Below are 72,089 nucleotides of genomic sequence, written 5' to 3'. Positions count from 1 at the left end.
GCCAAAAAGGATGCCCTGCTACGATAGGACAAGAAAGCAGTAAGCAGCTGTAGGGAGTCTGTTATAGGCAAAAGCTGATTGGTGTGTTAGATGAGCCATAGATTGCATCCATACCAGGAACCTGTGCACAAAACATGTCCTCACAGGGGCCTTTGGAGAACCCACTAATAAATGCACAAAAGAGCTAGTACTGGATACGTACCATGAGACAATGTATGTGTAACCACAGAAGAAAATACAAGCAACAGAAAGATTTCTCTCCTACCATCTAGAACCCTCCTTTTGTCCTGACCTCAGAGGAACCAGAAAGAGGTGATGTGAAAATTCCAGAGGAACAATAACAAAATAGCTCCTTCTGCTTTTTCCTCTATTATAGTTCTGGCCTTCTAAGATATTGCCTTCTTATAGAAGAATCAGTATTGAATGCCATGAGAGATGCTGAAACAAGGCTTCAAGGATGCAGAGGATTGCAAGTTAGTTGCCTTTTACTAGAGTCTCCTTTGTGATTTTAATAGAAGTACTAAGGAGCAAATGCTAAAAGGAACAGGACACTGTTCAACATCTCATCCTTTTAAGATTAAATAGAATCTAATTGGAAAAGCAGGTGCTAACACATATTGGAGAAGTGGAGGAAATGTTAGTCAATCTAAGCAGATTCTTGTAACTCTGGTTATTGATTTTAGATTACAAAATCATTGATGAATTGCACTGTCATCTAGCTTTATTTAGTGCTTCCAAGAGAGTCTGAAGAAGTAGAAATTCATGACAAACATCATACAGTATTTCAAAGAGGCCAACCACATTGTCATTAACTGCCATGGCAGAAATCTATTATTCTACACATCCATCTATGCCCAGATGGCTTATTTCTCTTCAGATTGTTGATACTCAGTGAGGCTATGCAAAGTGACCAATTCACTTTTTTAAAACTTTAATCTTACAACTGTAAAGAATCTATTTGTAATTTTCAGTTAATACTAATGGTAATTATGATTGTTTATCCAAAATAAAATCAGATATTCACTTATTCTTTAAGTGCAGGCCATCCACAGATATCCAGTCACCAAGCATCTGTCAATAACTTAAGTTGTTCTTCAATTCTGCCAACAATCAGGGGCTCTAGGCAGGATGTAGTCCCTGTGTGACTTGGAAGCACTCCAAGCCTAATAGAAGAATCTAACAATTATAAGTATGATTCATTGTGGTAAATAAAGATACATAAAACCAATATTCAACATTTATTATTTCCCATGCACTTGTGTGGAAGTGACATATTTTTCTATCGAAGATTCATGATCTTCTGTAGGGAAGAGTTATTGCTGGAGAAAAGCTGCCCATGTAGCTACTACATTTCCCAACCACAATCACATATAAGTAAGACCACATGATATGGCCAATGTGGGCATAAGTGTTGTATGCCATGCCCCAGCCTGGATGGTAAAAACCTTTTTAATATCTCCATTAATCTTTCTCCTCCTTCCCCATGCATATATCCCACCACCAGCGCTGAGATGGATGGATGGAGAGATGGAGAGATAATAAATCACCCAGGAGAAATTTAAAGGATACATGTTGATGATGGCAGAGCTTCCATAAAAGTACTAGTTCTAAGTGCTTGATATAATTAATCTTTTAAATCAACAGCAACTTTATGAAACGGATACTCTAATTATCCACATTTCACAGATGAGGACACTGAGGCTCAGAGAGGAGATGTCATTTGCTCAAGGTCACAGAGCTAGTAGGTTATGAAGGCACTTTATTACTGAGTAATAATAAAGTCATTACCGGCTCTGACCTTGAAGAGGTTTTAAACTCAAGGTACAGATGATGTAGAAGTACAAATTCCTAAATATAAAAATCTATAAACAAGAAAGCTTAAAATCACATCTGCATATTTCCAGAATGAACCTCCATTGCATTAAACAATGCAATGATAATCCAACAATAAAAACTTAAAATGAGGGATGCCTGGTGGCTCAGCAGTTGAGCATCTGCCCCCTCATGCTCAGGGTGTGATCCTGGAGTTCTGAGATCGAATCCCACATCGGGCTCCCTGCTGGGAGCCTGCTTCTCCCTCTGCCTGTGTCTCTGCCTTCTCTCTGTATCTCTCATGAATAAATAAATAAAATCATTAAAAAAGTTATGATTTAAAAATATCATGGCTTGGAAAAAATTCAGAAATAAGTAATAGAAGAATATATGTATTTTAGTTAATACATATTCTTAAATATATATTTTTAAGTTTAATGCTTACTCAGTTTTATAAGTTTTATAAATTTTAATACTTAATTTTATATTCTGTTAAGTTCAATTTTATTCCAATAAAAACATTTTAAACCAACTGAACTATTGAATATGAAATTAAGTTACATATTTATTTTTATAGATATTTATCTGACTCATTCAAACAAAAGGAGGAATTTGAGGCAGCTTATGAAAAAGTAAACTACATAAAGCTTTGAAATAAATGAGAAAATGAGTGTGAAAAGGCAAAAAGTAAGAAGTCAAGGATAACTTTGATACAAAGATTTATATCCTAATATCTAATACATTTTCACAAAAGAAGGTACACATTTATAGCTGATTTTCCTGGGCAAAAAAAATGAAAATATTATGATCAATTAGTGGATTTACGATATTACTGAGGGTAAGTCCAGCTTTTCAGACTTAGAACATGATGGCAATTATTCCACATCCTCACACAGAAGAAACTATGTAATGTAACAGAAAAAAGCCTCAGTACTATGCCTACAAGATGTATGGTGGCAAGATTTACATGGTTATTTTCTGTATTTTCTCTCAGTACTAACCTTGGTGTCATTTCAAAACCTAGTTCAATAAGGATAGTCATATAAAAAATCAAAATGATGAATCCAGGTCCACAATCCTCTAATGACCGAAGTCTGACCTTCAATTACTCCACCCCATCTGCTTACTGGTAGATGGTGTAGCCCACTGTAGATAATGGACAGAAATCTGAAAGCATGGACAGAAGCACACAGGTACGAAGTTATTGATTATTGACTATAGACAGGCCAGAGGAGTAATGGGAAGAAGAACAGGAATTACAACCCCTGAAGAAAGAAGTTAGGAGGGTGGAGTATTAAGACAGAATTATGAAGAACCAAAGATACTGTGGACCCTGCAATTAGAAAGCAGTTATTTAAGGAAGACCAGGACATTGCCTCTGGATGGAGTAACGAGATGTGACTTCATGAGGCCATCCTAAAGATGGGATGAGTATGTTGTAACTGTACAAAAGAAAGATTGTACATGAGAAAGACAGTTGTAGAGGTAGGAAAGAGCATCCTCAGAGATGTAGGACCTGGAAGACAGCAGGTGTAATGCACTGGACAAAAACCTCAAAAAAATCTTGCTAAGAAATGAATACTCAAGACAATCTGTGGCAGGTGAAATCATGTGCTTCAAGCAAAACCGGTGCTGGTGTATTTGTCACATTGATTGCTTTAGGGAGAATTTCCCATCTCATGAACACCCAAGAAAAATGGTTCATTTTGGTTGGTGGCTAATCAACCCAATTCACCTGAGGAGACTAAAGGTGAAAGGCAGAAAGCAAAGCAGACACTCCTGAAGGGATGTCATAAGCCATTAAGAGAAAAGCAATGCACTAGGCTATAGAACTTTTTATATCCCCATGTTGCACAAATAAAAATGATAGAACTCTCATAAAACTAAAGGAGAAAACTAACATGGTAGTATTTGGAAGGCAAGTGTTTTGAAGTATCTTATCTATATTAGGTGGTATAATGGACTAAGCTCTGGATTTGGTGTCAGAAAACAGGTGGGAGAACTAGTTAAATCACATACTAAATTTGTGATATAGGTATCCTGAACACTTTACTTATTAGGACAATATCATGTCCATTTCTTTCAAGACTCAACACCATGTTGATTTTTATGTAATACTTTAAATTCTTAAAGACAAAAAATTATAAATACCATGTACAAGCAAGAATAAATGTTGCAATGTTGTTTTAAATGAACATAGAAAGTAATATATGCAGAATGATTACTACTGTGGAATATAGACATATGTAAAACATAATTATATTTTCCATTTAAAAGTGGAAATTATGATAGACTGATGGGGTTCTACACAATATTTCCCAATACTGGCTTATGTGTTTGTGTCAAAATTAGACCAAAACAATGTGTGTGGAAGTAATGGCTCTCCTACAGAAAAAAAAAAAAATGAGGTAGTTAAATGCAAAAACCCTGTGCAGCTATGAAATATGAGACTTTTAATAGTATAAAACAGGGAAATAGAGGAGAGTTAACAAATTCTAGAAGGAAACTGTTTTCAAGATGTATGTAACCTGAACCTTGTTTACCTTCATCCCCACTTACTGCTTTAGCCCAGATGAGAGAGAGAGAAAATTCAGATGGAGAAACAGCACAAAAAAGAGAGACCTTGGACACATGTTGTTTAGTACAGACTCTGTCAGTCACTGTGCTTGACTGATACAGATCTAAACAGCAGTGAGTAAATATCCTGCTCATTCACACAGATCTTCTAAGAGTTTGTGTGTACTATGTATACGAGAAACAAGAAAACTTCCTTAATGTCTTTTTAAATAGGAATAGAGATGGCTACATCCAAGAATACAATCAGTGATGATTCTGTAAAGTTTGAACTTTGAACAATAATGAATGAACAGAAAAAAATATTGAAAATTCTCTAGCTTTCGTACTAAGAACACTTTAAAAATTATTTTAAAAATGGTATAGGACATACATAACACAGAATGCAGAAAAGAATAAGTAGAAACTGTAGAATGAGAATAATCAAAAGAGCTTTCCAAATAGAACAAGAAAGAGACATTTTCCTTTGCCATTTCCTACTTTTGGTTTACCTGATTCCTCTACAAGAATGGAAAGAAATTGGCGGGGGGTGCTGGGTGGTGCAGTCGGTTAAGCATCTCTTGGTTTTGCCTCAGGTCATGATCTCAAAGTCGTAAGATCAAGCCCCATGTTGGGCTCTGCATTTATTGTGGAGTCTGCTTGGGTTGCTCTCTCCCTCTGCCCCCCCCCTTAAATAAATAAATAATTTTTTAAAAAAAGAATGGAATAAATATTTATCCCAGAACCAAACTTTATATTATTTGCCAGTTGTTTCTTATATAATTGTCCATAAATCAACTCTAATAAGCTGCATATATTTCATATTCATTCCAATCAGTAATTCTTAATCCTTTGTTGTATTTTAAAATATTGAGTTATTATTTAGATTTAATATAGCCATATATATCTGCAAACCTTTTGTAGAAAATTACATAATTATTTTACCACAAATTAAAATAACATATGTCTAACTCCAAATTATGAGATTATGCCGACAAAACTGGCAAAACCAAAACAAACAAACCAACCAACCCCAGCAGACTTCATAGAATTTTACCTTAACGGAATTGCAAAATTGTACCCTTTGTCTGGGCTACAAAAGAAATCTGCAAAATTTAAAGAAGCAGTTCACTAGGAAAATCTGACCTAGGGTCAAAAGACCTAAAATCAAATTAATGAGCCTTAAAGTATAGAACCTTTCCCTTGACTTTAAATTTTATTTATGAAAAGTAACCAAAAAGTATTTGTTAATGGTTAATTATGTACCAACCTCCTAATTCTTGGGTGCTTCTTCAGAAAAGCCTGATATCCTTGGTCAATCAGAAGAATAGCCCTATTTTGATTCAAGTACATTGACCTTACTGGCATCAAAGAAACTGTTAAAAAATATGAAAGCTCTCCCCAATGGTCCAATGCACATTTTTTTTAAAGATTTTATTTATTTATTCATGAGAGACAGAGAGAGGCAGAGACACAGGCAGAGGGAAAAGCAGGCCCCCTGGAGGGAGCTCAATGTGGGACTTAATCCCAGGGCCCCGGGATCACAACCCGAGCCAAAGGCACTCAAAGACACTCAACCACTGAGCCACCCAGGTGCCAGTGTCCTTCCAATGCACGTTTCAATAGATAAGACAAACCTAGCAAATATGAAAAGAATAAGGAGGGGCAACCCTGGTGGCTCCGTGGTTTAGCGCTGTCTTCAGCCCAGGGCCTGATCCTGGCATCCTGGGATTGAGTCCCACATCGGGCTCCCTGCATGGATCCTGCTTCTCCCTCTGCCTGTATCTCTGCACCTGTGTGTGTGTGTGTGTGTGTGTGTGTGTGTGTGATGAATAAATAAAATCTTAAAAAAAAAAAAAAGGAATAAGGAATATGCCTCCAACTCTAAATAGAACCCACTGTCTAGTATGCAAAAACATTCTAAGATCAAGAATGCAGGATAGAATTAAAAATGTCGAATGCAGGGTATCCCTGGGTGGTCCAGCGGTTTAGCACCTGCCTTTCGCCCAGGGCGCGATCTTGGAGTCCCGGGATCAAGTCCCGCCTGGGGCTCCCAGCATGGAGCCTGCCTCTCCCTCTGCCTGTGGCTCTGCCTCTCTATATCATAAATAAACAAAATCTTAAAAAAAAAAAAAAAAAGCCGGATGCTAAGGCATATACAATGAAACAAAAAGAGGTAAATATACTATTCTGATGTCTCCAGGTAACTACAGACATTTGATCCTTAAGCCTGTGTCTAAATAACCCAACCCAGTTTATTTTGAGAACCCTTCCAATTTAATGCTCCTCAACTGCAGTGTAGACCATGAATTGCATGGGATCAATACTGGAACAGGGACACAAACTAGAACAATATATAGCAGTCTCTGTGTCCCACCAATACAGACAACACATTTTTTCAAATTTTCATAGAATACCTATTAAAATGAACACATACTTGATCAAGATAAATTTCAAAACATTTCAAAGCAAAAAAGTGAAATAAACTGCCAACCAAAAAAATTTTTACTATTTAAAAATAGAAAAGACATTTAAAATAACTTTCGGCAAAAGAAGAAATTGAGTAGATTTTATAATTTGTATATAACAAAAAGGGAATAGTTTATGTCAAAACTTAGGAGATATGGACAAAGTTTTTGTGAAATTTTATGCTATAATTGATGTTACCATTAAATGAGTAATAAAAATAAATTAAGCATTTAGCTTAGTAATTTATAAAAACTATCAAATTAGAAATGCAGGAAGAATTAATAAAAATATAATGAAAATATAAACCCCACAAAATAGAAATACAGGAAGGAATGTAAGCATCATGTAGAGGTATATTTTAAATAGTGGAATAAAATCTATAATTCTGTGCTTATATATTTGAAAATTACAATAAGACAATTTTATAACAAAATAAGAACTACCAAAATTGTCTCAAAAAAGGTAAGAAAACTTAATAGAATAACGTGGAAGGAATTGAAAAGTATATTCAAAGTCAATCCCAGTTCCAAAAATTGTAAAGTGATTCCTTACAAATTTTAAATTATAAAATCCAAAACCACTGAAATTAATACACATTTTAAAAACTTGTAGCTTTGCAACCTATTATACAAAGCCAGCATAAACTTCACAGCAAATGCAAGATGACACAAAGAAAACTAAAATTTAGTCCAGTTATTACCTAAAAACACAGGAAAATTCTAAGCAGTAAACTGAATACATAAACATCATTACAGGGATCCCTGGGTGGCGCAGCGGTTTGGCGCCTGCCTTTGGCCCAGGGCGCGATCCTGGAGACCCGGGATCGAATCCCACATCAGGCTCCCGGTGCATGGAGCCTGCTTCTCCCTCTACCTGTGTCTCTGCCTCTCTTTCTCTCTGTATGACTATCATAAATAAAAAAAAAATTTAAAAAAATCATTACATATGTAAAATAATAAGACTAAGTAGGTTTGATTATATAATGCAAAAACAGTTTAATAGGAAATTTTGTTAGTATAATTCATCCTTATCAGAGGGTCAAAATAGATGTAACTATATTGATACTCATCTTAGTACCTTAATCATGTAAAGAATGAGGCCTGTTCAAACTAATAATACCATTCTTTTTTTTTTAAGATTAATTTATTTTATTTATTTATTCATGAGAGAGAGAGAGAGAAAGAGAGAGAAAGAGAGAGAGAGAGAGAGGCAGAGACACAGGAGGAGGGAGAAGCAGGCTCCATGCCGGGAGCCCAACGCGGGACTCGATCCCGCGACTCAGGATCGCGCCCTGGGCCAAAGGCAGGCGCCAAACCTCTGAGCCACCCAGGGATCCCCAATAATACCATTCTTAATTGTAAGATTCTCACATAATTCTCTTTATAGTGAAAAAGTAATGTTACATGTGATTATTACTACTACTTAAAGCTATTGTTAAACAGAAAAATTATATTTGTTTATATGAAAAATATATATATCAGAACTGTGTAAAAGTAAAGTTATTGTTTTTATCTTCCTGGAAAAGCTAAAAGAATTCACTAAAATCTATTCAAACTAAAAACAACTGAAGGTTGTCAAGCACAAAATATGTATACCAAAATAGTCCTTTTATAAATGAGAAATAACCAATTAGGAAAAAGTCTTATTTATAATTGAAACAAAAATATAAAGTGTGTAGGTATTAATTAAAGACCAGAGGCATGTGGATCAAATATGGTTAAAGCTAAGATCATCCTAAGAGATATAAATGAAATTTTGAGTATTTGGAGACACAAGTGATGCTCATAATAGGAAGGCTTAATATTGGAAAAGGTTAGTTCTTCTCTCCCTCCCTAACTTCAACAACTCAGAATTGTATGGCAATATTAATTAAAATTCCAATGATACCTGGAGAGAGAACTTATAATAATGTTAAAATTCATCAGGAAGAATAATTGTACACATTAAGTTTTAAATCGTCCTGAGATAACAATGTCTAATGATCACCTACATGTAGCTCTTTTCTCCTTCCAGGTATGTGGGAGGATTGCACTGCCCCATCCCTTGCAGCTAAGTTGATGTCATGTGACCAGTTCCAGCCAGTGAGTTGTGAGAGAAGATAAGTTGTGTCACTTATGGACAGAAGAACTTAAATGCCAACGTAAGACTTGCCAGGTCTCTCTTTTCTACCATAGGAATTATGGAAGAGGATTTGTGCTGAAAAGTCACAGCAATCTAGATTACTGAGTGGTTGTATAGAGGACAGCTTTCCTGAAGAGCCATCTAAACCCACAATAGATTGTGTATGAAAAGAATCTTTGTTTCATTAAACCATTAAGATTTGGAGATTATTAATACAGCATAACCTGATCTGTGCTGATAAACTTCTATATAGGAAAAAAGAGAACTGCTGTGAACAAAGAAAAAAGACATACCAAAAAGAAAAAAAATAAAAAAGACATACCACAGGTTGACAGATCATAAAAATGAGCCAAGGATATAATAGGGCTTTACAAAGAAAAAAATAAATGGCAATATAAGACACACTATATTTCACTACCAATTGAGAAAATGTAGATTTAAATGTGATACTATTTCACACATTCATTTAATTGGACAAAATTAACAAGATTCATAAAATTAGGTTTCGGATATGAGAAAATTGAAACATATTGCTTATACATTCACACAGTCAATTTTGACACATCTCATAAAGTTGAAAAGTAATTTAACCTCAACCCAGCTATTCCACTTTCAGTTCTCTAGAGATCCTTTTACATGTTCAAGGAAGTATATAAAAGTATGTTCATTGCAATTCTGTTGGTATTAGTTTAAAAAAGAGAGAGAGAGAAAGAGAGAGAAAACAATCTATTCCCTTGAGGGAGTACAAAAATGTGTGATTTATTTCTTAAATGGATCTATATATGCATTTACCATTACAAAAAAATTCACAAATCTAATATTGAGCAGAAGAAAGTACACAAATATGCATATGTGTGATCTCTCTCTCTCTCTCTCTCTCTCACACACACACACACACACACACACACAGAGCCCAGCTTCCTATTATTAAAAACAAAGCTATGGATTGATTCAGACTGATCTGTTACTGTGGCAACCTCACATGCTTTGTTTGAACTCAAAAAAGATAGAAAATCCTTGAAATTTCTTCCTCATCTTCATTGAAAGCATTTTCTGAGCTCTAATGAATCATGAATAGCGCTGTTTGATTGGTATAGGGTTACATAGTATGGGGAAAGCAATTTGGTTTTGTTCTTTTGAGGTTATGATTTAAATAGGAAAGTAGGAAAGTTAAGACCAGATGAGGGATGATAAAGGGGCTGATTTATGCCAATATATCAAGTAAGTGAGCAAATTCCAAAGGAAATGGTGTTATATAGATTAAGACGTTAGAGACGTAGAGAATAGCCATAGAGAGATTTGTGGATATGCACACAAATGCAAATATAGATGTATACAGGGGTATTTCTATTGTTTATAGAAGATAGTATTTGAAACAATATTCACACTTTCCTCAGAACAAAAAAGTGCACGAACACAGTATACTTACAGTCTAGAATCTTAGAGATACAAAAGACATGTCTCAAGAGATACTCCAGTCTAGTCTTCTTCAAAGTATAATGCATGTAATGTTACAAGATATAATTTTAGTTGATACATGAACACTTTCATGCTTATTTTTATAAATTCTATTTATGGCAAATTTATATTATCATTACCTAATATATTTTATAAAGTTAATTTTTAAAGAAGTTTAAAAATGGATTGATCTGGACTTCCTGCTCAATATGTGTGTAAATCTAAAACTATACAAAATAAATATTAAGGATGGTTTGGTTGGAAGAAAAATATTAAATAAAAGTAGAGGTGATCCAAAGTTATTACAAACATCATAAGACAAAACACAACATACTACAGATAGGAAAATTACTATAGGTTCTATAGTTGAGAGCTTTATCATATGGCCTTCACTTGTCTCTGTGGTTAATATATGTAACTTTATTTTTTCAAATAAATCTGAACTATACCATTCCTTACTACTGCACAGCAGACAGGATTATCTGTGATATTTCTCCCAGAAATCTCTCAACTATGCTTGCATATCAGATAAAATCAAGTTAGCAGAGAGAAACCATGTCAGTAATTGAACAGGGAAAATTTAATATAAAAATTATTAATGAGTAAAGACTACTAAATAGAATATAAGATCCTAAAGCAGAGCAGCAATTAAAGAGATAATTGCAGGATGCAGCTGCTATTCATAGGACTAAGGATGAAAAAACACAGAGGAAATTTAGAAACTTACAGAAGCCCTTTCCACAGTCTGGAGATTCAGACTTCTGAGGAAAGATATGGCTGCTACTTGAGCACACAGCCCATTCATGGAAACTCAGCTGACCAAAGGTCAACCACCATAGCTAGACCATAGAGGTAGCATGCTGCTGAATGGAGAAAAAACCTGCTGCAGGGTCAAGGCCTCAGATGAACCATGAGAGCTGCAGAGGAGAATAGACCTCCCATTTCTACCTACCTACCTACCTACCTACGTACGCGCGCACACACACACACACACACACATGAACACCCCAAACCAATATGCTGGCTGCCACAGCACACTAGAAAAAGGAAAATAAATCCCTCTTTTTTGCTTTCACATTACAAAAATAACTCCAGCAAGAAAAAATATCTACAGGGTCCAGCTCTAGTATCACAAAGCATAGCAAAAAAAGGATAAATTTTGGACTAAGAGGCAATAAATTAATAGCTAGTATAGCCAATTTAAAGATGTAATTCATAAGGACATACTTCCAAAAAGAATCCCCCCCAAAAACAAAAACAAAATATTAGAATACACCATAAGAAAATTCTTGTGCAATGAAAATCTGAATGATTTCTCCAAGATGAGAAAAAGTTTAAGAACGTGGATATAAAATCCTCTATTTAAAATATCCACTCTTGGAGGTTGAGACATGATGGCAGAAGAGCAGGGGTCCTCAACTCATGTTGTCCCACAAACTTACCTAGATAACTTTGTAAATATCCTAAACGCCTATGAATTTGATCTGAGATGTGAAGAGAAAACAGCTGGAATGCTACAGACAGTTTTTGCTTCCAACAAGGTAGGAAGGCAAAAATAAATAAATAAACAAAGTAGGGGAGGGGAACAGTAACAAGCCGGGCAAAAAGTGGAGCCTCAAAAGCCTCTGCAGCACAAAAACCCAGCCCTGGACAAGCAGGAACTTTAAAAATCTGTGCCTGAGTTTTCCCTGACAGAAAAGTGCTTAGCAGGGAAAGAGGGCAGAATCACAAGAGGGGCAATGAAGCATCAAGATTCCTGGAGACACTAGAAGCAGAGGAGCACCTGGAAGAAAGCTCACTGCAAACCGCAGTCCAATCATGGTAAAGGGCTGGAGCATTTGGGAGAAGCCAGCTGGTTATGCAGGCTCCCTTTACCCTAGAGCCTGGCCATGGATGGAGGCAGCTGTTCTCTGTTCCCTTCCAGCAAGGCGGTCCCTAGGAGTGCAGGTCCAACAGCACAGGGCGCTGGATCCAAGGGTGCCCAAGCGGACAAAGCCGGCTATCCTCCGTTCCACCTGGGACAGGTGGGAGCAAGGAGGGCACAGGAAAGCAAGAACTCTCCTGCTGCTGGGTGCCCTGCAAGCTGTGCAGATCACTGCACCCGTGCCTGTGCCCAGAAGCATGTAGGTCAGTGCGGACTAGGAGACTCCAGTTAGTTACACGTGAGGAGCTCAACTCCAGAGCTGCAAATCTGGCCCCACTGTTTTTTTTGTTTTGTTTTGTTTTGTTTTTTCTTCACCTTACACCTGGGATAGGCGGAGCTTCTAGGGAACAAGGGCCTCACAGGTAAACAACTCATACTGAGCTCAGCACCTGGCAAGGGGTGGGGCATCTACGCCCAGTCACAAACACCTAAGAATCAGTGCAGCAGATCCCTCCTCAAGAAAAACTGCTGAAGAACAAGGGAAAAGCAAGTTTACTGAACAAGCAGCACTAAAAGGCTCCAGGACTGAGAGAAAATAGTATATAGAACTAGAAGGACTTTATTTTTCCTTTTCATTTCCTATTCTTTTTTTTTTAATTAATTAATTATTTATTTATTTTTAAAATTTTTATTTATTTATGATAGTCACAGAGAGAGAGAGAGAGAGAGAGAGAGGCAGAGACACAGGCAGAGGGAGAAGCAGGCTCCATGCACCGGGAGTCCGACGTGGGATTCAATCCCGGGTCTCCAAGATCGCGCCCCGGGCCAAAGGCAGGTGCCAAACCGCTGTGCCACCCAGGGATCCCCAAAGAGAAAATTCTTAAAGCAGCTCCAGACAAGAGACTCTTAACTTATATGGGGAGAAATATCAGATTAACAGTAGACCTCTCCACAGAGACCTGGCAGTCCAGAAAGACCTGGCAGGATATATTCAGGGTCCTAAATGAGAAGAACATGCAGACAAGAGTACTTTATCCAGCAAGGTTGTCCTTCAAATAGAAGGAGAGATAAGGAGCTTGTAAGATAGACAGAAGGAATATGTGACCACCAAACCAGCTTTGTAAGAAATATTAAGGGGGACCTTATAAAAGAAAGAGGGAGCACAAAGAAACAATCCACAAAACAGGGACTGTATAGGTAACAGTGATACTAAATTCATATCTTTCAATAGTTACTCTGAGTGTGAATGGGCTAAATAATCCCATCAAAAGACACAGGGTATGGGACTAGATAAAAAAGTAAACCCATCTATATGCTGTCTACAAGAGACCCATTTTAGACCTAAGGACACTTCCAGCCTGAAAATGAAGGGGTGGAAAACCATTTATCATTCAAATCGTCCCCAAAAGAAAGCTGGGGTAGCAATCCTCATATCATATAAGTACAGTTTATACCAAAGACTGTAATAAGAGATGAAGAGGGACACTATACCATACGTAAAAGGTCAATCCAACAAGACGACCCAACAATTATGAATATTTATGCCCCTAATCTGGAGCTGCCAAGTATGTCAACCAATTAATAACCAAAGTAAAGATATACTTAGATAATAATACACTAATAGTAGGAGAATACAACAGGGCACTCTCAGCAAATGACAGATATTCTAAGCAGAACATCACCAAAGAAACAAGGGCCTTGAACGATACACTGGACCAAACAGATTTCACAAATATATACAGAACATTCCATCCAAATGCAACTGTATGCACATTCTTTTCAAGGGCACGTGGAAGTGGAACTTTCTCCAGAATAGACCACATACTGGGTCACAAATCAGGTCTCAACCGATTCCAAAAGATTCAGATTGTCTCCTGCATATTTTCAGACCACAATGCTTTGAAACTAGAACTCAATCACAAGAAATTTAGAAGAAACTCAAACACATAGAAGTTGAAGAGCAACCTACTAAAAGATGAATGGGTCAATCAGGAAATTAGAGAAGAATTAAAAAGATTAATGGAAACTAATGAAAATGAGAATACAACCATTCAAAATCTTTGGGATACAGCAAAACTAGTTCTAAAGAGGGAAATACATCATAATACAAGCCTCCCTCAAAAAACTGGAAAAAACTCAAATACACAAGCTAACCTTGCACCTAAAGGAACTGCAGAAAGAACAGCAAATAAAGCCTAAACCAAGCAGAAGAAGAGAGATAATAAAGATTAGAGTGGAACTCAGTGAAATAGAGACCAGAAGAACTGTAGAACAGATCAACAACACCAGGAGTTGCTTCTTTGAAAGGATTAATAAGATAGATAAACCATTTGCCAGGCTTATTAAAAAGAAAAAAGACTCAAATTAATAAAATCATGAATGAAAAAGGAGATCACAACCAATACCAAGGAAATACAAACAGTTTTAAAAACATATTATGAGCAGCTATATGTGAATAAATTAGGCAGTCTAGAAGAAATGGATGCATTTCTGGAACTGGAACACGAAGAAATAGGAAACCTGAACAGGTCAATAACCAGGAAGGCATTTTAGCAGTCATCAAAAACCTCCCAAGACACAAAAGTCCAGGGTCAGATGGCTTCCCAGGGGAATTCTATCAGACGTTTAAAGAAGAAACAATACCTATTCTACTAAAGCTTCTCTGAAAGATAGAAAGGGATGGAATACTTCCAAACTCGTTTTATGAGACCAGCATCATCTTAATTCCAAAACCAGACAAAGACCCCACCAAAAAGGAGAAATTATAGACCAATATCCCTGATGAACACAGATGCAAAAATTCTCAACAAGAGACTAGCCAATAGGATCCAATAGTACATTAAGAAGATTATTCATCATGACCAAGTGGGATTTATCCCCCAGATGCAAGGCTGGTTCAACACTCGTAAAGCAATCAACGTGATAGATCATATCAGCAACAGAAAACAAGAACCATATGATCCTCTCAATAGACACAGAGAAAGCATTTGACAAAATATAGCATCATTCCTGATCAAAACTCTTCAGAGTATAGGGATAGAGAGAACATTCCTCAGTATCTTTTTTTTTTTCATTCCTCAGCATCTTAAAATCCATCTATGAAAAGCCCACAGCAAATATCATTCTCAATGGGGAAACACTGGGAGCCTTTCCCCTAAGATCAGGAACACTACAGGGATGTCCACTCTCACCACTGCTATTCAACATAGTAGAAGTCCTAGCCTCAGCAATCAGACAACAAAAAGGAAAAAAAGGCATTCAAATTGGCAAAGAAGTTAAACACTCCCTCTTTGCAGATGACATGATACTGTACATAGAGAACCCAAAAGACTCCACCCCAAGATCGCTAGAACTCATACAGCAATTCGGCAGTGTGGCAGGATACAAAATCAATGCCCAGAAATCAGTGGCATTTCTCTACACTAACAATGAGACTGAAGAAAGAGAAATTAAGGAGTCAATCCTATTTACAATTGCACCCAAATGTATAAGATACCTAGGAATAAACCTAACCAAAGAGGTAAAGGATCTATACCCTAAAAAACTATAGAACACTTCTGAAAGAAATTGAGGAAGATACAAAAATATGGAAAAATATTCCATGCTCATGGATTGGAAGAATTAATATTGTGAAAATGTCAATGTTACCCAGGGCAATTTACACATTTAATGCAATCCCTATCAAAATCCCATGGACTTCCTTCAGAGACTTGGGACAAATCATCTTAAGATTTGTGTGGAATCAGAAAAAAAAAACAAATAGCCAGGGGAATATTGAAAAAGAAAAAAACAGCCAGGGGCATCACAATGCCAGATTTCAAGTTTTATTACAAAGCTGTTATCATCAAGACAGTATGGTACTGGCACAAAAACAGACACACAGATCAATGGAACAGAATAGAGAACCCAGATATGGGCCCTCAAAGCTATGGTCAACTAATATTCGACAAAGCAGGAAAGACTATCCACTGGAAAAAGGACAGTCTCTTCAATAAATGGTGCTGGCAAAATTGGACGGCCACGTGCAGAAGAATGGAAACTAGACCATTCTCTTACACCATACACAAAGATAAACTCAAAATGGATGAAAGATCTAAATGTGAGACAAGACTCCCTCAAAATCCTACAGGAGAACAGAGGCAACACCCCTTTTGAACTTGGCCACAGCAACTTCTTGTAAGAGACATCTATGAAGGCAAGGGAAACAAAAGCAAAAGTGAACTATTGGGACTTAATCAAGATAAAAAGCTTCTGCACAGAAGAAAAAAAAAAACAGTCAACGAAACTAAAGACAACCTACAGAATGGGAGATAATATTTGCAAATGACATATCAGATAAAGGGTCAATATCCGAGATCTAGAAAGAACTTATCAAATTCAACATCCAAGAAACAAACAATCCAATCATGAAATGGGCAGAAGACATGAACAAACATTTCTCCAAAGAAGACATAGACATGGCCAACAAGTACATGAGAAAATGCTCCATATCACTTAACATCAGGGAAATACCAATCAAAACCACAATGAAATACCACCTCACATCAGCGACAATGGCTAAAATTAACAAGACAGGAAACAACAAATGTTGGAGAGGATGTGGAGAAAGGGGAACCCTCTTGCACTGTTGGGAATGCAAACTGCTATAGCGCCTCTGGAAAACAGTGTGGAGGTTCCTCAAGAAGTTAAAAATAGATCTGCCCTATGACCCAGCAATTGCACTGCTGGGTATTTACCCCAAAGATACTGATGTAGTGAAACACTGGGACACCTGCACCCCAATGTTCATAGCAGCAATGTCCACAATAGCCAAACTGTGGAAGGAGCTGCAATGTCCATTGAAAGATGAATGGATAAAGAAGATGTGGTCTATGTATACAATGGAATATTACTCAGCCATTAGAAACGACAAATACCCGCCATTTGCTTCAATGTGGATGGAACTGGAAGGTATTATGCTGAGTGAAGTTAAGTCAATCGGAGAAGGACAATCATCACATGGTTTCACTCATATGTGGAATATAAGAATGTAGTGAAAGGGATTATAAGAGAAAGGAGGGGAACTGAATGGGAAAATTTAGAGAGGAAGACAAACCATGAGAAACTCCTAATTCTGAGAAACAGTGTTGCAGAAGGGGAAGTTGGTAGGGGGATGGAGTAACTGGCTGATGGGCACTGAGGAGGGCACTTGATGGGATGAGCACTGAGCATTATATGTTGGCAAGTTGAATTTAAATAAAAAATAAACAAAATAAAATATCCACTCTTGCGAAAGTTATCATAAGAAAAGCAGGAAACCTAGAAGCATTCTTAAGAATTATTCAATTCCATAAAACTTTTATGGCAAAATATACTATAAACAAAATCAAAAGATAAAAAGACTTGGGAACATACAAACTGTCTGCATTATATATGAAAAACAAAGAATAATTATCATTAATTTACAAAGAGCTTCTTCAAACTGATTAGAAAAGATAAACCAATAAAAGTAGGCAAAGTATTTGAAGAGGCAATCACAGAAAATAAAATGCAAAGTCCAATAAATATATGATAATATACTCAAACAGAAGAGCAGATAAAATACAAAATACAAAATGTTTACAAGGTCAAATTTTTCCCTCCGACTGAAAAATTTTAACATCTCAAGAACCAATTAAGTAAAAATAAATTGACTCACACATTGTTGAAAGATGTAACTGTCAAAGGTTTTTGAATAGCCTTCTGGCAATATGGATTAAAATGTATAATGCAGATATCCTTGACCATGCAATCCAAGCTAGGCAATTTATTTTAAAGACAAAAATAAAATATACATATATAGACATATGATTTTTTATGAAAGCATTATTCTGTTAGCAAAAAAAATGGAATAATCAGAACAGCTCTCAATATGGAAAGAGTTGACAAAATTATGGTACATTTTTCAAAACTGATCAAATTTTGAGTGCTGACTTGAAAGTGTATTCAAGAAACAGGGGTGTCTGTGTGGCTAATTCAATTAAACATCAAACTTTTGATTTTGGCTCAGGTCATGATCTCAGGGTTGTGAGATGGAGCCCCCACTACATGAGGAGCTGCTTGGGATTCTCTCTCTCCCTCTCCCCTTCCTGCACTCTCTCTCCTCCTAAATAAATAAATATGTATTCATGTAATAGAATGAAGTGAAAAACTTATATTGTATCTTGTTTTCACAATAAAATTTCATATGTATAAAACCAGTATAATCTTGCATAAGTAAAAAATATATATACAATGTTAAGCATTACATTTTTTTTTAACAGTGAATACGCCGAGGAGGGCAGAAATTGGAGTTTGAGAGAAAACACCATTAACTTAAAATATTTCCATATTGCTTAAATTATTAAATTAGGCATGTATTACTTTAATGACTGATAGTTTTAGATACAATTGTTGCTCTAATACTGGCCCTATGAACCCCTAAATCCCTTTTTCTTTTTGGCTGAGGATAACTGAGCCAATTTCATCTGAATAACAGTAATTTAAAAAATTAGACATAGTGAAATGTAAGACCCTCCTTTCCCAATATTATGTAAGGTGTGTGGGAGATGTGCTGTCAGATGGAAGGAGGGAGTATGGCTGCCTTCAGGAGGAAGAGAAGTGGGCTGTGCAAAGGTTTCAAGGATGGATACAGATGAGCAAAGCTGAAGGGTGCTTTTCTAAGCAGAAGTGGAGTAGGCAGTGAGTTCTATTTTCATGTTCTTCATTCACAAGAAATAGTATCATCAAAAAAGAAAAAATATGCAAACAACCTTCACCCTTCAGAGTACAGCAGAAGGATCAGAGGATGCCATCTGCCTCATGCACTATCACAGGAAATTAATTTTCTAGCAAATCCAGATTTCTACTTCAAACTATCCACTGAAAAGCAGGGGAAATTCTAGAAGTAAATGGTCAAGGTAACTATGCACAATACGAGTGAAATATGACTAAGTTATAAAACCAGTGGCAGAGTCAGCCTAGAGAAGAGAGGATGGATGCTTCTGGACACTGGCAATCAAAGCATGGTTGACTGGTTACAGCAATGTCTAAGATGGGAGCATTCCTTTGGAATGCACTGGAGGGTGCACACTGATTAAGTACTAAGTACCAGATATTCAACAAACTAGATTTCACTGAATACATATGACAACTGTAGAAAAAGTATTATTACACCTCTATTTTATAGATGTGAAGCTTCGAAAGGAGATTGACTTGTCCTCTGTACAATGCTAATACGTGACAAAGCCATAAACCAAACCTAGTCCAGATAGCAACCTCTATGATCTTTATAATACAGCAGCTCCAGAACTGGCTTGCGGTCACAGAAGGATGTTAGTGAACTGTTAAGTTTCAAATTCAACATATTGACTCTATGTAAGCTATGGGTCTAGAAGAATTTTGCTATGGAGAACCAGAAAAATATGTGACTTGGATATTGCCTTCAGAAAATTTATGTTTGGGGTTTCTAAACTCATAGAAGTAGCTGGCTTCCAGCAGTGTATCATATAATTGCCTACAGAATCCAGACAGCAAATATATATGAAAACAAGTAAGCCCAGTAGGGACTGTGCAATTAATATGGCCCAATGTAAATTAGAACAGTGCTTTCAAAAATTGACACCATTATACAAGATCTTTTTAAATAAAGGATGATCATCCCCTAATGCTTCTCCATTTATCAGCTCAATCTGATTTTTAAGTAATCTCTATGCTCAATGTAGATCTCAGGTGAGAGTTAGAGTTCAAGAGTTGCATGCTTTATTGACTGAGGCAGGTAGATGCCCCCAATTTGGCCTGTTCTTGAACTTGGTAGGAATGAATGGTAGCTCATGGCAGATTACCTCAAATTTAATGTCTTGTTTCCACCATTAAGGCATATTATTGAAATTACTGACTCTTGTCTAATCAATAACTAGTAACTATTCACCATTATAGATTGGCTATATTCTGTTCAGTTTGTTTTTTCAATAATCTCTCAACTGAAGTTTGCCATGACTTCTGAAAGAACATTAAATACCTACATGCAGCAACCTGTGGAGTACCTCAACCACTTCTAATCACGTAATCTTTGTAAGCAACATCTTAAATGCATTCACCTTTCTCCTGGAGCACAGATATGACACTACACTGATGACGTCCTCCTCCAAACTCCATAAAACTTCCCTAGGCAACATTCTAAGCAAACAAATATTAAATCACTTCATAACCAGTATATCAGTGGAATACACATATTCCTCTGCTAGCCCTTGAGAGGAACACAAGAAATACAAATCAATTTTGTCTAACCTCAGGGAGCTTACAATCTTTTTGTCCATTTCATAAATTCATTTTTAAATGTTTTGATAAATTACCATGTGGTAAGCTGTAACTAGCTAGGGAGGCAGGCCACACAAAAACTTTCTCTCTCAAACACAAAATATAGTATTGTAACACTAGCATTTTTATTATTAAATATTAAAGGAGCAAAAGTTTAAGTGCCAATGACTGATAAAGGTCATAGGACTATGAGAGTCTGGAAGAAAAGTCACAAGATATGTGACCTTCTGTGAGAACTTCTTGTGAAGATATTCAGCTTGTATTTATAAAGAGGAGTTTATTAGCAAACCTCAGAGATATCATGAGTTCAGTTCCAGACCACTACAATACAGCAAATATTGCAATAAAATGAGTCAAATAAATTCTCTGCCTTCCAAGTACATATGAAAGTTAGATTTACACTATGGAGCAGTCTATTAAGTGTGCAATAAGATGTCTACAAAAATAATGTGCATTCACTGATTTTATAATCCTTTGTCACTAAAAAATGCTAACCATCATCTGAGCTTTCAGTGAGTCATAACCTTTCTTGCCTCATGTTGACAGCCACTGACTGAAAGTTGGGGTGATTGTGGCAATTTCTTAAAATAAGAAAATGAAGCCTGCTACATTGATCAACTTGTCTTTTCACGAATGATTTCTCTGTAGTATGTGATACTGCTTGATGGCATTATACCCACAGCACTTCTTTCAAAATTGTGGGGTCAGTCCTCTCAAACCCTGCTACTGCTTTACCAACTAAGTTTATATAATACTCTAAATCCTTTGTTGTCATTTCAACAATCTTTACAGCTTCTCCACCAGAAGTAGAGTCCATCTCAAGAAACCACTTTCTTTGCTCATCCAGTTGAAGCATTTCCTTACCAATTCAAACTTCTTTTCATGAGATTGAAGCAGTCACATCTTCAGGCTCCACTCCTAATTCTAGTTTTCTTACTCTTCCATCACATCTGCAGTTACTTCTTGAATCCGTCCAAGTCATCCATGAGGATGGGAATCAACAAATTGCAAATTCTTGTTAATGTTGATATTTTGCCTTCTTCCCATGAATCATGAATGTTCTCAATAGAATCTAGAATGATAAATCCTTTCCCAAAGATTTTCAGTTTACTTTGCCTAGATCCATCAGAGGAATCACTATCTACAGCAGTTATAGCCTTACAAAATTTATTTAAAAAAATAAGACTTGAAAGACTAAATTATCCCTTGATCATCCCTTGATCAGTAGGCTTCTGAGTGGATGTTGTGTTAGCAGGCATGAAAACAACATTAATCTTGTACAACTCCATCAGAGGTCTTGGGTGACAAAGTGCATTGTCAATGAGCAGTCATATATGGAAAAGAATCTTCTTTTTTGAGTGGTAGGTTTCAACAGTGGGTTTAACATACTCAGTAAAACATGCTATAAACAGATGTGTTGTCATCCAGACATTGCTGTTCCATTTATAGAGCACAGGCCATAATAGATTTAGCATAACTCTTAACTTAAATTCACCACCTGCATTGGCCCCTAACAGGAGAATAAGCCTGTCCTTGAAGCCAGGTATTGACTTCTCCTCTCCACCTATGAAGGTTCTAGATGGCATCTTCTTCTGATAGAAGCTGTTTCATCTACATTGAAAAACTGTTGTTTAGTGTAGTCACCTTGATTAATTAGCTTAGCTAGATTTTTTGGATAACTTGCTTCTATATTAGCACTTGCCGGTTTGCCTTTCATTTTTATGTTATGGAAATAACTTCTTCCCTTAAACCTCACGAACCTCTGCTAGCTTCAAACTTTTCTTCTGCAGCTTCCTTACTTCTCTCAGGCTTCACAGAATTAGAAAGTTAGGGCCTTGCTTGGGATTAGGCTTTGGTTTAAGGGACTACTGTGGCTGATTCAATCTTCTATCCAGACCACTAACACTCTCTGTCCATCAGCAATAAGGCAGTTTCACTTATCATTTCTGTGTCCACTGAACAGCACTTATAACTTCCTTTAAGAACTGTTCCTTTGCATTTACAACCTAACTTTTTGGCACAATGGGCCTAGCTTCCAGCCTATCTTGGCTTTCAACATGCCTTCCTCACAAGGCTTAATCACCTCTAGCTTTTGATTTAAAATGAAATACGTGATTTTTTCCTTTCTCTTGAACACTTAATGGCCATTATAGGGTTATTAAATGGCCTAAATGCAATATTGTTGTGTCTTAGGAAATAGAGGGACCCAAGGAAAGGGAGTAAAACAAGGGAATGACCAATGGAGCAGTCAGAACACAGACAATATTTATCAAGTTGAGACACCTGGGTGGCTCAGCAGTTGAGTGTCTGCCTTCAGTTCAGGGTGTGATCCCTGAATCTGGGATCGAGTCCCATATTGGGCTCCCGGGGAGGAGCCCACTTCTCTCTCTGCCTCTCTTTCTTTCTGTGTGTGTCTCTCATGAATAAATAAATAAAATCTTAAAAAATTTTTTTTATCAAGTTCATTGTCTTATATTGGCACAATTTATGGTACCCCAAAAACAATTACAAAGTAACATCAAAAATCACTAATCACAGAGTACCATAACAAATAATAATGAAAACGTTTGAAATATTGTGACAATTACCAAAATGTGACACAGAGACACAAAGTAAATAAATGCTATTGGAAAAATGGTGCTGACAGCCTTGCTCAATGCAGGGTTGCCACAAAACTTCAATTTGTAAAAAACAAAATCAGTAATGTATACTAAAGTGAAGTACAATAAAACAAGATATGCTCATATTTTGTCATTATTTTTTTTTTTGGCCTCAACTCCTTCCCAGCGTAAATTTTTAAGTAAATTTCTCTCATTCTGGAAAATCACTGCACTCTAGGTTTCTCTATTTTTCCCTCATTCCCAACCACAAGTTCTGATTGCCAAGAATACTATTCATAGAATTTTGAACTAGGAAGAGATCTTTTGAACACATAAAAGAGACCCACTCTCTACACTGAAACAGGAATAGGGGTCTGGAGGCTGGTCCATTCAGCTTCCCCCTCATTTCCCCTCAGCAAAAATCAGGACATCTCAAAAGGAACATGTCATCTATTTTTTTAGCCACTAATTTAGATCAACTCACTAACCAAGAGTTTACCAAAGAAGATAAATGTTCAACTGCCAGTAGTTTTAATACTATTTAGTGGTGCCTGCTAACATGAAATTTTCTAGTCCAATGCATCTGTTAACTACTCTCACTTCACCATCAAAATAAACATTACTTCTAATGTATCCTCAAGAGCAACTACATAATTTACAAACAAAACAAAACAAAAAAAAACCCATGTTAAATATTTTAAGAAGCTGGCAGAAGGGCATTAATCAAGAGGTCCTTCACATGAAAACTCTGACACATAGGGTGCATGCCCACAAAGTCAGTGGGCTTACCCTTCTTATTTTTAACCCTAAAAATGTAGGCAGTAAATTGGTAACTAGAAAAATGATGAATTCCTGTGAGAGTCACTTCTGGCTTTAACCATTTTCCATCTAGGAAGTATGGGTGAGTCATTCAGTGTGTCTTTGAGGAAGAGTTGGATAGTCTCACTGTAGATTTCAAAACATAGTTCCTGAGATTTGAATTTTACCCTCTAGCAAAAACAGAACAAAAAGCCATAAACAAATACTCACAACTGCCCATCAGTGACCCATATTTTGCCTCTTTTGCTTTAAGCTTTTTTGTTGCAGACACTGTTCTTGACTCCTTTAAGTGAAGTTCTGAAGTTGGAAAGCAAGGTAAAATATTATAGTGGCCAAGGGAGGTTAGCCTGACTTTTTAGATGAAACAGATGGGCAATCAAGGGATTTGAGCATTCTCTCTCTATCTTATTACATATTTTGAAGTTTTTCTCCAAGTGTAGTGAGTAAACTAAACCTTAGAGAATTAGTTTGATGCAGGTAGACAAAACTCTTCCCTTTTAGTAGCTTTTCATACCCTTCCCCTCACCAGGCTTCAGAGTAGTGAATCCAAGAAAAAAATCTTCAGCATCTTCGAATAGATAGAAGGGCTGCTAAAGAAATGCAGCTTGGAAGGGGAGCATCTTATAGTTGGCTTATTTTATTGTATCATGTCTGGCCAGAATCTATAAGACCATCAGTCTAAAAAAATAAGATAATTAACAGGAAAAGAAAGCTTAATTTTTTTCCATATAGTCCCCCACCAAAGAATCACTTGTATTTTATGTTTTAAAATAGGAGGGAATAAATATGTTGGGTTGGCCCACACAACCATTAATTCATAAACTCAGGGATTAATATTTTGCAAGAGTTAACTCATGGTACTCTAAAGCTAAATTATTTCTGACCCCATTTGCCTAAAATATAGAATATATGAGCATCCCTTCAAGACAACTAACTAAAAATCCTCTCACCCTTGAAAAGAGTGTAATGAAAACTACATAATGCAAAGCAGAAAATAAAACTACTTGTGTCAGGCTTTTGGATGTGGCATTTTTTTAGGAGTAGACTTTCTTAATTATACTGGCAGAAGTAAATGTACATAAGACCGGCTGATACATGGGAAAAGCTATAGCATCCCAAAGCTTCTGAGAAGAAAGGTGTTATCAATTGGGATTTTAAAAGGTAGCTAATTCATTTATGAATAAATACTCCTTAAAAATTCTCATGTGCTCAAGATTAAATGACTTCATTAATATGTAATGATACTTTAAAATTAAGAGATCCCTTCCTGAGTTCCATTTATGGAGATAAAAAGATGACCACATCCATGTCCAGATGTTCAAATGTAATCAAAGATTGGAAAAAAAAACATTGTGTCCTTTACCCCATTATCATCCCCAATTCAGACACCTGCAGTCACTACCTGCCAGAAACTGAACACCTACTTCATTTCTTTTCCTGATCAGGTACTGATATTTGAAGAAGATATCTTTTCATACCCAAACTGAGGTGGATATCCTTTGGTGGAAATGAAGAAGGGACATGAAAACAAGAATTGGAAAGTTGAAAGGCAGTGCCCTTGTGATTTACATTACATTCCCACAAGCACAATACTAGAGGCAGCAGGCAGTAGGGAACACATGCATGATATTGCAGGCTAAAGCCAGAGGATAAAGCATTTTGTTTTTCTTTAAATTCATTTTTGCTATTGTTGTTGTTATGCTTTCTATTAGTTCAGAGTAACAGCCACTGGGGAGTAAGATAAGATCCCAGCTCAGTATAGTAAAGCCAAGCCAGATAAATCTCTGCTAGATACGGGAAGTTGGATGGGAAACTGTGAACATCAAACTCTCCTTGAGCTGTAAATCTGAGAAAAGGATTCAATTACTATTCAAAGAGACAGCAGAAATAAAGAAATATCCCATACTGTCTCTTGAAGGATTCAGAATGGCACCTACCTCACCCAAGAACAAGTGTTCTTAATTCTATAACTCTTTGAAAATATTATCATAAAGTATTGGAAAGGTCTAACAAATAATAGGCCTGGGTGGAAGATAAATAGATGTAACAATTGTAAACTCCATTTTTTTTTATTACCACTTACTGGGCAGTAAGATCTAGTACTATTTTTTACTTGATATGGAAATGTGTTTCTCTCTCAAAATTATCAAAGCAGTGGGAAACCACTTGTCTTCCTGACTCTTTTTGCCCAGCCAATTTATATTAAGGATGAATTTGCCCACTTCTAATATGTCTCACCATGGAGCATTTCAATTTCTAATTTTATCCAAGCTTAAAATGAAAAAAGACAAAAATACTTATAAATTCATCTTTTTGATATTTGCAAGTGATATAATAAAAGCAAATTATAATTCTTCGGAGGTCACGCACATCAGCATTTTCCTTGCTTTCTTTGGTTCTGCCTTATCTAGAAATTTTTGGTTCAATCTGGTTCAATCTGTTGGAAGAATCCCATCCACAAGGACTAACCTGCCAATCGCAGTCAGTATAAGATGTAAAATAAAACCTACAGGTCTGTGTTTAGGATCCATAGCCTGTCATCACCACCACTGCCCCCATACCTCAATCTTCTCCACCACCAAGCTCCACTTACCACCCATTCTCCCTTCCATCACTTCACCATCTCTCCTTGTTTCCATCACCATTATCACCATCACCACCTCTTCTCTGCCCTCCACCAATTCCCTCATAACCTCTCATCTCCACCCCTCCCATGTCCTATTCCTTACTTGACCAATACACTTCCTCCTTCCTTCAGACCTATTGGAGCTTAGAGATGAGACATGATCTGAATATCAGGATCTGGAGGCCCTTTCCTCACTGGTTCTCTTCTCTATGCTGAGTTTCTATGGCTGCCAATAACTTGGTAAACTTGAACTCTCTCACTCTAGAACTTTAAAGAGCCCATTGTAGAAAATAAGCTCTTTCTAAACTCTATGCATGTCCCACCTCTTTTCCAAACTAATCTCTGCCCTCAATTCAGATAAGTAACCTCTGCTTGCTTGGATACTTGACTGCTCTTTCATTCCTCTCCTTAAAGAACTATCAAAGAACCCCATTTCCCGCCCATATCCAGTCTTCATATCTAAGTCCATCTCTCATATCCAAGTCTATCTTGCCTGATTGATTGTTTATCCCACTCTTACCAAATTTTTGTGTCTAGACCTCACACACTATACCAAAGACTTACAGAATTATAATAAGTCTTGTTCCTTTGTTTCTGATTTGCCCTTTCCATTTCCCTCTAGAGTCATTTTACTTTGAAATATAAGTCTTGTTTCTAGCAAGAAGTATCACAGATTTAAGCACATAAAATACTACAAGATTTAGCTTTTTGTGTTCAATTGTTATGAAGAATAGGATGGACACACCATATTTGTTGAGAGTCAATTCAATGTATTAAGCTTTTAGACTTCTTCTGGTGTACTGGAAATGTGAATGTTCCCAATTTGACTCCTCTAAGGAAATATTGCTGAAAATCTATAAGGTTTCTAAAATTTGAGGTAAGATTCATATGCCTTGTGTTCTTGCTCAAGAAGAAATAGCATGAATGGCATTGTTAATAAAGAAGCTCCATTATTTTCAAAAGTTAACTTAAGACCAGTTGATTGCCAAAGAGAAAACATGCTGAATCAGTTCATATGACAAGAACTAGTTCATTTTCCAAGAATGTAAAAACAGTAACTTGGATTTGGTTCAGGGTTGCTACAACCAGTTTGCTACCAAATCAACAATTAGTATAAAAAGGACATATGAAAATAAAATGCAAGGAAGTGGAGGAAATTAAAATGCAAGTAATGCTTTCCTTTTCCTCAGGTTAGACTCCAATGTTTCATGGTCTAAGAACACATAAAGGTTGAATGACCAGAAGTCATGAATTCAGAGAAAGGTCAAAACAATACTCAGGGGTCTACCAACTACTATATCAATAAATTCCTTGCTATGCCACAATGATTTATTTCCCTGTTTCACTTATTTCTATGTCAGAATTAGGAAAATGCCTTTAGCATCCAAAGGTGCATAATCAAAAATAGACTGCAAAAGAGACTTCATTATAAGCAACAGATATAAATTCTGGCAAACTTAAAGAGAACATGATTATTGGAAAGATTGTGGATAGCTAACATAATCAATGGAAAGAGTGCAGAACTAGGCTCTGGGTAGCAGGACCATACCAAGACATATAAGTGTTCATACTGGAATGAAGAAACTTTAAATATTTTTCCATGTTGCCACAGCACCACCAATATTGAAAGAAAGAAACTCAATTAGTCAACTTTATCATATGTTCTAACATGCCCACTCCTTGGAGAAGGGATAGAAGATCATGCTGATTAATAGTGCCACCTGGATCATCCATAATTAGAGAAGTTGCTACTGAGAGGTGCCTGAGTGGCTCAGTCAGTTAAGTGTTTGTCTTTGGTTCAGGTCATGATCTCCAGGTCCTGTGATCAAGCCCAGGGTGGCAGACTTCCTGCTCGTTGGGGAGTCTGGTCTCCTCTTCCTCTGCCCCTCTCCCACACTCTCTTTCAAATATATAAAAAAGCTTAAAAAAAAGTTGTTACTCAAAAGTTAATTGGAACGCTATTACATTAAAAAAAGTGGTGGGCTGGGTAATGGACACAGAATCGCTGGATAAGCAAGAAATTTCTACTACCTTACCCAATATATTTATGTAAGTTACTTTCTCATTATTTTTCTGTTCAAATGCTCCTGGATGGTCATTCAGCCATTCAGAGGTATTGTCCTGTCAATACAAACAATCCACAGCATTCTTACAACTGAGTATTCAGGACATGGGATGTGCTAATGTGGCACATTATTTGCTCTTCCCTTATAGACCATGATTCTGAAGAAAACCAACAGGTTGACTTCTGTCCCTGATAATAAATTCAGTGTTTGTCAAATTTTATAAATGTTTTAGCAGAAAAGTTTGAGGGATTATTCTCCTCAGAAAGTTTCTCTACCTCTCCAGAGTCCTCCAGAACAAGGGGGGAAAAAAGGCTTTAACCTCAACCACAGATAGGTATCTCCCCCTGGCTATACTGAATTCTCCTTAGGCAATCACTTGGAATTCAAGACAACTTTTTAGATCTGTCTTGAGAGAATAAAGGAAGGAGAAGAGAGGGGAAGGACAAGAAACAATGAGGGAAGTTATGCACATCTGCTACCCATTTGGGCTGCAATTGTTTCAAATGCACTAAGACAACTAACCACGATAAAGCAAAAACATCTGTTGTTCCGACCCCATAGTACGCCAAGTGACCAATGTGACTGATTCCTCCAAATGAAATTAATGAACTAATTAGTCTTCTATTGACCAGTCTGAGAATTTATACTGGGAAATGATAGAAGATTATGGAATTCAGATAAAATCAGACTGAGATTTATATCCCTGTCCCTCTATTAACAAGACAAAGGAATATAACCCTTCTGAACCTTATTTGGTATCTATAAAGTGACTTTATTTTGCTCCTATTCAGTAAGATGATGTTTGTATAGTGACTTGTGCTTTATAGATGCTCAGCAATGATCATTCTCTTTTGTCTCTCTGGTATAATTGAAGGAATAAACTCTGGAACACACTCTTCTATATTCCTCACTTATTAACTGAGCATTGGTTGCAAGTCTACACTATGCTGGAAACTGCTCTGGAGACTGGGTATATCCTGGCATACAAGTCAAAATAAGTTTCTTCCTCATGAAGTTTATAAGGCTAGGGAAAGATAGTAGCAAATAAGCAAATAACTACAAAATAGAGAAGAATAGTAGTGAGTGCATAGATAATAAATTGACTATATAAATAGTTAAAGATGGCTGCTCTGAAGAGGTAACATTTGAATAATAATAAAAGCTTACCTTGGATAGATATGGAGAAAGATCAACCAGATGGAAGCAGCAGCAGATTAAGGTCTTAAGTAGCAGTGAGCCTCACATTTTTGAAGAACAAGAAGGCCAGCATTAGTGAAGCTTAGAGAGAATGGGATAAAACCATTAAGAGAGATCACAAAGCTGGCTCCTGCCAGATCACACAGGGCCTCATAGGCTCTCATGTAGAGTTTAGATTTTATTCTACTCCAATGAAAAACCATGGCAGGGAGAGAGTCTTAAGAAAGTGAAATGATTTGAATTCTGATTTAAAATAATCACACAGACTACTATGTGGAGAATAAATTATTGAAGACCATTATCATCCCCACACTAAAGATATTTCCATTTCCATTCTAATCACACTCTTCCGGCTACAGTCTAGGTTACCTGTGAATCTCTTCAAATGCATATTGAACATGAAATTTTGAGTACCATCTAAGCAGTCCCAAGTACTAAGAAACTATTTACCTGCTTCTTTGTACATCTATCAACAAAATCTAAGGTCATATTCACTTTTTAAAAAATAACTGCATGTCAAGATGAAGAGTTACAGACTGACTCCTACTTGAAATAATTTTAAAATTGGGCAAAATATATGAGACAAAGATGTTCAGACATTGTGTGTTAGGTAGCACAGGAAAATGATCTCTAAGAGAAGAAAAAACAAGGTAAGTCCTATAACTGCTCTAGCTTATGACCTGCAAAATTTCCACTGAGTCGAGGAGCTAAGTTTGGGAATCAAGTCAAGGTGGCAAGAGTTCTCAGAGTAAAGTACCTAAGAGAGGAAGGCTGCAGATAAAGAGCCCTGGAGATCTGTAGAAAGTTTCCCCATGCAGTTTCAGCTGAGAACTTAGTGCATATAAACAAGAAAACAACCTAAACTCTGGGAAAGAATCATCAACAAGGACTAGAGGGAACAGTCATTAGAGTTCACATGGGGCCAAAAATAGTTTGTGTTCCCACCAGTCAGAGTGTAAGAACCATGTGTCATGCATCAAGCATTGAATAGAGTATCTAGAAGGATATTGAGTCAATAACAGAGAAAGATTAGACTATTAGACTAAAGTTTACTCTCATTCCACTTTAAAAAACTTAAAAGCAAACCTAGAAAGGATCCAACAATTTCTGTGTAATTTAACTGCATTTCACAATAAAGCCAAGAGAAAAAAAAATCAAAAGGGAAATTAGAAAGTATTTTGAACTTAATGAAAATTTTTAAATATCAAAACTGGTTAGACACAGCTAACAAAGCTTAGAGGGAAATTTATATGCTTAGTATTTACATATAATATAAGAAAGGCCCCAAATCAATAATCTCAGCTTGACTTTAAAAACTAAAAGCAGAAAACAAAAATTAAACCCAAAGTGAGCAGGAAAAAAGATGAAGTAGAAATCAATAAATAGAAAATACAAAAGCAGTAGTGAAAAATCAGTAAAACCCAGATCTGGTTCTTTGAGTAGATAAATAAAAGAAATAAACCTCTAGCCAGACCAATTAGTGAAAGGGGGAGGAAGTCTGAAAGAGAGAATAATTACAGATCCCACAAATATTAACAGGATAAGAAAATATTATGAGCTATATGCCTATAAATTTAATGAATTAGATGAAATGGACAAATTTCTTAAGACACATGTAATTAAAATTCATTCAAGAATAATTACATAATTTGTACAGTCCTATACCTACTAAACATTTTGAATTGTAATTTAAAAACATTTCCACAAAAGGAATTCAAGGATCTGATAGTTTCCCTAGTGAATGCTACAAAACATTGAAAAAGAAAATAATTCACTCAGCATAATACCCTCCAGTTCCATCCACGCTGAAGCAAATGATGGGTATTTGTCGTTACTGAGTAATATTTCATTGTATATATAGACCACATCTTCTTTATCCATTCATCTTTCGATGTCTCAAGTAGAGCTTTAGACTTCCAAGATGGCCCATAAATATTTGTTGAATGTAATTGAATAAGGAACAAATTAGAAAAATATTTCATCAAGGTAAAATGTGTTTATTAATTTATTCACTATGTATTTATTGAGTACTATGACAATGTTTTTGGCCAAAAAAAAAAAAAAATACATCCAAATAAGCACGATATTATTTTAGAACAACAATTCATCTCCCTTGCTAGTAAAGGCCAGATTCGGTCAATAAATAATTGACAATTTGTTGCCTAAAATGAATTGTGAGGGGTGTGTGTGAGTAGCATAGTCCGTTAAGTGTCTAACTCTTATTTTGGCTCAGGTCATGATTACAAGGTCATGAGACAGAGCCTTGTGTCAAGAACCATGCTCAGCTCTCAGTCTGCTTGAGATTCTCTCCTTCACCCTCTGCCACTCCCCCCTCTTTCTCTAAATTAAATAAATAAATCTTTTTAAAAATTAAAAAAAAATAGAAAAGAAAAAAAGAAAATAATTCTACACAAATTTCTTCCAGAAAACTGAATACAGGGAAATATTTCATAACTTATTTTAATAAGGCCAGAATTAGGGGTGCCTGGGTGACTTAGCTGGTTAAACAGCTGCCTTTGGCTCAGGTCATGAGTCCTGGAATGGAGTCCCATGTTTGGCTCCCTGCTCAGCAGGAAACCTGCTTCTCCCTCTCTTTTGCTCCCCACCCCTAGCTTGTGCTTTCTCTCCCCCTCACTCTCAAATAATAAAATCTTAAAAAAAAAAAATGAGGCCAGAATTATCTTTATACCCAAATCAAACAAAGACACTGAAAGAAAGCGGCAGATAAATAACACCCTTAAATATATCAAAATATCTTAGTGTTAGCAAATCAAATCTAATAATATTTAAACAGAAAAATGCACAATGACCAAGAAAGTTTACCTTGGAAATGTAAGGATGTTTTAATGTTTTAAAATTAGTTAATGTAACTAACCATATTAACAAATTTAAAAACAAAGACCATGATCATCTGAATAAATACAAAAAAATCATTTGACAAGATCCAACAACCATTCCTATTTAAAACTCTCAGAAACGAATGGTATTTCCTCAACCTGATAAAGGGCATCTACAAAAAACTTAGTTATTACCATACTTCATGTCGAATATAGAATGCTTTCCTCATAAGATTGGAAATAGGGCAAATGGTATCTATAGTCAGCCCTTTTATTGTTTTGCCCTTTTACATTTTACTGAGGGTTCCAACTGGTACAATGAGTCAAGAAAATGAATATAGGGCATCTAGAGTGGAATGGAAGAACAGTCTTTATTTGCAGATGCCATGCTTACCTGAGTTGCAAATCATACAGAATCCACACAGACTACCAGAATTAATGGGGATAGTAAGATTTCAGGATAAAGGCAAAATAAAGATAACTCAGTTGTATTTCTATATGTTAACAATAAAACAACCAAAAACTGAAATTTTTTTATTTTTATTTTTTTAAAGATTTTATTTATTTATTCATGAGAGACAGAGAGAGAGAGAGGCAGAGACTCAGGCAGAGGGAGAAGCAGGCTCCATGTAGGGAGCCTGATGTGGGACTCGATCCTGGATCTCCAGGATCCCACCCTGGGCTGAAGGCGGTGCTAAACTGCTGAGCCACCTGGGGGGCCCGAAACTGAAATTTTAAAATATCATTTAAAATAGCACAAAATAGGAAATACATTTTTTAAGATTTTATTTATTTATTCATAAGAGACACAGAGAGAGAAAGAGAGAGAGAGGTAGAGACACAGGCAGAGGGAGAAGCAGGCTTCCTGCAAGGAGCCCAATGTGGGACTTGATCCTGGATCCCGGGATCACACCCTGAGCGGGAAGGCAGATACTCAACCACTGAGCCATCCAGGCATCCCAAAATATGAAATGCTACAAAATATGTTTAAGATCTATAAACTAGAAAACAATGCTGAGAAAAATTAAAGACCTAGAGAGATGGATGTATATTCTATGTTCATAGATTGGATGATTCAGTATTACTAACATGTCCACTCCCCCAAATTGATCAACTGATCAATTCAACATCAATCAAATCTCAGCAAGCTTTTTGTTTGAAATTGACAGAATTATTCTAAAACATATGGAAATGAAAAGGGCAGACCACTAGCCAAAACTTTAGGAAAAAAACAAACAAACAGAAGAAACAAAGATGCATACTATCTGATTTCAAATCTTATTTTGAAGCTATAGCAATCAACAGTCTGCATGTGTAAGTGTGTCATCAATGGAATTTTGACCAAGGTACACAAACAATTCAACAGAGAGAGAATAGTCTATGATAAACGGTACTAGAACAACTGAACAGCTATAAGGAAAAAATAAACCTTTACCTCTATCTCCTACAAAATACAAATTTTAACTAGAAATGAATCACAAAACTAAATTTGAAAGCTAAAACTATAAAACTTCTCCAAAAAAATTTTGAGAGAAAATCTTTACACTGTGGGTATGGAGAAGATATCTTAAAGGGCACAGAAAGCACAAACTATAAAGAAAAAATTAATAAATTGTATTTCATTAAAATCCAAAAGTTCTGATCTTCAAAAGATTTTGCCATAAAAAGGAAAAAGTGAGCCACAGACTGAGAAAGAAAAACCTTTGTAAGAATCTGTCCAACAATGACTTGTATTTAGAAAACATAATGAACTCCTACCACTCAATAATAAACAACCCAATAGAAAAACGGGCATAGAGTTTAATGTTTAACCAAAAAATATTTAGAAACACAGAAAATGCATATCATTAGTCACCAGGGAAATGCAAATTCAAATCACAATGAGATACCACTACTAGAATGGCTAAAATTAAAAGGACTAAACATACCAATACTCAGTAAGGATATAGAGCACCAGAAAGTCTCTACACTGCTGATGGGTAAGTAAAATGATAGAATCACTTTATAAAAATAGTTTGGCAGGTTTTTTTTTTTAAGTTAAACGTGGGGGGTGGGGTGGGCAGGGCAAGATGGTGGAGGAGTAGGGTCCCCAAGTCACCTGTCCCCACCAATTTACCTAGATAACTTTCAAACCATCCTGAAAACCTATGAATTCAACCTGAGATTTACAGAGAGAACAGTTGGAATGCTACAGAGAGGAGGATTTTCGCTAACAAGGTAGGAAGGCGGAAAAAAAAACAGAAAAGAATCCAGTGGGGGAAGGGGCCCCCGCGAGGAGCCGGGCTTAGAGGGGGCGGCGAGAGCCTCAGGGACAGGAAAGTGCCGCCCCAGGGAAGCAGGAACTTTTAAAATCCGTACCAGATTCTTCCCAAACGAAAGGCGTTTAGCAGGGAACTTGGGCAGAACTGCAGGAGGGGCAGTGGGGCCTCCAGTCTCCCGGAGTCACTAACAGAGGAAGTGCGCCCCGGGGGAGAGTGTGCCACAGACTGTGGGCCGAGCGCGGGAAGGGCTGGAGCACACGGCGGAGCCTCAGGGAGAAGCTGGTGGGTCAGGCGGGGGCTCCTGGCGGAGGGGCTGTGCCCTGCTGCCTACGGGAGCCAGAGCCAGGAGCGGGATTCCAGCAGCACAGGCCGCGGATCCCAGGGCGCTGGGGGACACAGCCCAGGATCCTGTGGTCCCCCCGGGACAGGAGGAGGTGGGGAGGGCACAGGACAGGAGGATGCTCCTGCTGTGGGGCATCCCCCCAGCTGTGCAGATCAGTGCCCCCACCCCCGGAGCATCTAGGCCAGTGCCGACTGGGAGCTGCGGGAGTTACTGTGGGAGCTGACTCTAGGGCTGGAGAGCTGGCCACCGCCAGTGGTGTTGTTCCTCCTTGTGTCACTGTGTCCTTGGGAGGGGCAGGGCCGTCAGGGAACAGGGGCCTCACAGGATAAACAGCTCCCACTGAGCCATGCACCAGCACGGGGTGGAGCATCTCCCCCAGGTGCACACACTTGAGAGTCAGCACAGCAGGCCCCTCCCCCAGAAGATCAGCTGGAAGGACAGGGGAAGAGCAAGTTCTTGACTGAGCAGCACTGGAAAGCTCCAGGGGAAGTCAAGGGATTTACAGTATATAGAACGAAAGGATACCCTTCCTTTTTTTTCTTCTTCTTCTTCTTTCCGGTACAACTCCTTTTTATATCAGACTGTAAATTTCCAATTTTTTTTTCCTTTCCCACCTTACCTACAATATTTTGCCACCTCTTAATTTTTAAGATTCTACTTTTTTTGACTTTCATATTTCTACAATTATAGATACTAGATACATTTTCCACTTCTAGATTCCCTTCAACATACTCAACTTAATTTTGGGAGATATACAAGATATGTTTTTTGTTTGTTTGTTTGTTTTGTGTTTTTTTGTTTTCTCTTTCTCATTTTGTTCTACAATGGTGGAAGTTAATACCTTCTAAAACATGACCAGTATACACCCAGAACCAAGTGGTATACTGTGCTGGTTCATTCTGTGAGATTCTTCATTCCCATTCTGTCCCCCTCTTTTATCTCATTTATGTTTTGGTGCTCAATGTTGGGGCCCTCTACAAGTATTTCTGGTATATATAAATTTGGGACTGAGCATCTCCTAACATACAGAACTTAATATACTCAGAACCAAGAGGATCACCCTTAGAAATCCTCAGGTATACTACCTTCTCCCTCCACTACAACTTCTGCACCACCACCATCTCCCAGTCCCCCCCCTTTTTTTTCTTCTTTTTCTTTTTTTCTCTTTTTTTTCTCTTCTTTAGGGTTCCTAGCCTTTTATTTTTTACTACTTTGTTTTAAAATTTGTTTTTCATTTTAGTGGTCCCTTTGTTTTATTTCATTTTGATCTTTGTTTTCAATTTCTGGTCTCTGACCTTGTCAGAATCATCAAGTGTGAAATTTACTTAGGTGGTGGTTAATATTCTTGACTCAGCCCACTCATACAGCCACTCTGCACTGAGCAAAATGACTAGAAAGAAGAACTCACCACAAAAGAAAGAATCAGAAATAGTCCTCTCTCCCACAGAATTACAGAATTTGGATTACAATTCGATGTCAGAAAGCCAATTGAGAAGCACAATTATAAAGCTACTGGTGGCTCTGGAAAAAAGCATAAAGGATTCAAGAGACTTGATGACTGCAGAATTTAGATCTAATCAGCCCAAAATTAAAAATCAATTAAATGAGATGCAATCCAAACTGGAGGTCCTAACAACATGGGTTAATGAGGTAAAAGAACGAGTGAGTGACATAGAAGACAATTTGATGGCAAGGAAGGAAGCTGGGGATAAAGGAGAAAAACAATTAAAAGACCATGAGGAAAGGTTAAGGGAAATAAATGACAGCCTCAGAAGGAAAAATCTATTTTAATTGGGGTTCCAGAGGGTGCCCAGAGGAACAGAGGGCCTTAAAGCATATTTGAACAAATCATAGCTGAGAACTTCCCTAACCTGGGGAGGGAAATAGGCATTCAGATCTAGGAGATACAGAGATCCCCCCCTAAAATCAATAAAAACCGTTCAATGCCTCAACATTTAATAGTGAAACTTGCAAATTCCAAAGATAAAGAGAAAATCCTTAGCAGCAAGAGACAAGAGATCTCTAACTTATATGGGGAGAACTATTAGATTAACAGCAGACCTCTCCACAGAGACCTGGCAGGCCAAAAAGGGCTGGCAGGATATATTCAGGGTCCTAAGTGAGAAGAACATGCAGCCAAGAATACTTTATCCAGCAAGGCTCTCATTCAGAATAGAAGGAGAGATAAAGAGCTTCCAAGATAGGCAGAAACTGAAAGAATATGTGACCACCAAACAAGCTCTGCCAGAAATATTAAGGGGGACTCTGTAAAAGAAAGATGAAGTCCAAGGAAACAATCCACAAAAACAGGGACTGGATAGGTATTATGATGACACTAAATTCATATCTTTCAATAGTAACTCTGAAGGTGAATAGGCTTAATGATCCCATCAAAAGGCGCAGGGTTTCAGACTGGATAAAAAAGCAAGACCCACCTATTTGCTGTCTACAAGAGACTCATTTTAGATCTAAGGACACCTACAGCCTGAAAATAAAAGGATGGAGAACCATTTACCATTTAAATGGTCCTCAAAAGAAAGCTGAGGTAGCCATCCTCATAGCAGATAAATTAAAGTTTATCCCAAAGACTGTAGTAAGAGATGAAGAGGGAGACTATATCATACTTAAAGAATCTATCCAACAAGAGGACCTAACAATCATGAATATTTATGCCCCGAATGTGGGAGCTGCCAAGTGTATCAATTAATAACCAAAGACAAGACATACTCAAATAATAATACACTTATACTGAGACACTTCAACACAGCACTTTCTGCAATGACAGATATTCTAAGCACAACATCTCCAAAGAAACAAGAGCTTTGAATGATACACTGGACAAGATGGATTTCAGATATTTGCAGAAGTTTACATCCAAACACAACTGAATACACATTCTTCTCAAGTGCACATGGAACTTTCTCCAGAATAGACCATATACTGGGTCACAAATCAGGTCTCAACTGATACCAAAAGATTGGGATTGTCCCCTGCATATTTTCAGACCATAATGCTTTGAAACTTAAACTCAATCACAAGAAGAAATTTGGAAGAAACTAAAACACATGGAGGTTAAAGAGCATCCTGCTAAAAGGGTCAAAAGGGAAATTAGAGAAGAATTTAAAAGATTCATGGAAACTAATGAGAATGAAGATACAACCATTCAAAATCTTTGGGATACAGCAAAAGCAGTCCTAATAGAGAAATACATTGCAATTCAAGCATCCCTCAAAAAACTGGGAAAAACTCAAATACACAAGGTAACCTCACACCTATAGGAACTGGAGAAAGAACAGCAAATAAAACCTACACCAAGCAGAAGAAGAGAGTTAATAAAGACTCAAGCAGAACTCAATGAAACAGAGGCCAGAAGAACCGTAGAAGAGATCAACTAAACCAGGAGTTGGTTCTTTGAAAGAATTAATAAGATAGATAAACCATTAGCCAGCCTTATTAAAGAGAGAAAAGACTCTAATTAATAAAATCATGAATGAAAAAGGAGAGATCACCACTAATACCAAGGAAATACAAATGATTTTAAAAACATATTATGAGCAGCTATATGCCAATAAATTAGGCAATCTAGAAGAAATGGGTGCATTTCTAGAAAATCACAAACTACCAAAACTGGAACAGGAAGAAATAGAAAACCTGAACAGGCCAATAACCAGGGAGTAAATTGAAGCAGTCATCAAAAACCTCCCAAGACACAAAAGTCCAGGGCCAGATGGCTTCCCAGGGGAATTCTATCAGACGTTTAAAGAAAAAACAATACCTATTCTACTAAAGCTGTTATGAAAAATAGAAAGGGATGGAATACTTCCAAACTCGTTTCATGAGACCAGAATCACCTTAATTCCAAAACCAGACAAAGACCCCACCAAAAAGGAGAATTATAGACCAATATCCCTGATGAACACAGATGCAAAAATTTTCAACAAGATACTAACCAAAAGGATTCAACAGAACATTAAGAAGATTATTCACCATGACCAAGTGGGATTTATCTTCCAGATGCAAGGCTGGTTCAACACTCGTAAAGCAATCAACGTGATAGATCATATCAGCAACAGAAAACAAGAACCATATGATCCTCTCAATAGATGCAGAGAAAGCATTTGACAAAATACAGCATCCATTCCTGATCAAAACTCTTCAGTGTAGGGATAGAGGGAACATTCCTCAGCATCTTAAAAGCCACCTGTGATAAGCCCACAGCAAATATCATTCTCAATGGGGAAACACTGGGAGCCTTTCCCCTAAGATCAGGAACATGACAGGGATGTCCACTCTCACCACTGCTATTCAACATAGTACTAGAAATCCTAGCCTCAGCAATCAGACAACAAAAAGGAAAAAAGGCATTCAAATTGGCAAAGAAGTCAAACACTCCCTCTTTGCAGATGACATGATACTGTACATAGAGAACCCAAAAGACTCCACCCCAAGATCGCTAGAACTCATACAGCAATTCGGCAGTGTGGCAGGATACAAAATCAATGCCCAGAAATCAGTGGCATTTCTCTACACTAACAATGAGATTGAAGAAAGAGAAATTAAGGTGTCAATCCCATTTACAATTGCACCCCAAAGTATAAGATACCTAGGAATAAACCTAACCAAAGAGGTAAAGGATCTATACCCAGAAACTACAGAACACTTCTGAAAGAAATTGAGGAAGACAGAAAGAGATGGAAAAATATCCCATGCTCATGGATTGGAAGCATTAATATAGTGAAAATGTCCATGCTACCCAGGGCAATTTACACATTTAATGCAATCCCTATCAAAATACCATGGACTTTCTTCAGACAGTTGGAACAAATCATCTTAAGATTTGTGTGGAATCAGAAAAGACCCCAAATAGCCAGGGGAATATTAAAAAAGAAAACCATAGGTGGGGGCATCACAATGCCAGATTTCAGGTTGTACTACAAAGCTATGATCATCAAGACAGTATGGTACTGGCACAAAAACAGACACATAGATCAATGGAACAGAATAGAGAACCCAGATATGGGCCCTCAACCCTATGGTCAACTAATATTTGACAAAGCAGGAAAGACTATCCACTGGAAAAAGGACAGTCTCCTCAATAAATGGTGCTGGGAAAATTGGACAGCCACGTACAGAAGAATAAAATGAGACCATTCTCTTACACCATACACAAAGATAAAATGGACGAAATATCTAAATGTGAGACAAGAATCCATCAAAATCCTACAGAACACAGGCAACACCCTTTTTAAACTTGGCCACAGCAGCTTCTTGCAAGATACATCTATGAAGGCAAGGGAAACAAAAGCAAAAATGAACTAGTGGGACTTAATCAAGATAAGAAGCTTCTGCACAGTGAAGGAAACAGTCCACAAAACTAAAAGACAACCTACAGAATGGGAGAAAATATTTGCAACTGACATATCAGATAAAGGGCTAGAATCCAAGATCTATAAAGAACTTATTAAACTCAACACCAAAGGAACAAACAATCCAATCATGAAATGGCCAAAAGACATGAACAGGAATTTCACCAAAGACATAGACATGGCCAACAAGCACATGAGAAAATGCTCCGCATCACTGGCCATCAGGGAAATACAAATCAAAACCACAATGAGATACCACCTCACACCCATGAGAATAGTGAAAATTAATAAGACAGAAAGCAACAAATGTTGGAGAGGATGTGGAGAAAGGGGAACCCTCTTGCACTGTTGGTGGGAATGTGAACTTGTACAGCCACTCTGGAAAACTTGTGGAGTTTCCTCAAAGAGTTAAAAATATAGCTGTCCTCCACCCAGCAATTGCACTGCTTGGGATTTACCCCAAAGATACAGATGCAGTGAAATGGCAGGACACCCCAATGTTTCTAGCAGCAATGTCCACAATAGCCAAACTGTGGAAGGAGCCTCGGTGTCCACTGAAAAATAAATGGATAATGAAGATGTGATCTATGTATACAATGGAATATTACTCAGCCATTAGAAATGACAAATACCCGCCATTTGCTTCGACGTGGATGGAACTGGAGGGTATTATGCTGAGGGAAGTAAGTCAATCGGAGAACAAAAAACATTATATGGTCTCATTCATTTGGGGAATATAAAAAATAGTGAAAAGGAATAAAGGGGAAAGGAGAGAAAATGAATGGGAAATATCAGAGAGGAAGACAGAACATGAGAGACTCCTAACTCTGGGAAACGAACAAGGGGTAGTAGAAGGGGAGGTGGCCGGGGGGGTTCGGGTGACTGGGTGATGGGCACTAAGGGGGGCACTTGACAGGATGAGCATTGGGTGTTATGCTATATGTTGGCAAATCAACTCCAATAAAAAAATATACAAAAAAAAGTTAAACATACTTTTGCCATACAGCTCAAGCATTCCACTCCTATCCAATAGAAATGAGAACATATATTCACATAAAAATTTGCACATGAAACCTCAGAGCAGCTTCACTTATAAAAAGCAAATACTGAAAAATCCAATGTCCATTAACTTTTGAATGAATAAACAATTTATGGCATACTAAAGGACGATAAAAGAATGAAATACTGATATATACATCAATATGGATAAACCTCAATTACACTAAGTGAGGAAAGCCAGAGAAGGAAAGAAGGAAAGAAGGAAAGAAGGAAGGAAGGAAGGAAGGAAAGAAGGAAGGAAGGAAGGAGAGTATGTACTCTATGATTCCTTTCACATAAAATTCTAGGAAATCCAAACTAATTGATTGCTAGAGACAAAAATCAAGTCATTTATTGCTTTGTGGCCTAGGACATTTTTATAAATGTGCCATGAGTGCTTTAAGAGAATATATACCCTCTAATTGTTGGATATACAATTTGTTTATTTCTACTAAATTAAGTTTGCTAATTTTGTTATTCTATGTCCTTTTAAATATTTTTTTTTTCTTTGGGATGCCTGGTGGCTCAGTGATTGAGCCTCTGCCTTTGGCTCAGGTCATGATCCCAGGGTCCTGGGATCAAGTCCCGCATCAGGCTCCACAAGGAGCCTGTGTGTGTCTCTGCCTCTGAATCTCTCATGAATAAATAAAATATTTTTTAAAAATGTTTTTATTCTATTCTCCTAACCCACCAATTACAGGGAGACATTTGTTAAAATATCCATTCTGTTTGTCAATTTGTTAACTTTGATTTATATATATTGAGGCTATAGTATTAATCACAAACAAGTTTATAACTGCTACACTTCCTCCTTTCATTAGGTCAGGAAACATTATTAGGGATCATGAAGTCTATTTTAATATTACTATAGCTACATCAGCTTTCTGTTAATAATTTCTATACCTTTTCCCTTTATTTCCAGTTTTCTATATCCTTAAGTTTAAATGGGTCCCTTATAAACATGTATCTAGATTCTCTCTTAAGATTTATTTATTTGTGAGAGAGAGAGAGAGAGAATGTGGTGGGGAGGGGCAGAGGGAGAGGGAGAGAGAGTCTGTTAAACAGACTCTGCACTGAGCAAGAGCCGGATGCAAGGCTCTATTCCCAGGACCCTGAGATCATGACCTGAGCATGAGTCAGATGCTTAACTGACTGTGCCACCTGTAGATTCTCTTGTATCAATCTAATAATCCTTGTTCTAACTACTAAACTCAGTCCATATACATTTATGGTGATTATTTGCATAATTTGATTTATTTCTATCACCTTACCCTACAAGTAAAAACTTAGTCCATTTATGTAGAGGTTATCTTTAAAGTCAAAAATTAATCAATGTTTCTATACATTTTCTGAAGAACTGTGAAACATTTGAACTTTAATCATATAACTCCCAACTTAAATGTTACTTTTGTCCAGTATTTTTAGTTCCACTTTTTTTCAATCAACTCCCCTCCCATTAAAGATTATTTAGGTATATCTTTACAGATTTCTTTGATCAGTATTTATTCTCAAAACTCATTGTGGTTCAATTTTCTTCTTCCTAAAGAATATCTTATATAGGTTTTATTCAGTGAAGATGAGTGGTAAAACCCCTTAGTTTTGCTTTTCTGAGGATAATAATAACACCTTTATTGTGGGTATAGGATGCCTCACATCATATTATTCCCACAATAACTCTACTAGTATGTATTATCCCTGGGTTACAGATGAGGACATATCTCTCAGAAGGTTGGCTTACTTCACCAGTGAGTAACTGATGAAAGCAGGACTCTACATGGAGCAGCTTGAATCCAAAGCTCAAAACCCTAATTTCCCAATGCACTAGGAAGGGAAGTTAGAGTTGGGGTAGGGATCAAAGGGGTGGATGCAGGAGTCTAATAGTGATGCTCCAAGAATAAGAATGCTAAACAGAGCGGTTGCAGCTTCTGGAGAATACTTAGGACATTTCCTATGCTTCCATTTAAGTTTTGCTTTGTTTTGTTTTGAGAAAAAACAAAAATTGAAAGGCTATGCAAAAAAAAAAAAAAGAAAAGAAAAAAAAAAAAAGAAAGGCTATGCATCTCAAAGTTATACCTTCTCAGAGTAGGCTGACTCTCAGGTTCTTCTACGAACCTCCCATCAAAACATAGTTCTAGCTTCCAAATGAGCCCTCAGGGCAGGTGATAATTCCATAAGCCTTTTTAGTAATTAAACAGCCTTCAAGCATGACTTTTCTTTCACCTTTTCTGATTTTTCCTTTCTTTGGTCACCAGGAACTTTCACCTAGCTTTGCTTAGACACCACCTCTGGTTTTCCCAAGACACTGGCATTCTATTACATGCCTCCCATGTGTCCTGGTGAATTCCACGGACTAAACTATAATCTAAAAAAATATCAGACAAGAGGTATGGAAACTGAAAGGAACTCAGACACTGAAGTCACATGTTCCAAGTTCTCTATTAACTCTGCTGACAGAGATATCTGGAGTGTGTCCCTAACATTCATCCTTTCCAACAGTTGATGGGAACTATTTGTAGTCCCCAGCCCCAAGCTCTTGCTCATGCAATTCTACCCATCCAGAATTCTTTCTGAGTATTCCCCACTGGGGTAAATGCCACCCACCTTCTCAGAGTGGCCTACCACCCACCTCTCACTTAGCTTTCCTTCTTTAACCCACATGGTTTCCTCCCAAAGCTGCACAAAAGCAGTTCAAAGTACTGTCCAACTGTTCTTATCTTTATCTTTTCTTCCCTGGTAGATTATGAGCTCCCCATATGCAGTGAATTATTTCTTTGTAACCCCTTATGGTAATTGCATAAAAATGACAGCATAGTAGAGGCTCAAACAAATTTATGCTGATTAAGTGACTATGTTCTGTGATAAACTATAGCTGTTGATAATGATTACCTCCCCAAGGTATGTGAACATGTAGAATAGAGAAAATAGAATTTTCAAATCAAATGCAGGTAGGGTCAAGTCTCAGGCTTGATTGAGTATACTGCTGAGTAGTTATGTGATCTTGGGCTATTATCTTACAGCTCCAAATCTATGTTTTCACCTAAAAATAAATTTCCAAGGATCTCTGAGGATTAAATGAAATTGTCTGTCAAAGTGGCTAGCACTGGGCTAGGACATAGTAGAGGCTCTAAATATGTCAGTGTTCCTTTTATTTCCAAGGAGAAAGATTTCTTGGCAAGTAAACTCACATTACCTCAGTTTCTACAGAGCAACAACCTCAAGAAATCATTGTATGCAAAATAAATGCTCTTAATTTCAGTCCCTGATCTCATAACTGAGCTTCTTGAAATATAAACCAATAAAAAACTAGACAGTTTGTTTAAATACATGGATTGGGTGATTGTGATGAACTAAAATTTGAGAAACTTGGGTATAAAATACACTTACTTTGAACCAATTTCATTGTAGTCAAGATTCTGGTACCAGCTGGACAAAACCTCTTCTTACAGAAATCTATCTTGAAAGTGATTATTTCTTCCTGTTTATGCTGCTTATTACAAAAACATGCTTTACTTACCATACATAAATATATATTATCAAACTATTAAAGCATTTGAGGAAATAGCAAAAAGTTAGAAATACTCTAAATGTCTATCAGTAAGGGACAGTTTCTTGGTAGTCACATGATGCAATTCCATTCAATAGTGTGAATTCACTAGATCTACATGCATCTAACAACATGGATCACTCTCTAAAATATTGTTAAATGAAACAAGTTTCTAAACATTCACATAAATCTTGCAAAATACGAGAGAGTATTAAGTTTTTGTGTATACTAGAAATAAAAACATATGGACTAGAAGGATTCATGCAAAATTTACAATGAGAATTAACTAGGTAAGGAGAAGACTGGAATTAATGAAATATAGAGACATCTATTTAAGAGAAAAATGAGAAAAAATTTTTAAAATAGGTAATTTGTCAATTTCGCATTTATCAATTTTCTATCATGACTACATGAATGTTAGTAATACTTTCCATGTTATTTTTTCTATTTAGGTTTTCTTTTCCAAATTAGAAAAGAGTAGTTATTTGAAGTTTAATGTCTGAAAACATTATGAGGGAAATAAAACAGCTATAAAGCAATGAGTGATAGAGATAATAGAGTAACATAAAATAGCAGAAGAAAAGACATGAGTCTGCTGTGATTTCTGTAATTACACTGACTGAATTTTGTGGTTATTTGGGAAAAGGAGGTTCCATTCCCACATGTAACAGTGTTACAAAACAGCAGCTTGAGGTTTCAGGGGCACCTTGCTTCTGATAGGCATGTCTTTCACAGGGCTTTTGGGAATAACTTTTCCAAGACTCATCCTGGCTCCTAAAACTTTCGATCAAATTACACACAAACAGAACCACCTGAACATTACAATTACCCTGTCCTGTCACCTTCTGTATGGAGTAATCCTTATTAATGTTCTAGCACTTCAAAAACCAGGAGATAGGGACGCCTGGGTGGCTCAGCAGTTGAGTGTCTGCCTTTGGCTCAGGGTGTGATCCTGGAGTCTGGGGATTGAGTCCCGCATTGGGCTTCCTGGAGGGAGCCTGCTTCTCCCTCTGCCTGTGTCTCTGCTTCTCTCTGTGTCTTTCACGAACGAAAAAATAAAATCTTAAAAAAAAAAAAAAAAAAAAAAAAAAACAGGAGATAGCATTTTGTAAGAGATCTAACAATGTGCCCCTGTGATGTCCCAGCATATTACATACATTATTTTAGTTCTCATGAGGTAACATGCTACCATATGTTACAGGTGAAGAAATGGGTACTTATGAGATTAAGACCCATAGCCAAAATGGGGTGACTATAAAGTGTCACGTGTCTGAGTCCCCACAGAAAACATCTCTACTCTTTCCTGCTAAGAGGGAAAGTATGTGGGGTTAGGCAATAGCAAAATAAATTAGGTTGGAGGCAGAAGGGCAATCATTTGTGTCTTAAGTGGTGGGAGTGTGATTATCAAAATGTAGAAAGCAGACTGTCTCTGGATGGCTGATGGCAGATTTTCCATCGCTCTTAATTACTATTCAATTACATTCAACACGTCTGCAGCAATGATAACATTGACTAGAAACTAAGCAGAGGATTCTGCCTTGATTGACTTTGCCTTATCTTGGAGCCCCCAGCCCTAGAGCTCACCTCCAGCCAGACCCCAAGCAAAAGCCCACTAACATCCCTTGCCATGCACCTGCCATCAGTTCAGCTTTGGTAAACAAACATGTAAACCACTGATAGACAGAAGTGATTTGCACTCCCATGTTTCAATATTCAAAAGCCAGTAGTCTTTTCTGCATACTAACTGACTTTCCTGTTTAAATAGCAGCAAATAGAAGAGAATCTTAATTAATATTTGCCTGTAGTGAGAAACTTTAAGGAATAATCTTCTGGGATTAATCATAAACCTACTCCCTTTTATCTCATTCTGAGTTCTGTATGGGATAGTTAAAATCCATAGGACTTCTAAAACATTAGATAGGAAAGAAACAGCCCACCTTGGTTTTCCCAATCTCTGCATTTGCCCATGCTTGACTGTCTCACTTCACAGGAGACAGCTGAACGAATGTTCATTTCCTAATAAATTCTTAGAGAAATAAAGACATGGGGAAACTGTGACACAGAAGCTTGAGTAGTCAGCTATGAAGGCTGCATTCCATTAGCCCTTTAAGACTTTAATAGAGAGAAAGGCATTAACTCAAATTGGAGTCTATAAATGGTTCTGGTCATGCTGCCTAAGTTTGGGATTCCAAATACTACAAGGAAGCTTTGCCATGAAGTTTGTCAATTAATTCCTCAAGCCCAAAGGGGATTCGAAAGAAGATTAAGCCATATGCTACTGATTCATTTACACTTAACTCAGCAATATGTTGTTTAGAAAGTAAGATTGGGGGGGGGGCACAAGGGAAACTTGAAGTGCCTTTTTAATACCATTAAAGATTTATTTGCTTCATAGTAGTAAAGTAGAGATTATTTCCCCAAATGTAATTCAAGTCTAATCTCACTTAACACCTTCAAAGTAAGGTGAGGTTGGAAACAGCTGGCTTTCAGCTGACTGTGCTCAACACATGCTTGGGAAGATCAGACTTCTGAGTTGAGGAAAGGCAATCTATAGGAAAGAGCTTAAGGGAAGGGCTGAGGACATTGCATTTACTGTTCATTTCTCTCCAGTGCTTGTCACTCCTCCCAGTTCTTGGTGGGAAGATCATTTCATCTGCTTTTTCCAGCTGTTATGGGCTAAGTGTTGGGCAGAAGTCAATATGGAGACGAAACTTTTCAGTATATTCTCTTGTTTAAAAAAGTCACGTGACTCTAGAACCAATGGTGGCACAATCTCCATATTTTCCTTTGCTTCAATTTGCCTTCTAGCCCATCTCCCTCCACATTTCAAATGGTCCTCAAGCTTCTAAAGGCCAGAGGGGAACTGTTAACAAAGTGTACTGTGGCTGGAAGAAACCAAGGCAAATGAAGAAATCCCACATTTCTTCACATTATAAAGCCTAAATTGTCCTTTTATGGATTTCCAAAATGAGAATTTCTATGTATAGGACACTATAATGGGTAACATTTGGAAAGATAATGGCTCCATTGATCATCTTCCTAGAGGCTGGCTATTAAGAAGGCAAAGGTGGTGGCACATCACAAATCTTCTCCTTGGATTTATTTATATCCTCTCTCTATTTTCTGAGGTAACCCAGAAACACATAGGAGAGAGAAATTAAAATGCATAGATGGAATTCTGGAATGTTAGTGATGATGGTAACCATATAGTGTGATTCTCCCTGAATTCCTCCATTAAAGGAAAGCAACTAAAATAGCAAATCACACAGATAATATCCACAACAAAATTTTAACAAAGGATTATTTCTATGAACTCCAAAATATAAACAGGTGGGGAATGATCATGTAGAGTCAAAAGGCCCTTGTGATATCAGTATCTCTATGGGATGATGAAGAAGAAAGTCATGGGGCATTCTGCACATTCTGAGAACAGAAGAACCCCTAAGATTGTGCATTCTCCAAAGATTCCTTGTTGACAACACAGGCTAGTTGAGGACAGCAGAAAACCCTGGGAGGAGCTGTCACACTTCCTTGTAGACATCCGGGTAACAAGGTATCTGTGGAGAAGTCTGAAAATACTGAAAGAAAACATGACCTATCAACTCCCTTTCCCAGGACAAAGTCCCACACTGAGAAGAAACGACCAGAAGGAGATTCCAAATTGAGCAGGGAAGTGATGACAGGTATACAGGAAAAATAAGACCCTGATAAAGGTGGGGACCACCAGAGGAGGCAGCTCCCAGAATGTACAACATACTTCACTTTGAGAAAAAGGAATCAAAGCAGCAGCTCTAGAGACCTGAAACTAGAATAAGTACTTCAACCTAACCCTTCCCCCTGAATGTACAGGAAAACCAGTTTCACATAAAAGTGAGCAATCAAAAAGAATGGAGGTAAAGCACTGTATCAAGTTCTCATAAGCAACTATAGAGAAGATGGACAAATTAACACCCGTACAAATAATAAAAATACACCAGAACAACCTGCAACACAAATCAAAACTGTAGCCTACTCTCAAATAAGCCAAAAGGCACATAGATATAAGATAAAGAAGTACAACATAAAAGTAGGTGAAATAAGATGAAGAAAAATAAACTGCCAAAAAACATTACAGAAATGAAAACTAAGAAGAAACACAAGAGCAAATGAAACACAAAAGTTAAGGAAAAAAAAGTAACAGATATAGAAAAAATTTTCTAAAGAATCAATATACCAGGGATACCTGGATTGCTCAGTAGCTGAGCATCTGCCTTTGCCTCAGGTCATGATTCCGGGGTCCTGGGATGGAGTCCCACCATCAGCTCCCAGCAGAGACCCTGCTTCTCCCTCTGCCTATGTCTCTGCTTCTCTCTGTGTCTCTCATGAATAAATAAAATCTTTAAAAAAATTTTTTTTTCTCCAACAGATTTATTTGGAAAGGAATGGATTTTGAGGAGAAAAAACATGGGGCAGAGGTATGGAATAGAAAATAAATACAAATGTAAGCTGTTTTTCTAATTGTTTTATAACCACAACAAATTCGTACAGAGAATGCCCTGTACAAAACAACACAATAAGGGTTCAAAGATCGAGGTGTTCCCCTAGGCAAGGCTGAAGATTTCAGTCTCTGGTATTTGGAATTTAGGCTGCAGTCCTTGGTTTTGGATGGATCACTGGGTGTGTGACACAGTCCATGCTTTTAACCAGATTTGAACAGAAGAATGGCCACTTGGCCCAGGTAGAAGTAGATGAAGTGTTTGGTTTCATGTGTCACATAACTACCGAAGTTCCTCCCCACGATGCAGTGCCAGGTGGGGTTGTACTTCTTGTCAAACTCCTTCTTAATATGGGCCGCAATGTCCTTCTCTATGTTATATTTCTCCAACGCCTGAGTCGCACACTCCACCAAGTCCTGTTGCATCTCCTCCAACAAGCTTTCCATTGTTATGTAACAAATATACCCAAAACTTAGGGCTTCAAACAATAATGACATATTATCTTTCATGGCTTCTGAACATCAGAGAGCACATAAATGAGATCAATTATTTCTACTCCTTGAGATCTACAGCCTCAGCTGTGAGGATTTGAAGGCTGGAATCATCCGAACACTATTCCGTCATATGCCTGGCAGTCAGTGCTGGTAATTTTCTGAGTGCCTGGCTGGGTCTATTGGCTGGAACAGCTGTATATGGTCTTTCCAGGTGGTGTGAGCCTCCTTGAAACACAAAGGCAGGATTTCAAGGACAAGTATCCCAAAGAATGCCAGGAGGAAGCTGCATTATTCCTATGGCCTAATCTCAGAAGTTGTAGAGTATCCCTTATTATGTCATCCATTGGTCAGTGTAGTCACAAGGCATGACCCTGATTCAGGAGAAGAAACAGACTCTGCTTCTGAAGGAAAAGTGTGTCAGTCCCACTGTGAGGAGGACATGTTGGGAAAATAAATATGCAGACATGACCATCTTTGGAAAAATATATCTGGACACAAGACCTAATAGAATTTCTAAAGTAGGGGCACCTGGGTGGCTGAGGCGGTTAAGCTTCTAACTCTTGATTTCAGCTCAAGTTATGATCTCAGGGTCCTAGGATCAAGCCCTGAGTCATCTCTGCTCTCAGCAGGGAGTCTGCTTAAGGTTTCTCTCTCTGTCTCCCCCAGCTGACATGTTCACTAACACAAGCAAAGATAAATAAATCTTAAAAAAATAATAATAGTTTCTGAAGTAAACCAACACAATGAGACAAAACAAATTTCAAACTTTAATTGAAGAAAAATTCCCTAAAAGTTTTACCTAAAATAAAAAAAAGTGTTGACATTATGTTCTATAAGGGTACACAACTAGCTGGGGAAAAAAAATCAACCCAGAAGAACCCAAAATAAGACATTCTAGTTAAGTTACCAAACTATAAAGAAAAAAGAAAAGAATTCCTTTGGACATTCATGCGAACCAACCAATTCACTTATAAGGGAAATAAAGTGTCATCATATTTTTACACCAGTGCATTATTCCAGATAACAACAGAATAATATGCTAACTTACTATAGGAAAGAAAACATGAAACAAGAATTTCATACACAAATGGACTTTTTAGTTATAAAGCTCATAGGTAAACTATTATGAGCATGCAAGGATTTGGAGAATATAGTTCCTTTGTGCCTTTCCAGAGGAATTACAAGAGAATAAGACATTCTAAATGAACCAAGGATTGATATAAAGATTGGTAGAAGATACATTCTGTAAAATACAGATTCTGGCTGTGACTTTGTCTATCACAGAATTAATAGTAGTGTTAATTGGCATAAATATGACTTTAAAAATATCAACTTCTATGCCCCCAAATATAAAATGAATGATATGTCCTTGAACTTTGTGGCCTGAAAAGAATATGAAAATCCTTCCATGAAAGCACAGGTTCATCATTATAACTGATTTATATTGTGTGATTAAGATCCTAAAGCCAATATTTATCTAATTTATTAGGTTTTCTAATTAAAATGAGTGGTGCTTTCATAGATATCCTGAGGATTTCAAATTGCATAGGTCATAATGTGACTACTTAATGCAGCACTGAGGTCTTGTCAATGGACTCAAATTGACAAGAGCAACTAATTAATGTTACTAGAAGACAGTAATACAGCCATATTTGACTATTTTTTAATTGACTCTCAATAAAACTTTTCTCTCACTATCTTTAGTTGGAATATACAAAAAATATTCCCCATTTCTTCAAATTATCCCACTATTGTTTAAAAGGTATAACTATGCCTATTTTTAAATATCCTAGAAACATATATGAAGATCTCTTAAAAGGAAAAGTTGTGAGATGTTTATAACAAAATGTTCAATTTTATAAGCAACAAGATCAATAGCAATGGCTATTTAAGTTCATAAACTTCTCAAACTTTGAATAAGGGAAAGGAAGCAGGTTTACACTGGCTGTTCCCTCTGTCCTGAACATACTTCCTTCAGTTATCCACCTGGCACACTTCCCCACCCCCTTCAAGTTGGCTCCTTCTAAGGGAGAACATCTAGCAGCACCTCACTTAAAAATGAATTCTCCATCCTTACTCTCTGCTTATTTGTCTCCATGCTTTCAGGCTGATACAAAATATATTTGTTTTGTTCACTACTATACTCCCAGTGCCTGAAAAGCACCTGGCACATAGAAAGCGTTCAATAAATACATTTGGATGAAAGAAAAATAGTGGGTCAGGGAAGGTTCTAGATGAGCCTTGTGATCAAAGGTTAAAAGTCATATGGCAAAGCAATTTTTGCCTTCCAAGCCCTGGAACCCTATCCCAAAACTTAGCAATTAACTCTCTTATGCTTGCTATATACACAGGATATTCAAAGATGTTACATTATCACTCAGGATCGTACACTGTGTAACTGGGATACTTACTATGAGGCTACGTCTTCAGGTACAAATTCAATGTTCTTGCCACATTAACAGATCCTTCTTAGTAATCTAGTTAGTCACTGGAGTCCACAGATGTTACAATGACCTTTAAAATCTCAACTACAAGGAAAATGGTGAAAATACAGTAACTATAAAGTAAAAGAGAAAAAACAAGTATTTAATGGAACCCAGTGGTTCTCAATTGGGGCAGTTTTGAACCCCAAGGGACATTTGTCAATGACTGGAGACATTTTTGTTGTTACATATGGGAGAGTACTACTGGCTTCTAGCAGGTAGAGGATAAGGATACTGCTAAATGTCTTACAGTGCATATAGTAAAAATTAGCAGTCTCCAGATGTCAAGAGAGCTGAGGTTGAGAAGCTCTGACAATCTGAGACTTGTGTACACCCAAGAAGGACTAAGGCACCATGGAATCCAGTATAAGGGATAGAACTATTCTTACCACATTACCTTAAATCATTTAGCTCACTGTTTTCATTTTAAATGTTATTCTTTAACCAATGTACTGTGCTTACATATAAAACCCTTTAATTGGTATTTAATTACTGTTCAATTCTTTTTCTTGTAATTAACTCATTAAATGTCTTACTAAGTAAAAACACTAAGCAAATGAGCTAATTAGTGTCTAATTATCGGTTACTAAAGATTACTATAAATGACTTAGAAATGGCTAGCTTCTTTACTACTACTGAGAATTTCAATTGCTAACCCTAAGTAATTGACTGCAATTTATGTAGCTGGGTGTATATGTAAACTGCATGACTGTTAAAGCTGAAGCAAGAAACCTTCATCATTTTTCTGGGGGAAGAAGTACATTAGCAAAAGGAATTTTTGGATTCATGACCACATGCCTCCATCCTGCGGCAGAGCGTGGAATAAAGAGTGGCATATTGGAGACAGAAAAGAAACAGACCGTGGAAGGACTAAACTAAGTTAGAGATTCTGGCTTAGCCAGCACTGGAACATTGAGAGGGAAGCTCTAACTTAAACCAGGGATCAAGAGTCATAGTCTAACCACTCCAGAAGGTAGGTTTTATTATTATGAACTATTTCATTTATATTACTATCACCTGCTTTTCAAGTGGAGAAACTAGGTACAGAGGGATTCAGCCTCTTGCCCAAAGACACAGAACAAGCAAACAGATTCAAACCAGCAATCTAGCACCAGAGTTGTTCTCTTTTTCATTAGTAAATGATGCCTTCTTCCTACTACCATGAAAACCCATCTGCCTTTGGCTCAGGGTGTGATCCCAGGGTCTTGGGATCAAGTCCCACATTGGGCTCTCTGTGGTGAGCCGCCTTCTCCTCTGCCTATGTCTCTGCCTCTCTCTCTCTCTCTCTCTCTCTCTCTCTCTCATGAATAAATAAACAAAATCTTAAAAAAAAAAAAACCAACAGCATATAAAACCTACCATTGCATAATGAAGTGGATAGGTTTGTTTCATTGTTGAATTTAATTTCTAATCCTAAAGAATGGTCAATTTCATAGGCACACTCCCTGGCCTTGAGACACCATGCCATTGGACAAGCTTTATTTTTTTTAATATTTTATTTACTTATTTAGCACATGTGCATGCCTGAATGGAGGGAGGGGCAGAGGGGAAGGTAGAGAGAGAATCTTAGGGAGACTAAGTAAACTGGGCAGAGAGCCCAATATGGGGTTCAATCTCACAACTCTGAGATCATGACCTGAGCTGAAATCAAGTCAGACACTTAACCAACTGAGCCACCTAGACACCCCAAATAAGCTTTAAATCAAATATAAATAGGCTTTAAATCAAATATATAGCTTTAAATCAAATCAAGCAGATCTGGGTTTGGGTTTCCACTCTGCAGATTACTCTTCATGTGACTTTTGGTAAGATACTGAATCACCTCATTTTTTTTCCATCTGTAAAATGGGGATAATAATGCTTATTCAATCGGAGAAGGACAAACAGTGTATGTTCTCATTCATTTGGGGAATATGAATAATAGTGAAAGGGAATATAAAGGAAGGGAAAAGAAATGTTGGGAAATATCAGGAAGGGAGACAGAACATAAAGACTCCTAACTCGGGGAAACGAACTAGGGGTGGTGGAAGGGGAGGAGGAAACTGTAAATGGGGATAATAATGCTTATTCAAAAGATCATTATGATGATTGAAAAAAGATCATATAAAATGTTTACACTAGAACCTGGCATATAGGAGGTGTTCATTTACTTTTATTGCTATAGCAAATAGGAATCTGGAAAAATTTTGTTGTAATTGTGGTAAAATGAAGGTTCTATACCCTGTAAATCAAAAGCAACATAAGAGAAGCTTCTTGTTTCTGTGCAACAGAAGTTTTCTTTACACCTCATAATTGTATAGAGTAGTGGAATTTGTAATTAAGGGAGTGGCAAAAAAAAAAAAAGGATAAAGAAATATAAGGAGAGAGCTTTGCAAAGTGGCAGTATCATAGCAAATGAGGTTTATCCAAGGTGCAATCATTGCTAATTGTAAAGAAATATAAGGAGAACTGCCATTTTTATGGAAGCTAATCTACTCCTATTTCCTATGGGTACACCAAGAAAGAAGAGCCCATATACTTATTTGCTCTTTCACCACCCAACATTTATTGAATGCCTACTATCTACTAGGACTAAGATACTCACTTGAAGTAGAAACTTTTAAGATAAAAGGAAATAATTTATGGTAGGAGACAATGAGTTTTTTTCTATTCCACAAATATTTACAAAATCCTAGTAGTAAAAAGGCAGGAGAGACCATCAAGACCTCAGCCTCTTCTGGAACTTAGCATGAGCAATTCTGTGTGATGTAACAGGAGGCAGGATGCAAAGAGCACCTTCTTCAGATCTAGGGTATCACAGCAGTTTCTCAGTGAAATGCTCTCTAAATCAAATCTTGAAGGATAAGTAAACACTTCCTGAGCCCAGACGCACTGTCACACTGTGGAAATGAAAATGAACACGTGGCTTAGAATCCCAGATCTGACAGTCCTACTCCCTGTGTAACACCAGGCAAGTTATTTAACTGCTCTATGCTTCAGTTTCCCCTTTTACAAAGTGAAAATAAGAGCACCTACTTCATCCTCTGGCAAAAAAGTACTGAATACATCAATAAATGTAAAACCCTCAAAATTATATCTGACTCATAATTAAGTGCCCAATAAATTTTAGCCATCATTTTTAATCTTTCCAGTTTCAGTTCAAATGAGAAGTGAATGGCATGTACAAGGTTTCAGAGATGAGAACATGAAACCATTTGGAAAACTGCATGTAGATGGATCTAACTGGAGCAAAGCATTCCTCTAGGGGTGCAGATAGAGCCCATATCCTGAGGAAGAGGCCTGAGTACTTCTCTGACTAATCCAGATGTTATCATGATGGTTATGGGTTGTGGGAGACACAGAAGGATTTTTTTTTAAGCATGGATTGACTGGATCTAATTTCTAATTCAGTAAGAATGTGGAAAGCAGGCAGGCCAGAGGCAAACTGGCTGTAAGAAGTCAGCTACAGTGCTACTGCAATTAGTTTCTCAGGTGAAAAGTTAAGGGTCTTAACCTACAGCAGTAGAGTGAGGAATGATGACTTTCTTGTAGGTAAGATAGTTGGGTTAAAGGTCTTGTTTTGACCTCCTATAAGACTGATCATAAATCTCTTACTCATATACTAGGGTTCACAGTATAAGAAGAAAGGTGTTTGTGGTTTTTTTGTTTTTCCAGGGCTTGGATAACGTGGCTTTTCTTTCTCTTCCTGTTCCTCAGTAGACATTTCTTTTCTAAATACTCCCAAGAATGATGCATTCTAAATGCTTGTAGACTTAGAAAGAATTCAGAAGAATCACTGGTCTCCATGGGCAGGCCAGCAGTCTACTTCTACATAAGACCCCTGAATAGAAGCCAAAGTAAATAGACATACATTGATTTATATCCCCAAGCCTGCCATATTACCAAGTCTACCTACCATGTGTTATAATATCTCCATGTACCATATTTCATTACAAGAGGTGGGAACAAATTTACTCAATCTCATCCATTCCACTGAATTAAATCATGTACTTTTGAAATATGCATCTTAAATAACTAACAACTTGGGTTAGTGCTGTTTCCATAAAATATGCTAATAATTAGTTATATTTCAGAGAAAGAACTAATTCATCAAGGCTAACTGAATGGTTTTAGAACCTCCTAAGAAGCGCAGATGAATGTGATTTTAGAATCATTTATTGTTAATGTGCAGAGCTAAATTTGTTGGCAAAATTCCTCTTGTATTCTTGGTGAATGGCTCCAGGTGCAGTTATTAAGGTCAAATATTATGGTGTCACTGTCAAGATTTTTTTCCTATAAAAACTAAGGGAGGATTACATGTCTCTTAATATACAGGTCCCTAATGAACTATGTCCCACCTGCAGCTATTAAAGCAAGATTCATCTCAATAAAATGTGTGCTTATCAAAGTTCCAATTGTAGTCGTAAGAAAATCAAAGATTCATCACTTACAAAATCATAAAATTAAAGGGTAGAAAGGAAGTTGCATAGCTTATTCTCTATTCCCTTGGCTCTAGATGAGATAATATGTAAAACGGTATACTTCCCTTTGGTATGTGAAGGCTGTCTGTTTGTGACACATCTCCTCTGAGGGTCAGGGTTGTTTCAGCTGAGCTGGTGGGAAAGGCAGCTGCCCCCTCTTTTTCTCACCATTCCACCTGAAACATTCTACCTTTGGGCATCTGCCAAAGATGCACATTTGGTCAAGAAGCACAACCTTCCAAGGAGAAGGACCATTTATCTTAACAAGGGTATTCAAGGATTTGTACTTTCCTGCTCCAAGTTCTAAACAGATTTATTTAGGACCAGCAGGAAGATGATATAGGACAGTAAATTTTCCAAGACCGCCCTTCTCTGAAAGCCTGTTCCAGACTGAGAGCCCTCACAGTTTAGAATCTGAGTACAATCTGAATGTATATGCCAAAAGGATTTAAAAAAATACATCTAATCTTTCTTCTTTTTTACAATTAACGAACCCAGTGATATGAAATGACTCCCTTAGGTCAGTTAACTAGATAAAGGTAGACCAAGGATTAGAACTCAATTATTGTATACTGCCCAAATAATCTACATGGCTTATGTAGTAGAATATACTCCTGCTTTTACATCTCTTTTGAGAATTTTTATTTTCCATTTCAATATTAGAGGGAAGGGGATATTTGGCGAATTTAACCTCTGATTTGCAGGAAAACTGGGATTTGAGGTAAATGGAGCAAATGTTTACAAGTTACTGACTGACTACTGAATTGTTTTACTACCTCAGATGATATGGCCAAATGCCCCCAACGATGGACATTTCTTGTTTGAAAAAAGTAAGAATCTCAGCAATACAAAGGAAAATGACACTGAATCCCCCCATGATTTCTGGGTAAGTACATTTGGCACTGGTTCAGAACAGAGGACAAGACTGAATATGCATAGCTAAGAGAGCATGAGCTTGGAACTTTTTCAACTCTTCAGGAGTCTAGAGGAGCAACAAGGGAGAAGCAGCAATTATAGTTTCAAACTCCTATGCCACTTTCTCTCCCTCAACCTTATAAAATAATCAAATGTACCAACCATTCCTTTCCTAGCTCTGCTTGATATTTAATTTAGTAGGGACTTGTGCTAAGGGCTGCATGCTTAAAAGGATTTATGAGCAGACTATTTGAAAGAAACATTATAGTTTCAGAATTTCAACTCAAACCCACTAAAAAGAGTGTTATTTCCTTGGAATCTCAATTCCTGCAACAAGGAAAACTCCTGTGGAAATCAGAACTACTTTACCTAAAGGGCCCTTTGTGTCCTCTGCACATCTCCATCAGGACCACACATCATGACCACTAGAAATATGTTTGAAAGTGGAGGTGGGGGAATGGGAAGTGAGCAGAAGCTCAGTGGTTAAAGTCACTGAAAAAAAAAAATCACTTGGAGATTTCTACTGGTGTTGGCAGGTAGTGGGAAGACTTATAAAGCTAGATAAGTAGCCAAGAAATGGATTTTTTTAACCTTCCTATTTAAAGTATTTTAAAATGATAAAGAAACCATAGACTGAGAAATGTCTGTCAGGTCTAGTGGCCTTTTAAATATATAAGAATGGAATCTGGGCTATAGCCAAATCTGATGAACTTTCAAATAGGTATTTAATTGAAAAAAGGAAAAACAAAGGTTGCTATAAATGAAACAATCAAGAGACAGAAAAAAAAATCTCTTTTGTAGCTCTAGAACACTAGTCTGAATGAGGCTAGACCAGAAGTCAGCAAACTACTTATGTATAGGATCAGATAGTAAATATTTTAGGGTTTTCAGGCTCAATCTGTCACAACTACTCAACTCTGCCATTATGGTGTGAAAGCACCATAGACAACTTATAGGCAAATGGGCTTGGTTGTGTTCCAATAAAACTTTATTTATAAAAGTAGGCAGTGGGGTGAAGTTAGCCTTCTGGTTGGCTGTAGTTATGGTTAAGACTTTGGTGGCAGGCTGGCTACTTAGAATCCTAAGGGCATTAACACTGAGGACCTGCTGGGCCATGTGTGCACCCAAAATCAAAGAACAGGAACCAGCCACTCCACTGAGACTGGTCTAAAAGGGTAGATAGTCTCAAGAGGAGAAAGTGACAATAATGCTTTTCAGTCTCACTATTCAAATAGAGGAACTATATTCCTTAGACCCTGAGTGTTTTTTTTTTTTTACATTAGCTTAACAACTTAATCAAATATATCCAACATTTCAATAGTTTAATATGATACAATTTTAAAAAATCCTAAGGGCAAATTTCAAACTGAAATGTCCAAAGAAAAGGAAGATATGGGTGTTAAATGGAGGAAATTGAGTTTCCATACATGCCTTGCTGACAGATGCCAAATAAAACTTTGGAATATTCCTTGACTTTCTCTTAACTTGACCGAGATTTTCTCCTCTAAGATTCATGGATTTATGAATTAAGGGTCTACTTCTGATGTGGTCTGCTTTAAAGCATCCTAATTTGTCAATAAAAATTGGATATCATACAATTGCAGAGATAGGTAAGCTAGTGATAAATCCATCTTAATCTCCGAAGGAAAAAAAATCACAATACATTTTATAAACGTGAGGCATAGAAATGGTGAAGACTGGCATTGAAATAAGAGACTAACAGACTTCACTAACTTTTCTCAATCCTCTCCCATGAACCGCCTTGTAAATTTAAAATGCAGAAATCACTAGCACATGCTTTAGAGTTTTTATTGGAGGAATTATGTCTTTAAAATTCACACACCATTTATCACTTTGTTTTATGCAGGGGAAAGGAAATGCCTAATGTCCATATGTGTTGTCATTTGTTAAGGGCTTTCCTTAGATATGATGATAAATCAGTCTCCAGCTGTGTGTCAGCAACACTGTCAGACCAAGAAAAGGAACCCAAGCTGCTTTTCATATTTTCAGCTTCTCTTAAACAGAATTTACTTCATCTTGATAGAATCAAAAACCTTAAAGGGAGGAGATTTAACAAGTCTCCTCCTTTATCACCTAAAATATTGCCCCTTGCACATACTGGTCTTCTTTTCAGTGCTATAAAGGAACTTCTCTAGCTGCTATAATAGTTTCTCTTAGTAACAAAACTCCAACTTTTCTGTTTTGCCTTTGCTATTCATAAGCTCTGATTTATTCTAAAGAATTTCAAGGCATTTTTAATAGACTTTCAAAATTTCAAATGAACAGAGTATTTTGAGAATGTAGTTTGTTTTCTTTTATTGTGAGAGAAGGCACAACTTGGATTTCTAGATTACAGAAAAATAATCCCCCTTTGCCTAATTGCTGGTCATCTGATCTGGTCATCTGATCTTTATCTACAGCTTATTCTTGATCCTTCATCTACAGCAAGTGTCCTTGTATTTGCCACATACATAGATCCCCTCCTTGTCTGTCTGGTCCCTCTTTAAGGGAATCATTTAATAGACCTGTAACGCCATCATACTTATACAAAAGGCAGTGCCAGGTGTTTCTGTATTACGAGGATGACACAAAAACTATACCCTTTTCTAGTGCAGCTATGAGTCATCAGGGAAAGAGTTGGGACTCAGAGCTAGATCTTGAATCAGACAGCTGTGGCTATGAAATTTAGATCTGAGAAAAGGGAGATCATAATAACATGTACCTCAGAGAATTAAAGGAAATAATTTATGTAGAAATACTTTGTAGACTGTTAGCACTAATCTGTTATTGTTGGCCTGACAACTTTCTTTTTCTGTACTGGGAAAATCATCTCATGAACATAGCCCTACTCTCCTTTGAGCCAGACTGCATTGGATAGGAACAGACATGAGTTTTGTATCCTCCTCAACATTTTCTGGCAAGTTTTTTGCCTTCCATGCTGTCTGCAGATCATGTCCACGTGTACTTCCTAGCCTACACTGATGTTAGCCTGAAATGCTTGGAGTAACAAAACTCTATTTAGCCATACAGCCAGGGAGGAGGAGGAGGAGGAAGGAGATGGGGGCAAAGAGAGGGGACCAAGAGGTTAGAGAATAAAGGGAGTTTTTAAATGATGCTATGCCAGAGACAAATTAGCTCCGTAGAGGAAGAGCTTTTCTCAAGCTCTCTCACACTTAGAAATGTTTTTGTTCAGTCCTACAGATCAGAGATCAAGTAGAATACAAACACATGAGGAGATGGCATGTTAAAGCTAATGCCAACAAGAAGTTCCCAAAATGTGGAGACTGAGATAAAGACTCTACACTTCAATAGTGAAAGCTGAACAACTGTCAGCTATGGTATTATGAATCTTGTGTATTTTAATATTCTCCAACAGTAAGAGGTAACTAGCTCAGCATAAATTGTGTGAGTTAAGATCTGCCTGAAATCAGAAGTAACCCCTCCTTAAGAATAGTGAAAGAAAGCCAAATAGGGACACCATAAGCACATTAACTTTTCCTTGGTGAAGAGGATTAGAACTTAACCTTAGAATCACCTTATAAAAAACACATAAAACACTTTATAGAATTTAATTTGATTTATATAGAGATGGTTATGCTTCTAGAGTGAGTTTTGCTGCCTGACCTGAGTTAAAAGCAAGTAGTAGTCAAAAATCTGGCATCCAGAATTGGCAAAGGAAGGAGCCCTATCAATCCTAACAGAATTATGCCATCATGTATTTTTCTATCTAGTCTTGCCACATTTTGTGCTTACTGTGAAATGTTTTTCCAACTCTTCTTTTCAAGTATTGTGAGAAGAAACTACTAGACTTTGGAATTTTCAAATCATGGGTGTTCATAGATTGGTGCAGGGTGGTGTCATAAGAGGATTATTTTTCAAATAACCTACACTCAAAATCCTACAAATGAGAGCTCTCAGTAAGAATTATTGAGAGAAGGAAAACGATTTTCTGAGGGGGTATGGCCTCTTTGATGAGTGCATCCCACTTTTGATCCTGATATCAACCATATACATTCTCCAAAGACACTACTTTTATTGGGATAGACTAGAATTCTTAAACACAACTTGAATAAAATTAAAGAATTAGCAAAATACAAATGAAAGCACACAAATGTAAAAACAAAATCAGCTTAGAATCCAGTGAATTTAACAGGCATAGTTCTATACACAGAATTTTTTTAAAAACTAGTTAGAACTGGATTAAAATTCTGGCTCTATTATTAGCCATGCAATATTGGAAAAATTTCCATGAACATAATTTCCTCAACTTAAAAAAAATTACAGTATTTTTTCATGTTATATCACATGGTTAAGTCTCCCAATAATAGCTGAATAATCTAGAGGTTTACATTTGATCTAAAATAGCTAGTCAAATGCACTCTTCTAACAACTGGTAAATTTTTCATTGAGACACAAAGATTGAAAGTATGAAGTACAGTAACATTTATACCATTGTAAAGACCATAAACTCCTACTTCTGAGATACTAGGGGCTTTTTTTCCCCTGGCTCTTCTATAGGTATGCTTATTTCCTATGACCCTATGAGATACACAAGAACCCTTCCAATAATTGTCTATGGATTTTTGTGTGTATGTGGCCTTAGTAGCCATAACTTGCTTTCTGATTCTTTTGATTCTTGTAATCAGAAGAATGTTGAATCAAAACGATATTAGGAAGAATATTGCTACAAGTAAAAAAAAAAAAAATTTTATTGAAGCTCGATTTGCCAACATATAGTATAACACCCAGTGCTCATTTCATCAAGTGCCCTCCTCAGTGCCCGTCACCCAGTTACCCCATCCCCCCACCCACCTCCTACAAGTAAAAGTTTCTGAAGTGAGGAATTGCAGTAGCCCTCCCATGATCCTGAGCTGGGAAGCCTATGATGTAATACCACATAGCACTTGATTCAACAACTCTTGGTTATCCAGGCTGGCCCACTGAATCATCAGATCTTAGAGAATCACTAGAAGTGATTAACCTAATTCAGGATAGGATCATGAATTCAACCCTAGGACCTTTGAATCTGGGGAAGAAAGAATCTTTCTAGTGACTAATGAGGCAATGGAATGTAACACTGGAGCTGCTAGTGGCACTCTTGACACCTTAGAGAACCTGCCTAAGAAGGAATCAACAATAGAAAAGCATAACCAAGAAATAAGGGGAATGGCATTTTGCTTGAGGACTTGGATCTAACCAGGCCTAAATTATCATCTTGATACTATTCCCTGCAGTCCTCTAAATTCTTTATAAAAAGAACTTCTTCCTTTGACATACTAGATAATTCTATGACTTGTTAAAAGCTTTTAGCCACTAACAACAATGCTGGCTGAAGAAACTTGACAATACCATAACAATCTGGACATATGTGCAACTGCTATGTTTCAAATGATAATGTATAAGTGTTTAAGTATCTAAAGGATTTTTAGGGGTTTTGGTTTGTTTTTGTTTTTGCATTTAGCCCCACTGCCTAAATGCCTTGGCCAAACTTTATGAGCTTGAGTTACCTCATTCATAGGTGATTTCATAAAAAAAGAAGGTCCATCTCCTCTGGTAAGGTAAGAGGACCTACACCAGCCTGTCTTTCTGCTACTATGCCTGCTGGAAATGACTGTCTGGACAAGTGTTTTCTCATCTTGTCAGAACAAAAAATGACCCAACTTTTTTTGAGGAATGAGGACCACAGATTGTCAGGACACCTTCACCATTTACTTGGCCATATTGGTGAGATTCTATTGATTCTTAATTATCCTCTTGCTGGAATACTTTATTTTGTTTCCTGTTTCTAAGAAAGACAAGTGGTTGCCTTAAAGCTTGCTTATATTTTATTTGAATTAAGTGATTCTATTTCTATTCTACTTATCTAGGAGAAAAAGAATATGTTCCATTTCCCCATTTCTGAAATTAGAAAATTTGTTTCTAATACCACTAATACACAGGCTTATGGCCTAGATTTTTCAGGCACAGGAGCCATTAAATTCCCATTGGCTCCAACCAATTTGAATTGAATTTTCTGTAACTTACTACCAAGAGAGCCTTGACTAATACACTACCTGACCCGCAACATTAGGCTTATCTAGCCTTCTAGTCCTAGACAAGCCTGAATAGGATCTGTGTTTTCATCCTCATAGCTCCTTTGCTGAGGAGTCTCCTGTGTTCTAGTCTTTACTCATCCCAGTCTTTATAGGAACAATGTAGCACATTAAAGTGCCCACTAAAGTTATTTGTATAATGTCAACCCAAATCAATATTAACACAGATTTGTTTTAAACATACATATTTTGATATTCCTAAAAATATTGTCCACTTAAGGGTAGGAATGATACCCTATTTGTCTTTATATGCTCCATACCTAGGAAAATGCTAGACACTGATGCTACTTGCATCAATTAATGGAGATGAAATGAATCAGAAAAATTCAGGCAGTGGGGAGAACTGAAGTGGGTGACTGCTGATACAGAGTCCCTGTAGGCTATATAAAAATGTTGCATGAGAAAATTCTTTTTCTAAGTCCAAAAGGCAAAAATCATATCGATGAAGCGCTGTAAGAAGAAAATGGTACACTAGAGGCTGTACATAAAATTTGAAGCCCTAGGGAAGGTAGAATTGTCTGTGCTGGTTAAGGAGGAAAGAGAAAGACTATGATTTCAGAAATCATATTGGAAGAATCTGGACACCCTCAAATAATCATAGTAATCCAGCAGGGATAAGGCTTGGTTCTGCCCTGTTATGGAGGCTGCCATGTACATAATGTTCCCAGGGTTCACAGCAGTCGCCGGACAGTCAAAGGAGTCATACCCAAGGAAGGACATGCTTGTACATGCTTCATTCTTTATTCCATACCCAAGTATCTAAAGCAGAGGAGGCGAGGGAAGGAACAGTAAGAAAGACTTCTGAATAAATAATTTTTAAAGCCTGTGTTAAGAAAAAACTCTAGTCCATAGATAGTCCTAGGAGCAGCTTCTCTGTAACTGAACTAAAGGTTGCCTTAATAGTTAGACTGCTTGAAACAATAGGGAAACTAAGTTGTTTAGTCCTATCAGCAAAATGGACACAACACGACCTACCGTGTTTTCCTAGAGTTATTACAAGGCCCAATGACAAAATTAACTTATGCATATAAAAGCACGTGGTAAATTTGAATGAGTTTCTTGATTACAGGTTTTATTAATGTCCTTCCTTATGCCTAGACTGTGCGTCCTGGCTTTTAGGGTTGGACACTGTGTAAGTCAAGCGCCAATTCTGAATTGTTAGTGGAAGCTAATTGCTGCAAACAATAGCCCCCAAATCACAATGGCTTATCACAATCTCTCACTCATGTCACACTCCATAATGGGTGAGTAAAAATAAATCACTTGCTGATTTTTTTTTAACCCAGTCTCTTGTATCTCATGGCTTCACCCAACTCTGGGTTCATGGAGCCATCTCTTCTCTACCAGCAGATGGAAAAATAGAGAGAGGAGAGCCTGTGAGAGAATTTCATGGGCAAATGCACACTTCTGCTCACATTCTCTCATACAGAACTTCATCATGTTATTGTACTTGACCACAAAAGGATCTGGAAAGGGTAAGCATGTTGGTACCCAAAAGGAAGAGCAGAATGTGGATTGTGAGCTCTAGATCACAGACACTCAGCCAAGGTACTAATGAACTTATGAACTTCTCCATATTCTATTACATGAAAAGATCCAACCCATCTATGTATTCCCACAGCTTCTGGTTTAGAGATCCACTATAAATCCTAATTAAATATACTATAATCTACTTAAATGCAGGAACTTTTTATCACTTCAGTCCCACAATGCTTAAATATAGAGGGTACTCAAAATATGCTAGTTGAAACGCTGGAACTAGTCAAGTCCTTAATTCCACCTAACAAAATATTCAAGTCCAAAATTATCTGTGGTTTCTTAAACACCTCCCACAACTCCAAGTTGCTGGCAAGAAATGGTTGCCTAGCCACAAAAGTTATACTAAAACTTAGGGCTTTCTCCCTTCCTCTTTCAAAACCAGAGACTTTCATGACTAACACTGAGTTTAATACATAGTAGCACTAATTATAAATGTGGTGAGTAAGCAAGTGCATGAGTAATTGTGTGAACTGACAGGCTACAGACCCACGAGCTTTATAAATTAGGTGAGTTTGCTATTCAATCATTCAAACATTTGAAAATCAGAAATTTCAGTTTTCAGTTTTTAGACCTCTAATTGTCTTGTAGGTTTTTTGGTCTTGATCCATGTGGGTCTATTTCATCTAGTTCCCTGTTAACCTGGTAGAAGATAAAGATACCAGTTTTAGTCCTTGACTGAACACTAAGTCATTATATTTTTGAGCAATTTTACAGTTCCCAGGACTGCCACCTCTCCCTCCTTGGAGTCACAGCCCTTATTTGTCACTCTTTTGAGACTTTCTTACCTGCTAGCTATACCAGCTTATTGTCTTATTAGTGTCATCTTTCCAATCATCAATTCTTCATCTGGGGAGGGCTTTTCTTCTCAAATCAGTTGGAAACAGTATGCAAATATGGCCCATATGTTATTTGCTATTTCTAACAGTCACTTTTGCCATACACAAAGAAGCAAATAAATATTCCTGAGATTCACAGATGAACCTGTTCTACATGCAGCAGACACTAGCTCTGACCATGTGTCAGGGGTAACACTGAAGTATACATTAAGTCATAGCCCCTGACATCCGATAGCATCATGTAGTGGGAAAATAAAGATACTAGAAAATGCCTACTATTCTATATAATAGGAGTTATAAAAGGATAAAGTAATATATAAAATAAATGAAGAAACTTAATAAACTGTATAGGTTAAAAAAAAAATCCCAGCTCCACCCCTATTGGCTGTGTGGCTTTGGCAAACTACTTAATCTCTCCTACCTTCAGTTTCCTCATCTGTAAAATTTTAATAATGGTATTTACCTCATAGTGTTGTAAGGAGGATTAAATGTGTTAACATATGTAAAATGCTTAGAATTGTACCCAATTCCAATAAATACCTAAGGTTGTCTATTGTCCTCATGATTAGTTATTACTACTGTTTTTTATAAAGTACAGTGAAGATACGGTAGGTGATGTGCCTAAATCAAGGTGTATCTTAAATGAGTATATATTTTCAAGTTTTTAAAAGTAAGATGGTTCTGGGGGTAGTTTAAAAGGCTCTATGTAAAAAAAAAAAAGAAAAGGCTCTGTGTATTTCCAAGTATTATTATTTACTGAATTAGAATTCTGTTGTTCTATCCTTAGATGTCAGATGAAGCCAGTATACACTTATCAAAACTCAGTTTGTACTGCCCAAATACATCGTATTTATCTGTCATTGGAATGGATCTGATAAGCATCAGAATTACTGAATTCTTTCTGAATTACTACTGCAGCATGCTAACTCATGAAGTCTTCCAGTTACCAAGCAAGCAGACTGCTTTCTTTGCTGTTTGAGATGCAGAGATTCAAAGGTAAGATTCAGGGCTGAGTCGTTTGTAGAACTGCCAGGCTAGTGAGACTCCTGGGTATCTAGTCATATGATTTTATGGTATAGGATTATAGTTAGGGGGAAGAATCTAGAGTGAGGAGGCTTGAATCAATGACAGAGGAGAGAATTTGATATGGAGGGAATTGCTTGGCATCTGTCTCCCTGCTGGCCAAAGGATTTTAAAATCTGATAGAGAGATATTGTATCCAGAAGATCTGATAAAGGATAGGTGATATTCTGGGAACAAAATGTGCTTTTTCAAATGTTATGAAATGAGACAGAATTGGAGTGCCATTTTCATCACACCAAGCCCACCACCAAACCCTTGTTCCACTGCCACATACCCAGGGTACTTTGAGTTCCCTCCCAGCACAAATGGCATCTAATCCCCCGAGGCACACTGTAATGAGAGTCAGGGTGGGGCAGCTACAGAGCCAATCAGAATCTCTACTAGAAATTCTAGCACAGTACATGAGCAAACTTGTTTCAGGGCACATGGTACAAGTGCTCATATGCTAGGGACTCTCAGAGGGAACTAGGGGGGGTTTTAAAACGGACTATAAATCTGTAAAATGGGAACAATCTGCATTTACCAAGGGAGAACACAACCTTAGCAGAAGTATGCCATTTTCACTACCTAGTAAGCAACAAGAGTGGGATTCAAATTCACTTCTCTATCCACGGATCCCTTGGATACCCTTTTCAGAGTATCATATTGACAAATTACTTCATATTGTGGCCATAATACCATAATAGTTACTTATGGGGAACAAAACAAAGAGAACAAAAAAGAACTGTAGACCTTCATATTACTCTAAATTCCTACATTGTCCACTATTTCTGCTACGATCTGGAACACACAAACACATACCCAATACCCACCCCACAACACTTCTTTGTACCAGAGGAAGTGTGTCTTAACTTAATGAAGTTATATAATTACTTAATAATTTAAAAAAATAGACTTTCATTTCTATGTTACCCTACCCACTTGGCCAAGATGAAAGCCAAGAAGTAAATCACACTAGGATCAAGGTAGCTGAGGTAGTGAAAAGACAGAAGTTACATCTTATATATGCTTCTCCAAATCTGAATCCCTCCATCCCCAAATGGCAGGAATGCTTAATTAAATCCATATTTTTTAAACACTCCAATCTTTTTTAATGTCATTATTTTTCGTCTTTTGCATCTGGGTAAATACTCCTATTTTGGCACGAGAAAGAGAAGGCGGATTCCAGAAACCGTTCTGCTGCTAGGAGACCTAAAGGCCTGAAAATGAGTTTTTGACAAATTGAAGAAGCCACCTCCTTGCCCTGCACCTAGACAGCATGGTATTTCATAAGGTAGCCTTATCCCTTTCCACTGCACCCCCTGGCCTAACCCAGACTACATTGTTCAGTGCTCTCTCTGGAACCCTCTTATGCCCAGAAAACTCCTATTTCAACGTGCCTTGGAATCATCCAGGACAGTTACTGTGACCAAAGTAGTTTTTTAAATAGAAGGCCAACCAGTTATTTGGATTTGTATCTCCCAATGATCAGTGCTGCTTTGCAACGGAAAGCAATTTCTCTGCTTTATTAAGCACCATTCTTTTATGCTGACTATATACACTGTGAGTGAAAAGACTCCTTCCAAATATGGCTCCAAACAGTTGATTAAAAAGACTTAGGTATGATCTTGCAAGGTTAAGTATTTCTATACACTCAGCTTTAATTTGGAATTATATCTTCATTTGACTCAAGAGATTCTCTTTAATTTCATGATTATAAAAGACCTCAGTTCTCCCATATGTGCCCAAATTAAGCTAGGAAGGCTTGAAATTCACCACCATATGGAATTAGTTTGTCCTTCCTCTGGGTTCCCATGACAGTTCAAACTTGTCTTTAGTTTTATATTTATTAGGTATCTTACGTATTTATATCTTTCTTTAAGTGTAGCCAGTAAATGCCTGAAAGACAATATACTTTAGTCATCTTTTTATCCCCAAAGCCTAACCCAGTGCCCAGCAAGTAGCTAATAAGTACCCAGTATAGATGCAGTCAGATTAGAATTTTTCATGTCCATGATAACTACTTTATACCCTCGGGCACTGATTGTACTACCACATCTCATTTCTTTCCCATTTGTACCTCATGTGCATCTTCTCTTTACTCCATGAACCACCACAAGCCTGCCACACAGCCCTGCCTGAAACCACAAGAAAATAACAGTTCTAAGAAGGGGGACATTGAAAAATGTTTACAAAGCTAACAGACATGGTATTGAGATTTTCCTGCTTCTTTACCTGTATATCCCATTTTTCTTCATGTTTATTCAAGCTCAAGCTCTCCATTACCTATACTAGTAAAAAGAAGTGATAGCACACATAATTCAAAATAGAAGATCATCTAAATACTCCCCTTTTCCTTTTGGGGAATGTATCATACAAAAACAAGGCTTTAGAGATATGAGGCTGACATCACACTCCTTATTTACAAGATGACCCTGAATAAGTCATTCAGTGTTCCCAAAACTGTTTCTTTGCCTGCAGTGCTAACCCTTACTAGCCATAAAATGAGTGTCTGGACCAGACAAGTCAGTCTATATTCTGCAAATCATAAAATGCAACACATATCTAAGATTGTGTGATCACATTTGGAATGGATTACCTAATGGCAAGGAGTGATGAAGAAGTTGGCATCAGGTTAAAAGTTGGTGCTCTGCCAAGGAAATATTAAAATAAGTTTACAGTTCCCAAAACTAAACCAAGTGACAGTGTGGAAAGGCAGTCCAGTTACATATTAGGTACAGGGATAGCTGACTAAGGTTATAAAAGATCCATGACTGATCCACTATGTGGCTGTTTCCTCTGCAGATAATCAAGAGTTGAGTGACTCACATCAAGGGCACACAACGGCACCTTGTACTACCGTTACCCATATGGTAGAAAACGAAGGTTACTTGTGCCAAATGCAGATCCAATTAAAACTTGGAAAGGTTGCTCCATTATCACATTTGCAGCCATAATTAAATTTGTGAACTGAGAAGAGCTGCCAAGCTTGCCTCTCTGCTTTGGAAGGTGGGACATCTGTTAACATTAGTATGGACATGGAGCATGGGGAGTAAGTCACAAAAATTCTGCTTCAAAATGAACATTCAAAATAAACTATAGTTTAAGGCTCTGAACACTAAACCTTCTATTGTTTAATGTGCCTCTGTTTACCTGTTACCTTTTTCAATTCATGATTTTTTAATATAAATGACTTCTACCTGCCATTGCTCATTTCCAAAGTCAAGGTTTTTAAGGATTAATATTCATGTCTGATCACACTTTCAAGAAGGAAGTTGATCTATGATCAGAATCAAGCAGCTTTAAGGAGGACCCATAATATTCCCTATGGAGCTACTAGAGAATGCTGGAATTGTATACGACTTGATTCAACCACCTGTAGAAGGCAGCAAAACTGGAAGACTCTATAGCATGCAGTTAAGTAATAATGTATTTGTAGGACTTGTTATAGTTGACATAAATGTTTACATTCACAAATTATCTTAAACTGGACAGTAATCTAATGTGGTAGTTTACTTGTATTCTCATTTTGCAGGAAAGTAAGAATCTGAAACATCAAGTGAAATGCTGATAATTTCACAGTTGACTGGTAAAGAAAAGAGGAACAGAATACAGGTTTAATAATCCTACTCTACATATGTATGTATTTCCCTTATAAGCTATATAAATACAAGTCAATAGAGTCATTCACCTTGCCCCCCACCCCATATGAAGAACTAAATGTTTTCATCCAAACAATTTTTTCAAGATTATGACACTGAAGTCTACTTTCTGCCCATCAGGATGAAACCCTAACGTGAACAATGTGAACCAAAGTAATGTTCTCAAAATAGTGATAAATCCTGCATTGGACTATAAAGGAAACCAGAAAGTATCTGGGCCCTAATGTGTACGGTACCAAAAGGGGAAAGAGCAAAGTGTGGTAGAAAGAGCTCTAAGTTGGGAGGCCCAAGTTCTGGTTCTTATGGCACATCCTTCATTCATTTTAGCATTGTTTCCACAGGAGAAGACATGTAGCTAGAGAACTACCCCCCTGAGATCCTTTTCAGGCTTAAAAACTTCATGACCTCCTGTGAAGGACACTGAGCTAGAACTGCCACCTTATATGTTTCTGATATACTGTCATCTGAGTTTGAATGACACTAAGCTCATGCAGGCTTCACACTCACCAACATTTCCCCTATAGTAAATTCAGCCCACAGACTCTCTCACAAACTACAGTCCATCTTAAGTGGTCGTTAACCTAGGCAAGGGAGCAAACAAATTGCCTTTGTGGTTAATGACATGACAGCAAGAGACCTCAGCACAGCAATTTATATAGAAGGATTCTCAGAAGAGAATGCTGTCTACTAAGCCTGAACAGGAGATTTCAGTGGTCATTTTGATGCAGGAAGGCCCGGTCTGAGGACCCAGAAGGTGCCCCGCAGGACCAGCTGAGAGGAT

The sequence above is a fragment of the Vulpes lagopus genome, chromosome 12 (genome assembly GCF_018345385.1).
Source record: "Vulpes lagopus strain Blue_001 chromosome 12, ASM1834538v1, whole genome shotgun sequence".
In the NCBI taxonomy this organism is placed as follows: Eukaryota; Metazoa; Chordata; class Mammalia; order Carnivora; family Canidae; genus Vulpes; species Vulpes lagopus.
The sequence above is the reverse complement of the archived record's forward strand: the minus strand, read 5'-3'. Positions refer to the sequence as shown.